Source organism: Miscanthus floridulus, chromosome 15, assembly GCF_019320115.1.
Source record: "Miscanthus floridulus cultivar M001 chromosome 15, ASM1932011v1, whole genome shotgun sequence".
Taxonomy (NCBI): Eukaryota; Viridiplantae; Streptophyta; class Magnoliopsida; order Poales; family Poaceae; genus Miscanthus; species Miscanthus floridulus.
This window is the reverse complement of record NC_089594.1, coordinates 82465023-82537111: the sequence shown is the minus strand read 5'-3', so window position 1 is coordinate 82537111 and position 72089 is coordinate 82465023. Positions and strand designations below refer to the sequence as shown.

At 45.3% G+C, this 72089-nt stretch overlaps 1 non-coding gene and 1 pseudogene across 1 annotated transcript; both read right to left on the bottom strand.

Moving 5' to 3' along the window:
• Positions 1-35817: 35817 nt before the first annotated feature.
• On the bottom strand, positions 35818-70375 carry LOC136507788 (phospholipase D alpha 1-like; annotated as a pseudogene).
• LOC136509735 (small nucleolar RNA Z247) lies at positions 46120-46258 on the bottom strand. The gene has a single exon (XR_010772478.1). It is a non-coding gene; the product is annotated as a small nucleolar RNA Z247 (small nucleolar RNA).
• Positions 70376-72089: the final 1714 nt, after the last annotated feature.

The following is a 72089-nucleotide window of genomic DNA, read 5'->3' as shown; positions in this document are numbered from 1 at the left end:
GTCAATGTAGAGCGAAGCATAGAATTGCCAAACCCAAGATGGTACATACAATCCTGTCCGGCCAATCAGATCTGTCTGCCCTAGTAGATATGCAAGGTAGGGGCGAATGTGCTCTCCAGCTACTACAACTATAGCCTCTATGCTGCAGACTCTCTGGGATCTGAAGACTGCTCCACTGTTCAGATAGGCATTATAGAAAACCTCCTGTAGTGGCGTGTAGAAACCCTCTGCTGCTCTCTCATCCCTCCTGGGTGAAAACCACACATCAAACTCCACGAAGCGAAGCTACAGAACCTGCTTGGTCATGGCAGCCCTCAAGTCAAGGTGGGTCACTGGAGGCAGACCCTATGGTCTAGGCAGTGGACGTGATCCCCTCTGCTGTGTCGGTGGCCTTGGTGAGACTGGGACACGAGTGTGACTAGAGCGACGTAACTATGGCTGTGGTGCCAGCTCTGTCTCCTCGCCCTGCTGGACCTGCTCACCCTCCTGAGACTGCTATGATGGTTGTCCCTCCTATGTGTCCTGAGCTGGCTGATGCTCATGAGTCTGCTATGGCTCCCCTTGAGGCTGAACCTCGTCAATGGAAACACGCCGTCCTCCAATCATGAGGGTCCTAGCTGGACCACCATGAAGACACTCAACAAGCTAAAGTGTAGCCATCGCATCTAGTGGAAGCGGATCTACAATAACAACTCTACTGTGTGCACCTCCTCTCTTGGCACGTTCTGTGGCCTCTGCAACTGCTGCTGCTCTCGCTGTCTCTGCATCAGGGTACTTGTGCTTCTTTGATGCAACCTTCTTCGTCGCCTTGCCTTTAGTACCTGTAGGCAAGCGAGGCGGAGGCCTTCGATCATCATCTCCTGGACCACCACCAACATTCTTGGTGCGAGCCATCTGATCTGACTAGAACCACTGCCGCTGACAAGATCAACTGTCCACTGACACTTTCGAGGCTTGGCCTCGATCCATACTCATGAGCTTGGCTCTGAGTTAACTGACAACAACACCTATCACCTCAATGACACCAACCCGTTGCACGATGGAATAGATAGATATACGAATAAGTATGATATTTCTAATAGATGTGAAACCCTAAGAGAGCAAGCAATTTAGATGCGAAATAGAAGCAACTGGCTTGCTACCTGACAAACCGGTGATCCAAGAAGAAGAGAAGCAACCCATGGGGAACCACCGACTCATCTAGGGTTAGAGTTCCAACTCAACAAAGATTGGTGACGCAAGCAGTGAATCGACGACCGAGAGGATGAAGGACATGAGCTCAGCGATTGGGGCAAGTGCAATGGCAATGCTACTGTGGTGGAGCTTGGCTCGGTGGAGGGCGGTGTGGGTGAGGCTTGTGGAGGCTAGGGCACGGCGCGGCACTAGGAGGCGCTGGCGGCGGCGTGCGCGTGGACTGGCGATGGCATGCGCGCGGGCTGGCGGCTAGGGTAGGGGCGAGCACGATGGTGTTCGGCTTGGGGCACAGGTGTACGGTGATGACGGCGGATAGGTTAGGTCAAGAGCACGCGACAATATATAGTGGCCCCCAGCGGATCAGAAAAAGGAATCGAAGAAAGAGTTCTGAATCCGCACGAAATCTACTGACCGGACGCTCCAGTGGTAGCAACCAGACGCTACCACCCAGCGTCCGATCGATTCCAGAGATGTCCAATTCCTCTAGAATCATGACCAGACGCAGCTAGAGTCTAGTCAACTTAGCCTTCGTCTTCTTCACACAACCGGACACTGAGACGTCTTCTGACCGGACGCTGAAAGACAGAGTCTGGTCACTCCTTCGCAACAAGTTCACCTCCTGTGAACTGACCAGACGCTAAATTGCAGAGCTTGGTGCAGCATCTAGTCACTCTTTTCCAGCAAAACTTCAATGTTCCTCTGCGCTGCCTATTCCCAATCAAGTCCCAACTCAAATAAGATCCAAATAAACATCAATTGGGACTGATGTGAGTGACCTCTCTCAAACCCTCATATTTTTCAAAATATTTTGCCTTAGGCTATAATTCTTTTTAAGAAAATAGGCAATAAGAGGGCAAATGGAACAAAACGACAAAACGACATTCATGTGTATGCAATACTTGTAAGTAAATCTAGTTGCTTGTCAAGTTTGATCCAAGGTTAAGCTTCTTCACATGCTTTTCGGCGGTTATCTTAACCATGTTAGACAAGCCCTATATGCATTATAAAACGTTAAACATGTTGTATATTACAATACAATGCAAGGGACAGCACAAGCTCAATTTTTAGTGAAGTTACTAAAATCATGCACATTGAGCTCATTCCGCAATCTACAAAATGTAGCCTCATCTAGCGGTTTAGTGAAGATATCCGCTAATTGATCTTCGGTTCTCACACCTTCTAGTGATATATCATTTTTAGCAACATGATCTCTTAGAAAGTGATGGCTGATATCTATGTGCTTTGTGCAAGAGTGTTGAACCGGATTATTTGCAAGTTTTACTGCACTTTCATTGTCGCACAAAAGCGGTACCTTTTCTAGAACTACACCATAGTCTAGCAAAGTTTGTTTCATGTATAATATTTGTGCACAACAAGCACCCGCGGCAATATATTCCGCTTCGGCGGTGGACAAAGCCACACTATTTTGTTTCTTCGAGGACCAAGACACAAGTCATCTACCAAGCAAATGGCACCCTCCGGATGTGCTTTTTCTATCAACTTTGCAACCGGCATAATCCGAATCGGAATAGCCAACTAATTCAAATTTAGCTCCTTTGGGATACATAGGCCAATGTTTGGTGTGTGCTTAAGATATCTAAGGATTCTTTTTACGGCAATTAAATGTGTTTCCTTAGGATTAGCTTGAAATCTAGCACACACACACACACACTAAACATGATGTCGGCCTAGATGCGGTTAAATATAACAAGCTATCAATCATGCAACGGTAGAGGGTTTGATCAACCGGGTTACCTCCCTCATCTAGGTCGAGATGTCCATTGGTAGGCATTGGTGTCTTGATTGGCTTACATTCATCCATCTTGAATCTCTTGAGAAGATCTTTTGTGTATTTCTCGTGAGAGATGAAGATGCCTTCTTTCATTTGCTTGACTTGAAAACCAAGAAAGAATGTAAGCTCACCAATCATTGACATCTCGAACTCCTTTGACATCAATTCACCAAATTCTTTGCAAAAGTCTTCATTTGATGATCCAAAGATGATATCATCAACATATACTTGACAAATGAACATATGCCCATCAAGCTTCTTGGTAAATAGTGTGGTGTCGACCTTCCCAATGGTGAAGCCCTTCTCAATGAGAAAGTCCTAAAGGCGCTCATACCAAGCTCTTGGGGCTTGCTTAAGCCCATGTAATGCCTTGGACAACCTATAAGCATGATTAGGATATCTAGGGTCTTCAAACCCGGAAGGTTGATCAACATAGACTAGTTCATTAATAAAACCATTTAAAAATGCACTTTTCACATCCATTTGATATAGTTTCATTTCATGATGTGATGCATATGCAAGTAGGATATGGATGGCTTCTAATCTTGCAACCGGTGCAAAGGTCTCTCTAAAATCCAAACCTTCAACTTGGGAGAACCCCTTTGCAACTAGTCTTGCCTTATTCCTCACAACGACACCTTTATCATCTTGCTTGTTATGGAACACCCACTTTGTTCCAATGACTCTTTCATCTTTTGGTCGCTCTTCAAGAGTCCAAACTTCATTGCGAGTGAAGTTGTTCAACTCTTCATGCATGGCATTGATCCAATCCGGATCTTTAAGAGCTTCTTCTACCTTGGTAGGCTCATAGCAAGAGACAAAAGAGTGATCAACAATAAATGAAGCAAGTTTTTGAGATCGAGTCATTACACCCTTTGATGGACTCCCTATGGTGAGATCTTGTGGATGATCTTGTAGGAGAGGTGTATTTCTTCTATTGACCACTTGAGGAGGAGGTTGTGGAGCATCAACATCTTGTGCTTGTACCACCATTTGCTCATGGGAGACATGAGTATCTTCATTTTCTACTCTCCCATCTTTTTTACCATCTTGTGGCACACTTGATGAAGAATGTTGACCAATGACTTGTACATCATCTTCATCATCTTTTGGCTTCATGTCTCCCACCAGAATATTCTTCATAGCCTCCCTCAATGGTTCATCACCTACATCATCAAGATTCTCATGTGCTCCATGGGAGCCATTAGATTCATCAAATTCCACATCATATGTTTCTTCAACCAAGCCGGTGGCATGATTAAATACTCTATATGCTTTGGACTTTGATGAGTAACCAACAAGAAAACCAATATCACAACATCTTTGAAACTTTCCTAGGTGTTGCCACTTCTTGTAGATGTAGCATTTGCAACCAAACACCCTAAAGAAGGAGACGTCCGGCTTCTTCCCATTGAGCAAATCATAAGGTGTCTTGCCAAGGAACTTTTGAAGGAATAGGCGGTTTGATGCATAGCATGCGGTGTTGATTGCTTCTGCCCATAGAGCTTCGGGGGTGTTGTACTCATCTAGCATTGTCGTTGCAAGAGTGATCAAAGTCTGGTTCTTCCTCTCAACTACACCATTTTGTTGAGGAGTATAAGTTGCGGAGACTTCATGCTTGATCCCAACTTCATCACAATAAGCTTCAATGTTTGTGTTGTCAAATTCTTTTCCATTGTCACTTCTTATCTTCTTGAGCTTCACTTCAAATTCATTTTTGAGCTCTCTTGGCAAACTTCTTGAAGTAAGATGCAACTTCGGATTTGTCATGAAGGAAGAATACCCATGTATACCTTGAATAGTCATCAACAATCACATGACAATAGAGATTCCCTCCCAAACTCTTGTATGTTGTTGGTCCAAAAAAATCCATGTGTAGGAGTTCTAGCACTCTTATGGTTGACATGAAAGCTTTTGTTGGATGGGTATTTGTGACTTGCTTGCCAGCTTGACATGCACTACAGAGCTTGTCCTTCTCAAACTTCACATCCTTCAACCCTCTCACCAAATCATTCTTCATTAGCTTCTTGAGTGAACTCATACCAACATGAGCAAGTCTTCTATGCCATAGCCACCCAAGTGTTGTTTTGGTGAATAGACAAGTCTTCAAGTTTGCATCTTCAGAGGTGAAATCCACTAGATATAAGTTGTTGTATCTAAATCCATTGAATATCACTTGATTATCATCTACCTTGGATACAACAACCTCCTTCTCGATGAACAAGCATTGGAAGCTGTTGACACCATTTTTTGCACGTGTCAAAATGATCGGAGTGGACTAATCGGCAGGAGGAAAGTTACTGTATACGCTGATAGCCGATGAAAGTCAGCTTGTGAAGATGGTTGCCGATGACTGGTGGTGGTCGATGGAAAGGTTGATTTAGACTCGGGCATTGTCGATGAGGTTGGAGGTGTTATTGTCGATACCGATGAAGGAAGGCTTGAAGACTACTGCCGATGAAACAGGAAGTATGCCGATGGAAAGGAGGTCGGTGAGATTTCCATCGTAATTGAGGTGGACAGGGAAATAGATAGGAGTTGGTTTCCTTTTCTGTATTTATTAGAATATGATTCATGTAAGAGTCACGTATTTCCTTAGGTATGGATTTGGTGTCCTAGTTATGTTTGGTTATGTCTCTTTAGATCAGGGTATAAATATAGATTGAAGGGCAATGTAAAAGATATATCAATCAATATCAAAACTAATTTTTACTCCTATTTGCATCTAATTACTTTTCGGTGACTTCGTCAATTTGCACATTTTTCTTTTTACGAGTTCTCATTGATTCGGTGAGTTGCATCACAGTGCAACCTTCGGCGATTCTCGAGTTCCGCGTGAGTACCTCTTGGCCATGACTTCCGGGCGTATCGCTGTTGTCAGGACCAAAGTGCTCGTATCTTCATCCTTGTCGATTAACAGGTCAAATCCACTGGCACGCTTTAGATATCGATTCGGGTATTAGCCCTTTGTGTTTGCAGATCCACTTTTGCATCAACACATCTTTTGGCACGCTCGGTGGGACCAATCAATCCAATCAATATGTTCAATTCCGAGATCAATTCAGAGAACATTATCGTGGTATCAGAAGAAGATCTTAAGGAAGAGCAGAGGCAGGCTATGGAAAAAGCTATAGAAGAATACAGGCAGCTTTGTCTGAAATTGTTTAGCCTGAACAAGAGTGGACAAGTTATCCAGAAGCAAGATTTACCGTTGCCTCGGCAGGTTACCTTTGACTCCAATCCTGGTAAACTTCAAGAGATGGTTAATTCTGCAGTAAATCATGCTTTGATTAATCATTCCAATGTACTGTCCAATACTGTTCATAATGCTGTGGTTCGAACTCTCAAAGAAGGACAAGCGTCACCGCATTACATTGGGCCTGCCTATCACCAACCAGAGCCGGCATTTGTTAATACTCCATCAGCTCCCTCGGCCGTTGTGGGTACAGAAGTTACTTCTCCTCCAGTATCGACAGGCTTACCTAATATTCAATCTACACCGATACGATCAGATCCGGTAGGACGAGTTCAGCTTAATACAGATCTAGCGGCATCAGCTATGTTAGGCCATGTGTCTCAGAATAGCCAGATTCCTGCTAATTGGTGGGGATATGGTATGCCTCCGAAGTCATCTGCTTTCAATCCTGGGTTACCTCAAGTATTTGACGCAGTAGGAAAAGCTCCTATACCATCGGTTGTTTCACCGATGGCCCAAGTGCCTCAATATGCCATAGCAACTACTGTGCAACCAACTCCAGGAGGTTTCCAGATGCCTTTGGTTCAAACACCCAGTTCAAATCCATCGGCAAGCTTACTGCTGATGCAGTAGAAAGCCCCTGTTATGAGTCAAACTGGGGTTCAGTTCATGCCTCAAGCTGGTTATAATTATCCAACAATGTCAGCAAAGTACCAGCCATTGGTAAGTTTTGTACCGATGAGTTCTAGTAATGGTTGGTTAGGACAGTTACCTGTTCAACATACAGTTCAGCAAAATCAACAGGTTGCAGGGATTCAACAAGGTCATATGCAAGCTGGTTTCCAGAATCAAGCATCGGCAGCACAGCCGATGAATCCTTTCCAACAGGTTAATGGACCACAAGTAACGGCAAATATGCCGATTGCTGGAGATCGTGGGCCACAAAGATATGTGGAGGGATATCAGCAGGCACCTCCTGTAGAAATTCAGTCAGTTCGTCATCAGGAGGCTGATGCTTTTTGGGCCGATAGGATAGCAGAAATTATGAAGGATCAGTTTGGGATAAAGCCCAAGGTCAATACTTATTCTTATCGGACTCCATATCCTCCTACATATGATTTAATTCCTCTCCCAAATCGGTACAAGGTACCAGATTTCACTAAATTCTCCGGGCAAGATGACACATCAACAATGGAACACGTCAATCGCTTCATTATTCAATGTGGAGAGGCAGCTAGCAGAGATGAATTGAGAGTTCAATTATTTTCATCATCTTTGTCTGGATCGGCATTTACGTGGTTCATTTCATTACCACCAAATTCTATTATTACCTGGGCTGATCTAGAAAAACAATTTCATAAGTATTTCTTTGCTGGAATCCATGAAAAGAAGCTTACCGATTTAGTAAAATTGAGATAGCGCAATGATGAATCGGTAGAAAGCTTTGTGCAAAGGCTACGAGATGTAAAAAATAAGCGCTACAGTCTAGTGCTGGATGATCGGTAGCTTGCCGATCTGGCTTTCCAAGGGTTATTGCCACATCTTAAAGACAGATATGCTTCTCAGGAGTTTGAAAGCCTCAGTCATCTTATGCAAAGGATCTCTGATCAAGATACTAGGGTTTTTGAACCTAAAAAGAATTGGAGTAAAAAGGTATCATTTGTTGAAGAAGTAGGAGATTCTGATGAAGAACCAGTTATCGGCTTAGCTGAGTGGGTTAAGAATAAAAAGCCGATATCTTGTCCCTTTGGTCAAAAAGAGCCAGAAAAGTTTACCTTTGATATCACCAAGGCCGACAAAATATTTGATCTTCTGCTTCAAGAGGGCCAAATTAAGCTGTCACCTAATCATGTTATTCCATCGGCAGAAGAGTTGAAGAAGATCTTGTACTGCAAATGGCACAATGCGACTTCACATAGTACAAATGAGTGCAAGGTGTTCAGGCAACAGTTACAATCGGCTATTGAATCTGGGAGAATTAAGTTTGGTACTTCCAAGACCCAGAAGCCGATGAAAATTGATCAACACCCTTTTCCAGCAAATATGTTGGAGGCCAAAGGGAAGACTAAGGTATTGACGTCAGAGGCTGCTGAGAAAAACACGTCAGTGGATCCCCAACATCGGATAACTACCGATGATGTAAAAAGTAAGGGTTTGCTGGGAGAAAGCAGTAGTTCCAAAAATCCTCCTCGACCTGGCATTGTGATTACTCATCAAAGGCAGCAGGAGAGTTGGCGTCAGCGAAATGACCGATATCGACAACAGCAAGAAGAGAGACGATGGGAAGAATGGCATCGGCATAAAGATCATTGGAGGTGCCCGTTTTTCATCCATTGCTGGGAAGAAGGTATTAAATTGCCAACTGTTGAAAATTGCCCTGAGTGCAATGGTTATTATGGGGTCAATCGGTCAGAAAGGAGGTTTCAACCTGGTAATCAGGGTTTATCTATCAATGAGCCGATCAGAGGCAGAGCATCAGTGCATGATTGGCTGGGGGGCAGACTAAGTGTACATGAGAGGCTTGGTAAACACGCTGGATATTTTCCAAGGAATCAAGAGGAGCTTGAGGAGATGGCAAACGCAAGAGTTCCCGATGAGGAAATATTCTATAGGGACCCTAATATACGCCGTGTAGAATCAACTAGGACCTGTTATCAGCCGGTTTGGAAAACCAAGTTTCCTCGATGGTGCCCGGAGGGTCTGACAAAGACACAGAGAAGGAAGATGCAACGTGAGCATCAGGAGGATTTATACCGAGAGGAAAATTCCTCCAATGAGAGGTCTGGTTATTAGCAGTGGTAGGTAAAACACAAAAATAAGGGTCCATCGGCAGATGTTAATATGGTATTCATGTTGCCGATGGAGTTTTTGGCACTATCTGATAATGAGGAAGAAGTTGTTCTCTCTGATCAAATAGCTCAGTTGACACTAGATCCAATGATGACTGTTTTTGAGAAACCTACCAATGACGAGAGACAACATCTTAAAGCTTTGTTTGTGAAAGGCAGAGTTGATGGGCAGCCTGTATCTAAGATACTCATTGACGGAGGGGATGCGATTAATATTATGCCTTATGTGATGTATCGGAAACTTGACAAGGGAGATCAAGACTTGACCAAAACCGATATGATGCTGAAGGATTTTGAAGGCAATGTGTCACCGGCTAAAGGGGCAGTATGCGTTGAATTGACCAATTGGCAGCAAAACCTTGCCGACGACGTTCTTTGTTATTAATGGCAAGGGTGCATATAATCTGCTTCTTGGGAGGGATTGGATTCATGCTAATTGTTGTGTTCCTTCTACAATGCATCAATGCCTCATACAGTGGATTGGGGATAAGATTGAGGTTGTTCCTGGTGATTCTTCTTATATCATCGCATCGGCAGAATAAGATACTTATGAGCGAACCAGATGCATATCAGGAGGAGTTTGGGAAAGAGAGTTCCTTAGAGTTGCTGACTATGAAATTCCACCGATCCAAGCAGTCGGTTCTGAAGAAGAATTATAATGGATAGGTTTGCCGATGATGGAAAATTAGGTCAAGGGTTCACATCGGCAGATGATTTAGTAGAAGTAGATATTGGTGACGGCGATAGGCCAAGACCTACTTTTATTAGTGCTAAGTTAGATTCTAAGTATAAGCAGCAAATGACTGATTTGTTAAAAGAGTATAAAGATTGTTTTGCTTGGGATTATACTGAGATGCCTGGATTAGACCGATCGATAGTTGAACATCGGTTACCTATCAAATCTGGATTTCGGCCACATCAGCAGCCAGCACGCTGATGCAATCCTAATATACTTCCTGACATTAAGGCCGAAATAACTAAATTAATTGAGACAAAGTTTATTCGACAATGTCGATATGCAGAGTGGATCTCTAATGTGGTTCCTGTTTATAAGAAAAATGGGAAACTTCGTGTTTGTATTGATTTCAGGAATCTTAACAAAGCCACACCGATGGATGGCTATCCAATGCTGATTGCTGATTTGTTGATTGATGCTGCAGCCGGACATCAAATTATCAGCTTCATGGATGGTAATGCAGGCTACAATCAAATATTCATGGCTGAAGAAGATATTCCCTAGACTGCTTTTAGATGTCCAGGTCATATAGGGCTGTTTGAGTGGATAGTCATGACGTTTGGTTTGAAAAATGCCGGTGCTACTTATCAAAGAGCTATGAACTTTATTTTTCATGAATACATCGGCACATTAGTGGAGATCTACATTGATGACGTAGTGATTAAGTCTGGAGATATCACAAAACATCTAGCCGATCTACGAAAGATATTGGAGTGCACAAGGAAGCATGGATTGAAGATGAATCCTAATAAATGTGCATTTGGTGTATCGGTAGGACAATTCTTGGGTTTTATGGTGCATCAGCGGGGCATCGAAATCAGTAGGAGGTCTATTGATGCAATTAACAAGGTGGTTGCTCCTGCCAATAAAACTGAATTGCAATCTTTGATTGGTAAGATTAATTTCATCAGAAGATTCATATCTAATCTGTCGGGTAAGATCAAGGCTTTCAGTCCATTACTTAAATTGAAAGCCGATCAGGAATTTGTATGGGGAGCTGAGCAGCAGTTAGCCCTAGATGAAATTAAGAAATATTTAACAAATCCTCCGGTGCTAGTTCCACCTCAACACGGGAAACCGTTCAGGTTGTATTTGTCAACTGATGATACCGTTATCAGTTCAGCTCTTATTCAAGAATTTGAAGGGAAAGAACGTGTTATTTATTATTTGAGCAGAAGATTAGTGGATGCTGAAACAAGGTATTCAGCCATCGAAAAATTATGTCTGTGCTTATACTTTTCTTGTGTCAAATTAAGACATTATTTGTTATCTGCCGAATGTACGGTCATATGCAAAGACGACGTAGTCAAGTATATGCTGTCGATGCCGATATTAAGTGGTAGAATCGGCAAGTGGATTTTAGCATTATTAGAATTTGAACTACATTACGAATCGACTAAGGCAGTTAAAGGGCAGGTTATGGCTGATTTTGTCACTCAGCATTGTAATGCAGTGGACTCTCTAGAGGTTGCTCCTTGGACACTTTTCTTCGACGGGTCCACATGTGTTGAAGGAGCAGGTATCGGCATTGTGTTGATTTCACCTCAAGGAAGGAAGTATGAGTTTTCATCGCCGATTGTTGCTACATCGACAAACAATCAGGCTGAATACCAAGCCTTGATAAAAGGGTTAGAGTTGCTGAAGGAAATACGTGCCGATGCTGTTGAAATCTTTGGTGATTCTATGCTAGTTATAAATCAATTGGCTAGGATTTATGAATGTCGAAGTGAAGTTTTAATTTCGTATTATGAAAGATGTTTGCAATTGTTGAAAGGGTTTAGAGATTTTCATCTTGAACACATTCCTCGACTGCATAATGAGGAGGCTAATCGACTAGCTCAGCATGCCTCAGGGTATCAGCCTATTCAGGAAGCGCTAACATCGGCAGTTGATACTGATGACTGGAGGAAGGAGATTGTCGATTATTTAAAGGATCCATGTAAAAAGGTTGAAAGGCGTATAAGGTTCCAAGCTACCAAGTATGTGCTCCTCGATGATGAATTATATTATCGAACTATAGATGGAGTTTTACTCAGATGTGTTAGCAGTGATGAATCGAAAAGTTTGATGGGTGAAATTCATGAAGGAGTGTGTGGAGCGCATCAATCGGCTTTCAAGATGAAGTGGATGATCAGAAGGAATGGATACTATTGGCCGACTATTCTTGAAGATTGTTTTAAATATTTTAAAGGATGTCAGGGGTGTCAAAAGTTTGGTAATATTCAAAGAGCGCCTGCATCGGCTATGAAACCTATAATTAAACCTTGGCCATTTCGGGGATGGGCTATTGATCTCATTGGTCAGATTTATCCGCCATCAAGCAAAGGACATAAATTTATTCTGGTTGCTACTGATTATTTCACAAAATGGGTTGAGGCAATTCCTTTAAAAAAGGTGACATCGGCTAACATGATTGATTTTGTGAAAGAGCATATTGTTTACCGATTTGGCATTCCTCAAACTATCACTACCGATCAGGGTACTATGTTTACATCGGGAGAATTTGATGAGTTTGCTGTGGGTATGGGAATTAAAGTTTTAAATTCTTCTCCATATTATGCTCAAGCTAATGGTCAGGCTGAGGCTTCTAACAAAGGGATCATCAAACTCATTAAGCGCAAAATTGAAGAAAATCCTAAGAGGTGGCATACAGTATTAAATGAAGCCTTGTGGTCATATCGGATGTCATATCATGGTGCAACCAAAGTGACGCCTTATCAGTTAGTATATGGACACGACGCAGTATTGCCTTGGGAAATTAAAACTGGCTCTAGGCGAATACGTTCTCAAGATCAGCTGACAGCTGATGATTATGATACTCTTATGAAGGATGAGTTGGAAGATGTGACGGGTCATCGGTTAAGGGCTCTGGTTAGCATCGAAGAAAATAAGAGGAGAGTAGCCAGATGGAGTATGCTGTGTGGGGGATCGGCTGAGCTTGCCGATGGGATATCCTCTGCAACCTCATCGGTGATTGGCTCTTGGGGTATGATGACCGATGACATTGGGGCAGATGTGGGGGTCGGCGTGGACTTCTGTCGTTTTGGCTGTGCCTTGACATCTGTCAAGGCTTTGCGCTTTGCTTGGGCATCGGCAACGGTTGGCTGGGGGGCATCGGCACTTGTTGGTTGTGAAGCTTGGACATCTGGTTCGCTTGCCGATGTACCCATTTGTTGCTGCAAAACAAGTGTAAGGTATGATATTTAACAGATGAAATGTGAAATCAAGGGGATACCTCTGAAGGTTTGTCAGAAGAAGTGGTGCTTGATATCGAAGGAATTGCCGATGATGATCCAGCAGCGGCTCTTACCCCCTGACGATTAATGTTAATACAGTTTGTGATCGGCATAAGTAGAAATAAACAAGGTTGTTACCTTGAATGCCTTGACCAAGGTTGTAGCAGCAGCCGATGGAGTGGCCCTAGCTGTAGCCAATTTGGACTTGGAGGTGATGGTCTTGGTACGGATCTTCTGGTGAGTCAAAGCAGCTAAGGTGGGGGCGTTGTAGCCGATCGGTGATATCGGGGAAACAGGCCGAAGATCGAAGGGTTTCCCACTTTTGCTCATAGTTGGTGCTAGGTTGTTAACCTATCACGAGAAAGTTAGTTACCGATATATAAAAGGAAAAAGCAGAAGGGAGCTAAAAGGAACTTACTGCGTCATCAGGAATGGCGTATTTAGGGTCGATCATGTGCCGATATGTATGAGCCAATGTTGCAAACAGTTGTTCCCTCCACTCTCGCCACCATTGCTTATATGATTCGGTGATGAAAGATACTAGCGTCCAGACGGATATATCGACATTTGTAGTATCGGCATCGGGGGAGAGTTGCACTACCCTGTTCTAATCTGTTCCGCAGGTGATTGTTTCTCTGGGTTTGATCACATCGGCAAAACAAAGTTTGATTGGCAGTTGCCCAAAAGCCAATTGATGGGATACTGCCGATGGGTTGTAAAACTCATATGTGATATTGGTGTTTTTTCCGCTACCGAATGTGTTTACTGGAATTGCCCTGGGAGTAATGATAGCCATCATGAGCTCATTATCTTGATTCAGAGTGTCATCGGCAAAGTTGAAAAGAAGGGGGAATCTGTTTTCTTCGTCAATATAAGGCACCCAGGCCCTATGATCATGAGAGAGACCATTGTAGAAGCTTTGAAAGAATCTGTCGATCTGGTCTTCATTGGCTTCTATTCCAGGGAGGACAATTATAGCTTCACCAAAATTGAGAGGTGAGCATGTTGCCGATTCCTCATCTCCAAGCACATGGTCTTCAACAATTTCTCGTGGGAATTGTTGGGCAAAGAAGTCCCATTGCAACCGTTTGTGCATATGGGTATTCAGCCACATGTTGATGAACCACCATGGGCCTCCTAAGTTGCCGATGGGTTCGCCAAGCAGAAGTTTTTGAGACACTTGATGAAGAAGATGATAAGTGGAGCTTAGAAGGTATCAGCCGAGAGGGAATCTTACACCATTGGCCAGGAGTTTAGCAGCGGGGAGGAAAGCGTTGGTTGGTCCTACTGATTGACCACAGAAGATAAATTTTTCTAATCACATATTCAAGAATGTGGCATGTTCCCTCTGATTAACTGTTCCAGTCTTCTGGCATTCTTGGATGTATCCTGTCCAACCGCCGATGTTGCGGGTGTTCACCCTATATTCAAATTTTCTGCCATAGATAGAGCCTTCATCGGCAGTTGAAATATCCAAACCAGTGAGCATGTATACATCGGCAAGTGTGGGAGTAGCTGGGCCATGTCCAAACATAAAAGTATTTGTTGTGTCTGACCAGAAGTAAGTAGCTGCAATCATCATTGATTCATTCTTCTACATATCGGCAATAGATAGCCTAATGCATTGGTCTAGCTTCCGTTCTGCCCAGTATACTTGCATTGATCTATTAACCCTCAAGTACCAATCTTTCCACCCTTTGGTGGTTTTGGGCCAAGATCGGAATGTGTCTTTCCATAAATTCAGAGAGAAATTTTGGGCTCTAAAGGGGATTCTGTTAACCTCTGCATTAATCAGATCAGTTGGATCTGGGTTGCCCATTGGTCCTAGGGATTGGACATACGGCTGATCAGTTGGAATAACTAATTTGTTGCGCAGTTCCTAAGTTTAAAGGATCCAAAGAACAAAAGAAAAGAAAAATCACCAACTGTATGAACTTGCAAAAACTAGGGGAATCGAGGTAAAAGGTAATGGAAGTGGAACAAACCGCAGGGATGTCGAAGTTGATTGCCATTATCTTGAGGAAGATGGGAGCACAAGCCGAAGACTCGAGGTTGACGCTGGAGAAGAGTTCTTGTTGGTTGTGGTCACGCAGTTGTTCGTCGAAGTCACCGCCGGAAAGAGAAAATGTCAAAGATTGGAGTCTGAGGGTAGAAGACGAGCGTTCTGGAGGAATCTATTTATAAGCCGCTTGGAGTAAAGGTATTTTGGACTTATCTCTATACCGCGCGCATGTAGGTCGAGGTGGTTTAGATGGATATGGTAACTGTTCGCACGATAATCAGGGGATTGTACATATGAGTTGATGGCAAGTAATCATGACTTGGAAGAGATATCGGTACAGGATATTTTAATTCTGAAAATAACAGCATTATTATGTGAGGATCTTGCCGATGGGTTATTGTTTCGGTATCTTAACCATAATCAAGGCAAGAGTGGTTGGCGATTGTGTGATATTTACTGAGGTGCGTGAATCAGGATTAGATTTGATTAGATTTGATAACAGATCAGGTTTTGGCTTGGAGGATGAGTTACTGTAATCGGGCGAATGCAAACATTATTTGGAGTAAATTTTGGAGCATTAATGGTTTTATACTCCGAAATTGGAGGACATGTGTTGACACCGTTTTTTGCACGTGTCAAAATGATCGGAGTGGACTAATCGGCAGGAGGAAAGTTACTGTATACGCTGATAGCCGATGAAAGTCAGCTTGTGAAGATGGTTGCCGATGACTGGTGGTGGTCGATGGAAAGGTTGATTTAGACTCGGACGTTGCCGATGAGGTTGGAGGTGTTATTGTCGATACCGATGAAGAAAGGCTTGAAGACTACTGCCGATGAAACAGGAAGTATGCCGATGGAAAGGAGGTCGGTGAGATTTCCATCGTAATTGAGGCGGACAGAGAAATAGATATGAGTTGGTTTCCTTTTCTGTATTTATTAGAATATGATTCATGTAAGAGTCACATATTTCCTTAGGTATGGATTTGGTGTCCTAGTTATGTTTGGTTATGTCTCTTTAGATCAGGGTATAAATATAGATTGAATGGCAATGTAAAAGATATATCAATCAATATCAAAACCAATTTTTACTCCTATTTGCATCTAATTACTTTTCGGCGACTTTGTCAATTTGCACATTTTTCTTTTTACGAGTTCTCATTGATTCGGCGAGTTGCATCATAGTGCAACCTTCGGCGATTCTCGAGTTCCGCGTGAGTACCTCTTGGCCATGACTTCCGGGCGTATCACTGTTGTCAGGACCAAAGTGCTCGTATCTTCATCCTTGTCGATTAACAGGTCAAATCGACTGGCACGCTTTGGATATCGATTTGGGTATTAGCCCTTTGTGTTTGCAGATCCACTTTTGCATCAACAGAAGCCAAGATCACACAATTGTCCAATGGATAGCAAGTTGAAGCTCAATGAAGCAACATATAGCACATTGGAGATGGAATGATCATTTGATATTGCCACTTTGCCCAATCCTTTAACCTTGCCCTTTGAGTTATCTCCAAATGTTATTCTCTCTTGTCCATCTACCTCTTCATCTAGTGAGGTGAACATACGAGGATCACCGGTCATATGTTGAGTGCAACCACTATCAATAACCCAATGACTTCCACCGGTCTTGTAGTTCACCTACACACAAGAGATTCAAGCTTTAGGAACCCAAACTTATTGAGGGCCCTTCACCTTCTCAACAAGTGACTTAGGCACCCAAATCTTCTTAGGCCTTTTCTTGTTAGGTGGTCCTAAGAACATGACTTTCATCTTTCCACTAGAATCCTTTCTAAGCATGTAGTGAGCATTGAAGGCAAAGGGTCTAGCATGCTTGGGCAAGGGTTGTGGCGGTGGAGTTTGGCACTCATGAGCAAAGTGGCCTTCTTGTCCACACTCAAAACATCTCTTTGGCTTTCGCTTTGGCTTTGATTGTTGTTGTTGAACTTGAGCCTTCTTCTTCTCTACACTTGCCACATATCCAATGCCACTTCTATCCATCTTCATGATGGTGTTCATGAGTAGCTCACTTTGGAGATGCTTGCCTCTTGCAAACTTGCTCAATCCCATCTTGAGATGCTCTTTCTCCATCTTGAGCTTCTTGTTCTCTTCCTTGAGAACATCATTGTTCTTCTCTTCCTTGAGCTTCTTGTTCTCTTCTTTGAGCTTCTCATTCTCAAGGATCAACTCTTCATCATGATCAAGAGATTCTAGCACAATGGTGTTGTGGCTTTTCATCTCTTCAAGATCTTTCATGAGCTTTTCATTTGCATTCTTGAGCTTGACATATTCATCATAGTCATTGCACTCAACCACTTTCTTGCCTTTGCCACTAGATCCTTGCTCAATGCTCTCATCAATTAAATCATCACATGATGTAGGTATATCAATCTTAACAACATGGTTAGTAGCATCATGTGGCTCATTTGGTAAAAATTCTTGAGCAATAACAAGAGTATCATAATTGATCTTTAGAGTTGTATATTCATCTTTTAGCTTGTTGTGGCTAGTGATGAGCTCATTGTGCACCCACTGAAGTTTATCATGTTTATCTTTAAGCTCTTTCTTAGAAGATTTTAGCTCCTTGAGTTTGGATGATATAGCATCATTTGTTTCTTTAAGATCAACATTAGCCTTTTCTAATGTATCGCATTTTGCTAAGAGTGAATCATTTTTAGCATTAAGCTTTTTATTTTTAGCTCTACTCTTTCTAATGATCTTAGTGTATTGCCTTAGTATTTTGACAAGATCATCATATGAAGGTGAATCATCATCATCGCTATCGCTATCATCATCACTACTATCATCATTATTAGTTACCTTGTGTTCACCCTTGGCCATAAGGCATAGGTGTGTAGAGGATGATGGTGATGGTGGCGGTGAAGATGAATGATCAATAGCAATGGTGGCCACCTTCTCATTTTCACTATCATCATCGGATGATCCACTAGATGAATCAATGTCCATGAGCCAATCACCGACAATGTAGGCCTTTCCACTCTTCTTCTTCTTGTGGAAGTCCCTCTTTTTGCCATCTCTCTTCTTGTATGGCTTGTTCTTTTTCTTCTCATCTTCATCTTTGTTACTTGAGTCATCTGTCTTGCCCTTGTTCTTGTTCTTGAACTTGTCTTTCTTGGGCTTGGTGCATTGATGTGCTAGATGACCAAGTTCACCACAATTGAAGCAATCCATTTCGGAGATTGGCTTTCTTCTAGAGCTTGTGAAGAACTTCTTCTTGCCATCGAACTTGATGCCACTCTTGTTTAGCTTCTTTAGCATTTTGGTGGCTTTCTTCACCATGAGAGCAAGATCTTCATCTTCATCTTCTTCATCACTTGAGCTCTCATACTCAAGTCTTGCTTTGCCCTTATCTTGGCTAGCTTTGAATGCTAAGTCCTTCTCTTTCTTCTTGGTAGAGGATGAGCCATCTTGTGGCGTGATGTGCATGTACATCTCATCAGCATTGATCTTTCCCAAGATTTGTGTCGGTGTAGCGGTGGAAAGATCACCTTGCTGTAGCACGATCACAATATGCCCATATTTGTCAATGGGGAGGACACTCAAGATCTTTCTCACAACATCGGATGGTGACATTTGAGTAAGTCCAAGCCCATTGACTTCCTCTACAAGAACATTCAAACATGAATACATCTCATTAGCACATTCTTTGGGAAGCATCACAAAAGAATTTAGGTTTTTAATTACAAGATGATAGCGTTCCTCATGCTCACTCTTGGTTCCCTCATGGAGCGCACAAACGTCCGACCATAGTGCATGGGCTTCTTTGTGGTTCCTTATGCGGTTGAACACATCTTTGCAAAGGCCTCTAAAAATGGTGTTTCGAGCCTTTGCATTCCACTTTTCATAATTAACCTCATCGCCTTGTAAGTGTGTAGCATCCCGAGGTTTTGGGAAGCCTTGTGAGACGGCTCTAAGTATACCAACGTCTAGAGCTTCTAAGTACACCTCCATGTGGATTTTCCAATATGGAAAGTCATCTCCCTCAAAGATAGGAGGAGGTTCATCCCCATGAGACATCTTGCTCTAAGCGATTAAGCTTAAAAACGTGAGCACGAGGCTCCGATACCAATTGAAAGGATCAAGATGCCCAATAGGGGGGGGGGTGAATTGGGCTAATTCTAAATTTTCTTTCAATAATTAAATCCTACGGTTAGCCCAATTAACCCCTTGTAACTAGAAAAGTGTTTCTAATAATCTAACGCACAAAGGACTTGCAACCTATGTTCCAAACTTACTCTAGCATGGCAATTCTATGAATGTAAAAATAAGTATTGAATTGCTCAAAGTAAATGGTTAAAGTAAATGCTCAAAGTAAATTGAGAGAGAGGAACGCGGCGATGTTTTGCCGAGGTATCGAAGAGTCGTCACTCCCCACTAGTCCTCGTTGGAGCACCCCCGCAAGGGTGTAGCTCCCCCTTGATCCACGCAAGGATCAAGTGCTCTCTACGGGTTGATTCTTCGACGCTCGGTCGTGGTGAATCACCCACAACCGCTCACAACTTGAGTTGGGTCACCCAAAAGCTCCGCCGGGTGATCACCAAGCTCCCAATCACCACCAAGCCGTTTAGGTGATGGCGATCACCAAGAGTAACAAGCACAAACTCTCACTTGACCACGCGAAGCCTAATGAGAATGGTGGATGCACACTTTGCTACTCTTGATTCACTAATGAGGCTACTCTCTTGGATTCTCAAATCTCAATCACCTCACTAGGACCTTGCTCTTCTTGGCACTCACAAATGTGTTTCTCAGCTGTTGGAATGAGCAAAAGTGACTCCACACATGAGTGGAGCTTCTATTTATAAGGCAGCCTGAAAAACAAACCGTTATGTGCCTCTACGGGGTGACCAGACGCTCCGGTCATGTTGACCGGATGCTCCGGTCAGTTCAACCCGCACACCAGTGTTTAAGTGTTGACCGGACGCTGGCAGGGTTCGGTCACCATTGACCGGATGCGTTCGGTCCCATTTTTCCCTCACTGGATGCTTACTGTACTCGACTGGACGCTGGATCCTCAGGGTCCGGTCAGTATTGACCGGACGCGTCCAGTCGTAGATTCACTCTTCTGGAACCTTACTGGAGTCGACCGAACGCTAGACCTCAGCGTCCAGTCACTTGACCACTCAGCGTCCGGTCGCTCCAGACGCAATCTCCTTGATCAAATGAACTGACCGGACCCTGCGGCCAGCGTCCGGTCGCACCGAAGCCAGCGTCCGGTTAGCATTTGACCCTCCATTCACTTCCAACTCTCGATCATATGTGAATGAAGTTTGCTCCAAAGGATCTTAGGCATATGTAGGAGCTACCAAGTGCTAGTTTTAACAAGTGTGCACCACACCTAACTCACTAGACTCATCTAGGTCAAGCTACCCGTCCATACCCCCCTTAATAGTATGGCCAAAGGAAAAATAAAGTCCTAAACTACTCTAAGTGTCTCTCCAACTCCAATCGACACTTAGAACTAGTCATCCTTAACCTTGTCGTCCATTCTTTGAAAAACGAAATGATTTCTATTGTAGGGGCATGACCACCTTGATTGCCCAATTGATCTCCATTACCATGACCTAACTTAATTGCCTCTACAAAACACACGTTAGTCATAATAATCTTGTATTGTCATTAATCACCGAAACCCAACTAAGGGCCTAGATGCTTTCATAGGTGTATAGCAAAATTTTGCATTCTAAAAAGCAAATGGGATTACATAGGCTTCTTTGACCCCATGCGAGTCAATGAGAGGACATGTCTAGGCCTCTTTGGATGTGATGTGGAAGACCTAAAACAGAGATTGATTGCTGTTTTCGATGAATTCATGATGAAGAAGAAAACCCACATACTTCTAGCCTACAACTGCGAGTATATGTTCTCGGCTTTTAATTTTATGCTTCTTTTTTTGTTAAGATTATTCGATAATCAGGATTATGTGATTGCAGCAACTATTTCGTCTTCATTTGTGTTAATCTTGCCAAAAATCTGCTCGAGGTGCGGGACTCGAAGAAAAAACCATTTCATCATCTGGATGCACTAGTGTCAGTGCTGAATTAGTAAGCGATCCTAATAACATATTATTTTCTAATCACACATACCCGCTTTCTAATGTTTCTCCTTTTAATGTTGCTCAGTGTCCGAAGAAGTCATGTCGGTGGGAAGCCGGCCTCATTCAAGGTTGTCGAAATGGAGGGGAAGTACCTATCACAGCCGGCGGGAAACAATGAATGCGGGTTTTATGTAATGTGGGCAATGCTTCGCTACATCGGCGGGAAATCGGAAGAAGCCGATAAGTTGGTGTGTATAATCCCCATTTCATTTATGTCTGTTAATAATTCAACAAAATAATTTACTGTTCCTCTTTGGATATCATCTGTTTTTAAACGACAGCACAAGAAATTTAAGCACAAAAGGTTGCTAGAGATGGAGATCGTCGCACTACAATCGGAGCTGACAAAATTCATCTTAGCCGAGGTATTGGAAAAAAATGGAGTATTTTCCATTGCACAATCCGTGAAGTACAAGGACCAATATGTCCCAGAGCGGCTCGCCAGATTATTGTAAAAAGTCTGAGAACATTTCTTTTTTATTTTGAGGGATCGAGATCTGGATAAGAACATTTGAATTGTAACCGTAACATTTGTAATATTTAATATTAATGGACCTGTCGTCTACGTAGCGTATATAAAGCGAAACCCGATCCCATGAAAAAATATAAATTAAAATAAATTATAAAACAATAATATACGAACGGGCCATCACCGCCGGTTAGCAACAAACCGGCAGTGTTGTCGTAACCATCACTGCCGATTAGAAACAAACCGACAGTGTTGGCTTGCCCAACACTACCGGATTGAACCATGAACCGACACTGATGATTAGGACAACACTGCCGGTTTGATCCATCAACCGATAGTGTAGGCTTCCTCAACACTGCTGGCTTGAGCCAAGAACCGACACTGATATTTACTACAACACTGCCGGTTTGATCCATGAACCGACACTGATATTTACAATGACACTGCCGGTTCGATCCACCAACGACACTGATATTTATGACAACACTGCTGGTTTGATCCATGAACCGACAGTGTAGGCTTGCTCAACACTACTGGCTTGAGCCAAGAACCGACACTCTTGAAGCAACCATCACTGTCAGTTGGAACTACAAACCGGCAGTGTTGTTCAACTAGACAATGCCGGGTGGATCCAGCAACCGACACTGTTTCCTGTAGATCAGTGTCGGTTTTTAAGGACCGACAGTGATGTCAACCCAACATCACTGCCGGTATGCCACTCACTAGTAGAGAACAGACCTTTGATCCTCGGCCAAAATGGGCTCTAGTCCCGGAATTTTTTTGCCCCCGGGACTAGAAATACCTTTAGTCCCGGTTGGTGGCTCCAACCGGGACTAAAGGTCCCTGCCCAACGGCTACTGCGCCAGACAGAGGTGGCAGGGACCTTTAGTCCCGGTTGGAGCCACCAACCGGGACAAAAGGTATACTTTTACTCCCGGTTGGTGGCTCCAACCGAGAGTAAAGGTCTACTCCCGGGCCGTGGCTGCGCCCGGGGTTGGAAAGTTACCTTTAGTCCCGATTGGATCTATCAACCGGGACTAAATGTTCTCCCTTTATAAATCGGCCGTCTCCTCCTTCCTCCCCGAGCCCGAGCTCAGCACATTTTGAAGCTCACTGCAGTAGTGTTCTTGCTTCCTCCCTCCCTCCATTGTTCCTCCATCCATTCTTCGATTCCTCCGTCGATTCTTCAGTTGTAAAGGTTACCAATCTCATACTCTCATTTTTTACCATTTTCTTATGCCATTTTATTCACTATATATATTTATGGTTCTTTATTGTGGGTTTTTTTCATTTGTAAGCAATTTGAGCTCAAAATCACTTTAAGCTTGCATATTTACATGAAAGAAGGTTAAAGTATATATAAATATAAAGTTAGAAAATAGTTAGAAAATTATAGCAAATCCTTACTAGTTGAACTTGCGGACCGTGTTCAGGTCGGCGAGGATGTTCTCTGCTGAGCGGTAACGGACGTCAAGGAGGAGCTTTGATTCTACGAGGGAGAGAGATAACGGTCGTGGAAGACCGTGTTCCCTTCCTCGTAGAATCGGAGCTCTTCCTTGACCAAGTACGGTGCCGTCCGGTGGAGAAATCCTCGCCGAGCTGATCACGTAAGCAAGGTCAACTAGTACGGATGGTTATTTATTCACATGTCCCGATATCGTCGTAGTAGTCTGTCAATCACCGTACCTAAACGTAGTATATATAAATAAAAACTTAGAAAATAGTTAGAAAATTATAGAAAATCCGTACTAGTTGAACTTGCGGACCGTGTTCAGCTCGGCAAGCATGTTCTCTGTCGAGCGGTAACGGACATCAAGGAGGAGCTTTGATTCTACGAGGGAGAGCGACAACGGTCGTGGGAGACCGTGTTCCCTTCCTCATAGAATCGGAGCTCTTCCTTGACCAAGTACGGTGCTGTCCGGTGGAGAAATGCTCGCCGAGATGATCACGTAAGCAAGGTCAACTAGTATGGATGGTTATTTATTCACACGTCCCGATATCGTCGTAGTAGTCTGTTATGTGTGTACATTCCCATTCTTCTGTTAATTTGCGGAAATATCATATGAATTACTTACCTGCCGCAGTAAAAGACGAGAACACAATGACCATTAAAAATATCATTGTTTAGAGATCTAGATAATTTTATAGTTTGTTAATTTTATTTGTTTATAAAAGAAGAAATTTATAGTGTATTAAAAAATGAGTATAGAGAGTAGATGGCAACTGCTTCTGGGTCCTCGGCCTCTCATGGGTTTCCAAAGCGACTTAGGCCGGGCCTTCCTCTCATTCCATGCGGCAAGTGTCGTGATGAGACGAAGATTGTGATGGAGTACCGAGTGAAGAAGGAGGGTCCCAACAAGGATCGTATCTTCTACAAGTGTCCGGATCGCAATGTGAGTTATTTTATCATATTTAATGATTATGGTTAGTTTATACCTATTTTCATGATGGTTGTGATTAAAGTTCTAATTTTTTGTTTTAATTTCAGTGGGATGGCAGTGGACGATGTTCAGGCTTCTACTGGGAGGAAGAGTATGTTGAACTCGTGCAAAAATATCTTGCACAACAGGCAGATACGGCGGCTAATGAGGCAGTGATCCAGCCGAAGAAGCCCAAAGATGTTGCACAATCGGAGGATCTGTCTGTTTTAGTTGAGATTGGTCGCGAAATCCTTGTGCTCCTGAAATGTATTTTAGCTTTAGTTCTTTTAGTGGTAGTTGGGATTGTCTACATTGTAGCGATGCTTTCATAAATTTGTATCTTTTGTGGTGGCACGCATGTTGTATAAATAATTAATTATGATCTAGGTTTTAATATGATATTTATGTCATGTAATGCAGATGAGCCGTCATTGGATGTATAATGCTGATCGCCGCTCACAAGAGTTCATTGACGGCGTGCATTCTTTATTACGTGCGGCCGAGACAAACAAACGCGACGGTTTCATGTGCTGCCCATGTGCCATATGTAAGAATACGGTGGAATATCCTTGCTCAAGGACTCTTCATTCACACTTGTTCAAGTCGGGTTTCATGCCAAACTATATTTGTTGGACAAAGCACGGAGAAACCGGTGTTGTAATGGAAGAAGATGAAGAAGAACAATGGGACGACAATGATATTATTCCTGATGGTGCGTGCTTCAATGATACTGCAATGGGAGAAGTTGAAGAAGAGGTAGCCGCAGAAGATGAGCCGGTTGATGATCTTTGTCAGGTCATTCATGATGCACAAAGAGAATGTGAAAGTGAAAAGGAGAAGATCAAGTTCGAGCGGATGCTAGAAGATCACAAGAAATTGTTGTACCCAACTTGTGATGCAGGGCAGAAAAAGTTGGGAACCACACTAGAATTGCTGCAATGGAAGGCAAAGAATGGTGTATCTGACAAGGGATTTGGAGAGTTACTAAAAATCCAAAAGAAGATGCTTCCGAAGTACAATGAATTGCCCGCCACTACCTACGAAGCAAAACAAGTTGTCTGTCCTATGGGGCTAGAAATAGAGAAGATACATGCATGTCCTAATGACTGCATCCTATACCGTGGCAAAGAGTATGAGAAATTGGATGCATGCCCGGTATGCCATGCGTCGCGGTATAAGATCAGGCGAGATGACCCTGGTGATGTTGAGGGCGAACGTCCACGTAAGAAAATCCCTGCCAAGGTTATGTGGTATGCTCCTATAATACCACGCTTGAAACGTCTGTTCAGAAACAAAGAACATGCAAAATTGTTACGATGGCACAAAGAAGACCGTAAGGTAGACAATATGTTGAGACACCCTGCTGATGGGTCCCAGTGGAGAGCAATCGACAGAGAATTCCCGGAGTTTGCAAATGACGCAAGAAACTTAAGGTTTGCTTTAAGTACAGATGGTATCAATCCTTTTGGAGAGCAGAACAGTAGTCATAGCACTTGGCCTGTTACTCTAAGTATCTACAACATTCCTCCTTGGTTATGCATGAAGCGGAAGTTCATTATGATGCCTGTGCTCATCCAAGGCCCGAAGCAACCTGGCAATGACATCGATGTGTACCTGAGACCACTTATTGATGAACTTCTCATTTTGTGGAATAAAGAAGGTGTACTTGTGTGGGATGAGTACAAACAGGAACACTTTGATCTGCGAGCATTGTTGTTCGTAACAATCAATGATTGGCCTGCTCTAAGTAATCTTTCAGGACAGTCAAACAAGGGATATAATGCATGCACACACTGCTTCGGTGATATTAGAGGTGTATTCTTGAAAAAATGTCGAAAGGTCGTGTACCTTGGCCATCGTCGATTTCTTCCTGCAAATCACCCCGTAAGAAAGAAAGGTAAGCATTTTAAAGGGAAAGCAGACCACCTGACCAAGCCTCGCAACCGAACCGGTGAGGATGTACTCGATATGGTCAATGATGTGAAAGTCGTCTTTGGAAAAGGACATGGAAGCCAACCTATTCCGAAAGACGCTAATGGTCACGCACCCATGTGGAAGAAAAAGTCCATATTTTGGGACCTACCCTATTGGCAAGTCCTGGAGGTCCGTAGCTCGATCGACGTGATGCACCTGACGAAGAATCTTTGTGTGAACCTGCTAGGCTTTATGGGTGTGTATGGAAAGCCTAAGGACACATTTGAAGCACGACAGGACCTGCGTTGTTTGAGAGAAAGAGACAACCTGCATCCAGAGAAGACAGATGATGGACGCCATTACTTACGTCCTGCTAGCTACACTCTAAGCAAAGAGGAGAAGGAAATCATGTTTGAATGCTTAAACAACATCAAGGTACCATCTGGATTCTCCTCGAATATAAAGGGTATTATAAATGTGCCAGAGAAGAAATTCTGTAACTTAAAGTCCCATGACTGTCACGTTCTCATGACGCAATTACTTCCAGTTGCATTAAGAGGAATTCTACCTCCAAATGTACGTCTAGCCACTGTGAAGCTATGTGCATTCCTCAATGCAATTTCTCAGAAGGCAATTGATCCAACTGATCTAGCTAAACTACAGAATGATGTGGTTCAATGTCTCGTCAGCTTTGAGTTAGTGTTCCCTCCTTCCTTCTTTGATATTATGACACACCTCCTAGTTCACCTAGTCAAGGAGATTTTCACTCTCGGTCCTGTGTTCCTACACAACATGTTCCCCTTAGAGAGATTCATGGGAGTCCTAAAGAAATATGTTCACAACCGTGCTCGCCCAGAAGGAAGCATCGCCAAGGGCTATGGAACAGAAGAGGTCATTGAGTTCTGTGTTGACTTTATTCCCGACCTTGACTCGATTGGTGTTCCTGAATCGAGACATGAGGGGAGACTAAGCGGAAAGGGGACACTAGGGAGGAAAACATATATTGGTACGGATGATGATTATTTCAATAAAGCGCACTACACAGTTCTACAGAACTCCTCTTTGGTAGATCCGTATATTGAGACACACAAGGATCTCTTACGATCCGAGTTTCCAGGGAAGACTGAAGCTTGGATTACGCATAAGCACATGGAAACTTTCGGCGGTTGGTTGCGAAAAAAATGTCAAGGTGATGAGAGCATCCATGAGCAACTGTATTTATTGGCTATGCAACCATCATGGCATATCGTCACATACAAAGGGTACGAGATAAATGGGAACATATTCTACACAGTAGCCCAAGATAAAAGGAGTACCAACCAAAACAGTGGTGTCCGCATAGATGCCACAGACCCGAATGGGAATAAGCAGACATATTATGGACGCATAGATGAAATATGGGAACTAGAATATGCACCTACTTTGAAGATCCCATTGTTCAAGTGCCAATGGGTCAAGGTGATCGAAGGTGGGGTAATAGTAGACAACGAGTATGGAATGACAACAGTAGACCTTAGTAATATTGGGTACAAAGACGAACCATTCGTCCTTGCCAAGGATGTGAATCAGGTGTTCTATGTCAATGATATGTCTACCAAACCAAAAAGAGGGAAAAACGATAATGACTCAACCAAAGAGCCAAAGCGCCACATAGTTCTTTCAGGGAAAAGAGTCATCGTGGGAATTGAGGACAAGTCGGACATGTCAGAAGAATATGAAAAGGATGACCGAATTCCGCCCTTCAAAGTGAACAAAGACCCTAGCATCTTGGTAAATGATGAGGACACTCCATGGTTACGAAGTGATCATAACCAAGGGACATACGTAAAGAAGAAGTTCACTGCTGTGCCCACTTGATGATATAGTGATTTAATATAGTGTGTGTTTGAGATATTATGTAATAATTGTGAATTCAGATGTTTATTATGTCATGTTTCAAATTAAATCAATGTTTGATTTGGTGGGATTTCTCTCTCAAAAAGGTAAATTAGGATACTGAGTGATGAAAAATTAAAATATTAACGTTAAAATGATGTGAAAACAAATTTCCTGTCCAAAACCAATAATTTTAATAATTTTAATTAAACACTACATTTTTGCATTAACGAAATAATAAATATTAGTTACATTATGTTTTATAATTCTAACAAAAATAAAAAAAGTTAGGTTATCGATTTTTCCTATGTGCAATAAACAAAAATAAAATTCATATTTTTAACAAAATAATTTTATGCCTTTTATTTAATTTACTATGTATTTAATAAAAACTATTGCGTTTCTATTGTATTTAACAAGACTATTGCTTAAAACAGGCGGGAAACGAAACTGCAGGCCACCTTTACTCCCGGGTGGGAAGCCCACCCGGGAGTAAAGGTGGGCTGCAGTTTCGTGGCCCGCCAAAAAAAAGCCTTTACTCCCGGTGCGTGTTACCAACCGGGAGTAAAGGTATACCTTTACTCCCGGTTGGTAACACGCACCGGGAGTAAAGGCACATTTACTCCCGGTTGGCAATACGCACCGGGAGTAAAGGGTTTTTTACTCCCGGTTGGTGGCTGGCACAGGGAGTAATTCTCCTCTGCTATATAACCTCCAGCGCCTGGCAGATCGATCCGCTCGTCTTCTTCCTCGTCGAACACCGCCGCCCTCTTCTTCCTCGCGCCGCGTCCGTTCGCCTTCTGTGACACCGGCGCCGCCGTCTTCTTCCTTGTGCGGCCTCCACCGCGCGCGCCCGTGCCCCTCCTCCGCGCTTGCCCGTGGCCCTCCACCGCGCCCTCCTCCACGCCCGAGGCCCTCCACCACGCGTTGCCCCACCGCGCCGGCCCGAGGCCCTCCAGTACGTACACTGCCGAGCTTTGAGGTGATATATTCGTCAATCTCTTTGTACATTCGTCCGAGCCCTCCACTGCCGAGTTATAGATCACGTCGAAAACTACAACTTTGGTGTAAGCCATGTCAACGGTCGAGGTCGATTAAAAATTCCAAATTTTGAATCACAAAATCTAGAAACTAAAAATGAATATTTGGAACTCTAAATGATTTTAAATAAAAACATATCTTAAGGCAAGTTTTGAATATTTGGAACTCTAAATGACAAGTATAATTAAGGATCACCAATGAAATTACTTTAGAAATTAATTAGATCGATGTAAATCCATGGCTTGTATAATAAACACGCTATATATTATTTGGAAACAACGCTACGAACCATCCGCTAATGATCCAGCCCATCAACCGCCATACATTCATCACTATATGATATGCCATTATTTCAAGATGCAGTTTCAATAGAAGAATTTTTTCTATCTTCATAGATCAATGTTTGTTAATGAAATTTTATCCAAATATATTCATGTAGGGTCTTTTTTTTGAAGGATTTGTTGTAGGATATATAATGGTCAAATAGGAACTCAATTTTGATACCCAGTTTGTAAACTAAGCGTTTTTTAGTTTATCAAAAATATCACATGTTTCTTCATTTGTGAACTTTGAATATACAGATATAATATATTAATGTTGCTAAAGTAATATGAGCATTACATATTTTTTTCCGGGAAGACTATCTTCAAACTTTATATCATAGCATCAGAGATCGCCTGTAGAAGAAGAAAATAAATTCTTATCATTTCGAAAATAGTAATGGTTATATGAGCAATAAGACACATATACTTACATTTCATAATGACTTATACTTATATTATTAACATAGAATTTTCTCATATGATGAATGACTACATGGTTGATCACATGGTACATAGGATCACAACATCACGCACCGACACCGCCCCGGCCCGCCTCACGTCGTCGTCGTCGTCAGCACGCCGGCCCGCCTCACGTCATCATCGTCAGCACACCGGCCACCGCGCCGACACGTATATATACGTCATTTGTATTCATATGCATTTCGTCCATGCGTTTCTATGTATACGGCGGAGCACCGCCGCCCTCGTTCACCCATGTGTACAGACATATATACGGCGGAGTGGAGCACCGCCACTCTTGTCACACCGCCCTTTCTCGTGCCCTAATTCGCCCTAGTACCGACGTAGTTCGTCCTAGTGTGGCGAATTGCGTCCGTGATCGAGGGGCAAGATTTAATAATGCATATTGTTTGTAGATTTTGCGCATGTAATAAGCAAAGATTTGACGTACTATATATTGGTTTTGTTTTTTGAAGCTAGATGGCCGACCCGAGAAATATGGATGAGGAGGAGTTGATGATGAATTTGATCAACACTGGCACTCAAGTTGCCGGCGATGATGGTGCTAAAAATAACGTGCAAGAGGATGTAGATGACGGGAGTCAGTACTTAGCTCTTGAACAAAATGAGCAACAACATATTGGCCAAGTATATATTTTTTATTATTAGCTATATATATATTATCATATGTCTTATGTGTGCTCATGACATTAAAAATAATGTTTATGTTTTGTAGCCCTCTGGATCGACATCAACAACTACAACGAAGAGTAAAAATGTTCGAGGTCCCAAAAAGCCATTGGAGGGTCGCTTCATCATCTCGGAGTTCAATGTGGATACAGGAGAACCGGGGGGGGCGAATAAAATGAAATTTGTGCACCACTGTGGTTACCTTGTACGGGACCGGCTCCCGATTAGTACCCGTGAATGGAAGAAGAAGACCAATGATCCTCATATCAGTTTTGTCTCCGATCGTGACAAGGTGTTAATTTGGAATGATGTCTTGGTACATTTCACGCTCCAAACAGATGATTATGATGATATAATAGATGGTGATGAATTGAAGGAGCGAGTTAGGGATTGGGCAATGAAGAAGATGGCCACCCAGTTTCAGACTTGGAAGAAACACCTATACACGACGTATGTCAAGAAGAACATAGCACCAGATTTTACTGTCCCAGGCCCGATCTCAAAGAGAGGCCCTATTGGGATGAGTTTGTACAGTACAAGACTTCGGAAGAGGGTGTGAGTCGGGTGATAAAGAACCAACGTAATGCCCAACAGAAGACATACCACCATACCTTGGGATCAGGTGGCTACCCGACTGCCATTAAGAAGTGGAACAAAATGGAAGCAGACCTTCTTGCCAAGGGTATCAGACCAGAATCACTCGAGTGGGGAGAACGTGCAAAGAATTGGTTTTTCGCTCATGGGGGAACACTAGACCAGGAGATAGGGAAGTGCGTTTATGGCGCAAGACTGCAAGAAGCTGCAGAAAGATTGTTTTATGCTCAGAGAGCTACTGCTAGTGGTGCGTTCAGGCCCAACAGAGAGAAGGATGAGCTGACATACGCCATCGGGACTATTGAACATGGTGGCCGAACTAGAGGCAAAGGAAGTGTCTCGTGGGAGCATGGATTCCCTCAGGACAGACCTTCCTACAGAAGTCGCCAGAGAAAGAAGGAAGAAGAGGCACACCGGCTCCAGAGGTTGGAGGAAGCGGTGCGTGAAGCACAGGAGCAGGAAAAAAACCTTGAAGCGAGAATGCAGGAGGAAATCAAAAGGCAAGTGCAAATAGCAGTGAGTGCAAGCAAGCAGGCATCAGAGCCAGGAATCAACATTAGCCAATCTGTTCAGTTGAAAAGTAGCTGCGCTTCCATGGAGATACCAAATCAAGGGGACACAGGACTGCGCTTCCCTGTGGATGACGTCACTGAACCTTGTACAACGTGTGAGCTACACATTCCGAAGGAGAATTCCACAATCAAGGTGGCTATCGGTCTTGTTAATCCTATCGACCGAACCAAGACACCAAGGATTCATGGGAATATAATCCAAGAAGGATATGCCACCATCTCGGTAGATAAAGCTGAAAAAGGTTTTAGTGATTTGCCTCTTGACATTCCTGGAGGTGATGGCGAGAAGACTCTAGGAGAAGCGGAGAAGACATTCATTCTATGGCGCAAGCGCTACATCATCATTCCAGGGATGTCGGCTCCACCTCCTCCTGAACTACCTCACCATAGGTACGTGCGGATGAAAACACTACATCATTAATTTGTATTGGCTTAAATAATTAACAATCTGCTCATAATAATATGTCATTCCTTTTTTGTAGCAGATCCTCCCCCAACCTAAATCCAATTGTTCAATCGCCAGATCATCATAGTGCTCTGTACGATGACATTGTGTTGGAAGACGAGGCTGCATCCACACCCTCTCCAAGGAGGTCTCCAACGCCGCAGCCGACACCTCCAAGGAGGTCTCCAACGCCGCTGCCAACACCTCCAAGGAGGTCTCCAACGCCTCCCCCACCCCCGCCTACCAAGAAGCCTAGCAAGAGGCCAGCCCCTCAAACGAAGAACCAGTCCCCGCCTGCAAAGAAAGCCACCGTGAAACCAAGGGCTATTCCCAAAATAATATCTGAAGAGAAGGAAGAAGGAACTGATGCATATAAAAAAGACATGTCTAGATTCTATGACAAACTTAAAATGAATCAAGAAGCAAGGAGAAACCCAGAGAAACCGTACTTCTTCGTAGCTCCGGATATTTTAAGAAAAAAGGTGACTTCTTACCAGCATCAACAGCGGGAATCTCGTAAGCCGTCCAAATCAACGTTATCAGACTATGACCGCACTCTCACCAAGTCAATTGAGGCGGCACAGAAAAAGAAGCGGGCAGGGAAAGGAGTTGCCCAACTCGGACAACAAGCGCACCAATCAATCCCCCCGCTAGTTGTTGGTAATGAATATGGTTCGAATTTAGGATTAATGCATCAGGCAAACATACCTCCGGATGTCGATTTGGATCACCTTGGTGAATTTCTTGATGAGACTGGTCTCGACCTTTACCAGATGTTTGGTGATGGAAACATTGAGAGTGCGGCGGAGGTTGATATTTGGAAGAAAAAATTTGTACTAGGCCAGAGTCTATACAACCCTCAAGCCTTATCTGATCTGGGGACGCAAATGTACCTGCTAAACAAGTGGTACATGCAGGCGTCTACCAGTGGAGACTTCTGCGTTGGTGTCAGAATTAGAGACGAACATTGGTTCCGTGGCGATGATGTTATGTATGTTGACTTTGCAGAATTTCATCAACTATGCCACCTGACCTCTCTGGACAAAGTTATCATTAGCTGCTATTGCCTGTAAGTAATAATTCTTTCGATCTATTATTAAACTCATCATATGTGTGTATATGCATATAAATTATCCTAACAAGTACTATATATATGCAGATTTACAATGACAGAGCTCAGAAAGGAAGGCTGCAATGAAATTGGTTTTGTTGATCCCCATATAGTATTCAAAGACCCAATTACTCCAATGACTAATTGGAAGTCTGAGTCAGAGAGTAACCTCATGAACTTCTTAGTGAACCAACGCCACAAGAAGGATATACTCTTTCCCTATAACTTCAAGTGAGTGTTAATCATGTCGATCATAGCCTTAATGGCTCATATGTTGATTCTAGTTAATTAATGAGTGTTATGCGTTATATCCTATAAACACATGCAGCAATCACTGGATATTGATGGACATCGATCTGGTGAAAAGTCACTTGATAATCTATGACTCGATGAGAAAACCACAACAAGACTACCAAGATATGATAGATATTATCCAGAGGTAATTTCGGGATCTCTAGCAACTATATATACACACAAACATGATGATTAACTATATCTGATGACGTGGTAAATTTTTTATTGGGCAGTGTTTGGAAAACCTTTATTGAGAAGCAACACATGGAAAAATGCAAAGCGCCACTGAATGTAATCCCATTGAAAGTAAGTCCCCTGAATCGCATCATCTTTATTAATTAAACATATAGCTTTCACCGGATCACCAAATTGGATGACAAATCTTTTTCTCGTAAAGTGGTGTCTGAGGCAGGAACAGGGGAACAACTACTGTGGTTACTATGTTTGCAAGTTTATCAAGGTGCTCTCCCAAAGAACTCCTACAGAGAGACTCAAAGTACGTTAAAAATACACTATATATTCATTTAATTATTATTATTGATTGTGTTACTATGTCTTTATATATATATATATGTACATATATTAATTTATTTTCCTTTAATTCAAACCTGTAGACTCGATGGTTGGAGGAAAAGGTCATACGGCAAGACCAAATCAAAGCAATTCAAGAGTCTATAGCCGGATTTTTTAATGAGCAGGTCATCGATTCCAAGGGCGAGTTCTACTTCGACCCAACACTGCCATTGAAGCCAAGCTAGAGGATGAGAAGAAACTTGTTATGTCACAACAACTATAATGCAATCTTTTGTAATATATGCACATGAAATAATATAATGTAAAATACACATATGCATGCATGCATGTAAATATATATATGATGCATGCATGCATATATATATATATATATATATATATATATATATATATATATATATATATATATATATATATATATATATATATTTCTATGCTTGAATTGTGTGATTTAATACGTTCATTGTGCTTGAACCGAAACATACTATATGCGCGTATAAATGTATAATTAGCAGCGTACAATACGACTTCGAAAACCTATTTTGAAAAGAAAACAAAAAAATGAAAAGAAAAGAAAAAAGAAAAAAACCTTTAGTCCCGGTTCGTATTACCAACCGGGACTAAAGGTGCCGGCCATCGTGGCATGTCAGGAGGCACCTTTAGTCCCGGTTGGTGTTACCCACCGGGACTAAAGGTCCTCCTTTAGTCCCGGTTCCTGACCCGGGACTAAAGGACCCCCCCTTTAGTCCCGGATGCTTGCTCCCGGGTGGGGAACCGGGACTAGAGGGGGTTCCCCACCGGGAGTAAAGCTCGGTTCTCTACCAGTGACTGTCGGTTCAAAATCCGGCAGTGAAGTGGGTTTTTGAACCGGCAATGATGTCCAGATTTGGGGTAGTGCAAGCTATCATCTCTCTCCTCTCTTCTCTCCTCCACATTAACATTAGCTTGGCTATAAACCCATTATTGTACTTGCTCTGAAGGGGTGATAGCGGCTCATCCGAGGGCTTGACCCGGCTAGGGCCGGGAGCTGCATCAGTGGTCCACTGCTCACCAACCCAACCGATGGGAATGGGAATGACACCGAAAGTATCTGGCAATGATAGGGTGACTACGATCTGATGAGGGCGGCTGAGATCCATGTGAGCAATGCTCGGATCAAAGTGGCAATAGCTCTGGTTCAGTTCCTCCATCCTCATCCTTGTCTCCGGCGAGATCCGTGGTGGCATGGCTTAGAGGCCGGCGTGCAGACGGTCGGTGGGCTCACCAGTGGGACCCAAGGATGACTTTTGGGATCTGGGCGGCCTTGGCCAGCTGGCCTCTATTCCCGCTCGTTGGGCGCTGTTTTTTTGTTTTTTTCCCTAATTTCTAGAAGCTTGTCTGCTATTCCAGATTAAAAGAGACATTGAGTAAGGTCGCCTCTGAAAATGCAAAACGCCTATCTCTAGAAACCTTTTGTGAGCTACAGATCATGTAGACGATCTAGACTAGATCCACGCCCATCTCTAGAAGTTGTTCCTTTTATATTGATGCCTTTCCTGTCCAGCACAGTTATGTTTTTAACTAAGAAAACATGTTGATCCAAACATATCCACATCAGAAGAGTAAGTTTCACAAAAACTACGGCCATATAAAGTGTAGCGCATGGCTATATAAAGGTTACTATCATGAACAGAAAATATGACACTTCTGAAGCCAAGAGAAGAAAACAATGTAAGCAGGGTGCCCAATGCTTTACTATCAAGAGAAACTAACTATACCCCTTGGTTTCAAGCCAAAAGAGAGAAGAGCATGAGATCTTTGAACAAAGCAGGATTATAGTAGCATAGGACAATTTCTTCCTGATATACTTTATTTATGCTTTAAGTTGATTCTGCTGCTCTCTAAAATAGTTATAATTCTAACTTAAAGTGATCCCTTGCTTCCAATACAGGTAAAGCAGAATTGCATGCTTTGTAGCTAAAGAAAACATGCTCTAGGTGTGAACGTATAAAATAGATATTCTATATCACCAAACTTAATTGCAATACGAGGGCAAAGTACAACTGATCCATTACATATCATCATTTTGCTATGAACATAGATCATAAACCTCCTAGCCACTTGAGCATGGATGTAATCAGTGTTGTGATAAGTTTGTTGCGTTGCATGTATTCTGTTTTAGGCGTGTCCTAGATTAGTGGTGAGCGCGGCCAGTTCAGCGCCGTGCGTGTCTTTCTTTCCATGCAAGTGTGCGTGAGTGGTGGAAACTTGGCCGGCATTGACGCCCACGTTCCATGGCTGTGGGATGGCGCAGCAAGAAGATCGGACATGGGCGATGGTGTTCGTGGCCTTGCCGAGTCTGTAATGGTGTGAGTCAAATAAAAGGAGAAAACAAGAAAAGCAGCAGTTTGAGCGCTGCGCCAATCCCTGTCTCTGTGCTTGAACACGAGTTCGTCTGTTACAGCGAGAATTGAGAGAGATCAAAGTCCAACAACTGGCATTAGAGCCCGATTTCGTCGCTAGGATCGTCACCGAGCGATCACCACAGCATTCATGCCAAGAAACAACTCAAGGTCGCCGCGGCGGCGGCAGTCTTGGTCTCCACCCGGCGGCCGCTCTGGAGGTAGCGGCGGGGATGATCGTGGGCTGGTGCTTCACCACACGGTCATGGAGCTCGGCAACAACACTAGGTGGCCAATGCTGACGAGAACAAACTACACCGACTGGGCAGCATTGATGCGCGTCATGTTGTAGGGCAGGCACCTGTGGGATGCCATCAATGTCGGCACCAACAGCTTCACCGACGACCGCAACGCCCTAGAGGCGCTGTGCAAGGCGGTTCCGGAGGAGCTCTGGGGGACGATGGCCAACAAGCCCACGGCCAAGGCGGCGTGGGACGCACTGAACACACGCCACATCAGCGTCAATTGGGTGCGGAAAGCCAGGGCGCAGACTCTACGTCAAGAGTTGAACGGCCTCGCCTTCAAGTAGGGGCAGACCGTCGACGACTTCGCGTAGCGCATCACCAAGATCACCGACCAGCTCGCCATCTTGGGTGATGCCTACGAGGAAGAGACGATCGTTTGTAAGTTTCTTCAAGCCGTTCCAGATTGCTTCCATCAAATTGCAGCGGCCATCGAGACTCTCCTCGATCTTGAGGCAGTCTCCCTAGAGGAGTTGGTGGGGTGGCTCAAGGCAGTTGAGGAATGGCTCGATCGTGGGAGAGGAAAAGGCAGCGGAGGCTCGGGTGGCGGCGGTGGAGGCAAGGAGATCGACGGCAAGCTGTATTTCACCAAGGAGTAGGTGATGGCGCGCCTCGCATCCCGCCTCAACCTCAATTCCGACGGGTCGGCAGGTCGCTGCAAGGCGTCGGCCGGCTCCAGCAAGCATCACGGCGGTACGAGCCGTGGCAGGGAACGTAGGAAGGAAACACGTTCAGGGCCACCCAAGGGGGGCAATGGCCAGGAGGGCGATGATGACGCCTGCCACTACTGTGGTAAGTCTGGGCACTAGAAGCGGGAGTGCCGGAAGAAGAAGCGCGACGAGGCTGCGGTGCAGGCGAATCAGCGTTAGGCCAACCTCGTCAAGGCGGAGGAGGAGACGGCCTCTCTGTACATGGCCGTGGTGATCCCGGCGGAGAAGGTCATCCACAGAATGGGCCCCGTCGAGCATGTCTTCCTCAATGAACGCAAGGTCATGCCGGACATGGAGGATGGTGGTGATCACAGAGAGTTGAAGTGGTACCTCGATACCGGTGCGTCGAATCACATGACCGGGGACGCGTCCACCTTCTCCGAGCTCAGTCATGGTGTCATCGGATCCGTGAAGTTCGGGGATGGCTCCCTAGTGGAGATAGCGGGATGCAGCACCATCCTGTTCGAGTCGAAGGATGGCGACCACCGGGCGTTCCATGACGTATACTACATTCCGCGGCTCCGCAGCAGCATCCTCAACATCGGGCAGCTTGACGAAACAGGCTACAATATCGACATCGACGACTGCGTCCTCCGGATGTGGGACAAGGGGAGCCAAGAGCTGCTGGCCAAGGTGAAGTGTGCGCCTAATCGCCTATACATCCTCTCGCTCAAGCCGACCGGGCTGGTGTGTCTGGCCGCAAGCTTCGACGACGATGAGTGGAGGTGGCATGCTTGTTTTGGCCATCTGGGGTTCCAAGCCCTACAGAAGATGAGTAGTGGTGTCGTGGTGCGCGGGCTGCCCTCCATCGAGCACGTCGAGCATGTCTGCGATGCGTGCCTGGCTGGGAAGCAGCGTCGAGCGCTGTTCCCGCAGGTGGCCAAGTACCACGCCACCAAGCCCCTTGAGCTGATCCATGACGATCTATGCGGCATAGTGACACCGCCAACTCTTGGTGGTAAGAAGTACATCATGCTCGTCGTCGATGATATGTCCAGGTACATGTGGGCGGTCCTGCTCGTAAACAAATCGGACGCCGAGAACGCTTTCAAATGCCTGCGCGCCGGCGTTGAGAATGAAGCTGGTCGGCGGGTTCAAGTGTTTCGCACTGATCGTGGGGAGGGGAGTTTGTGTCGGCAAGCTTCCTCGAGTACTACACCGAGCACAACATCAAGCGTCACTTGACCGCGCCATACAGTCCCTAGCAAAATAGCGTGGTGGAGCGGAGGAACCAGTCCGTGCGCGCCATGGCGCGGAGCATGATGAAGGCCAAGAACGTTCCGGCTTGGCTTTGGGGGACGATGTGATGACAGCAGTCTTCCTCCTGAATCGATCCCCGATGCGAAGCCTAGTGGGCCAGACGCCATATGAGGCATGGTACGGTGTCAAGCCGGTCGTCCATTTCCTATGTGTGTTCGGCTACATGGCTCATGTTAAGGTCACAAAGCCAAATCCTAGCAAGCTGGACAACAGGAGCTGGAAGATGGTGCTAATTGGCTATGAGGAGGGATCAAAGGCATACAGGGTGTTCGATCCCACTGCGAACCATGTGCATATCATGCACGATGCGGTGTTTGAAGAAGGGGCGGCCTGGGACTGGGGCACATCTGACGAAGGCGACAATGGAGAGATCATGAATAGTGTTGAGCAAGGTGGTTTTGTGGTGGAGGATGAATGGGTGAGTCCAGGAAAAGAGGAGACGGTCGCTGCCACACCAGCAGGACCTGGCTCCACGATGGCCTCACCAAGGGTCGCGCTGCATCACCAGGCGTGGCACCAACCCCACTGGGCTCGACACCACCGGGTTCCATGCCCAGGGAATCGGCTTCATCGGCAGCGCCCACAACCATGTCATCATCGCACACGCCATGAGTCCAAGGTGGTCCGGTACCATGGCAAGGTGAACTGCCACAGAAGGATCAGGTCCCCATTGATTTCGTGTCCCCTACCTTCACAGTGCTAGAGAAGCTGGATGCGGACGACGACGAGGGGCTCACACATCGGTTCAGGATCATGGACAACCTGTCGTACGACGACGATGAGCTGCTAGTAGATGGTGATCTGCTCCTAGTTGTCGATGAGGAACCCACCACCTACGGTGAGGTGTCGGGTCATAAGGAGTGGAAGATGGCAATGGCGGAGGAGCTGAAGTCCATTGCTGACAACAAGACTTGGACGCTCACTGAAGCACCGCCTGGAGCGAAGCCGATCGGGCTCAAGTGGGTCTTCAAGATCAAGCGTGATGCCGAAGGCAACATCACTAGGCACAAGGCTCGCTTGATGACGAAGGGGTACGTGCAGTGCGCCGGTGTTGACTTTGAGGAGGTGTTCGCGCCCGTGGCGTGTCTGGAATATGTATGGTTTCTCCTCGCCATTACTGCGCATCGAGGGTGGACGGTGCACCACCTCGACATGAAGTCAGCGTTCTTGAACGGCGATCTGGCAGAGGAAGTGTACGTCAAGCAACCGCCGAGCTCTGTTGTCCGGGGTAAGGAGCGGAAAGTGTACAAGCTACACAAGGCATTGTATGGGCTCAGGCAAGCACCTAGGGCCTGGAATGCCAAGTTGGACAGCTCCCTGCTGAAACTTTGGTTCAGGTGCAGTGCGGCAGAGCACGCCATGTATGTGCGTGGAACCGGCGACGACCTGCTACTCGTCGGTGTCTATGTGGATGATCTCATCGTGGTTGGGGCAAACCAGACAGAGGTCAAACACTTCAAGGAGGAGATGGCGAGGCTCTTCAGCATGAGTGATCTTGGTCCTCTACACTACAACCTAGGGATCGAAGTGCAGCAGAGCCCGAACGACATCATGTTGTGCCAGAGCGCGTATGCTGACAAGATCATTGAAAGGGCTAGGCTGAAGGGGTGTAATCCATGCAATACTCCCATGGAGCCACGGTTGAAGTTGAGCAAGGTGAGCTCAACCCACCGGTTGATGCCACACTGTATTGCAGCATCGTCGGGAGTCTACGGTACCTGGTGCATACGCATCTAGACATCGCATTCGTGGTGGGCATGGTGAGCAGATTCATGGAGGTGCCAACAACGGAACACTGGAGCACCGTCAAGCATCTCCTCAGGTACATTTCAGGTACGTGCTCTCACGACTGTGTCTATAGACACGGTGAGGGTGCACTGGAGCTGATCCGCTACAGCGACGCCGACATGGCCGAGGACTGTGATGATTGGAAGAGTACCTTTAGTGCCTTCTTCCTCGGCCAGAGCCCTGTGAGCTGGCAGTCACAGAAACAGCGCGTGGTGGCACTATCATCGTGCGAACCAGAGTACATCGCCAGTGCCACCGTGGCATGCCAAGGATTTTGGCTTTCCAGGTTGCTAGCGGACCTGGTGAACATGAAGGTTGTCACGCCGCTGCTCTACATCGACAACAAGTCTATGCTGGCTCTCGCCAAGAATTCGGTGCTTCACGAAAGGAGTAAGCACATTGATGTTTGGTTCCATTTCATTCGAGATTGCATCAACAATGGCTCTTTGGAGATGGACTATGTCAGGACTGGAGATCAGCTAGCGGACTTGCTCACGAAGCTGCTTCCACGCAATCGCTTGCTGGAGTTGCGTTCTCGGAGCAACATCATCAACACAAGAGTAACGCAACATAATGAAGGGGGAGATTGTTGTGATAAGTTTGTTGCGTTGCATGTATTCTGTTTTAGGCGTGTCCTAGATTAGTGGTCAGCGTGGCTAGTTCAGCGTCGTGCGCATCTTTCTTTCCATGCAAGTGTGCATGAGTGGTGGATACTTGGCCGGCATTGATGCCCATGTTCCGTGGCTGTGGGATGGCGCAGCAAGAAGATCGGACGTGGGCGATGGTGTTCGTGGCCTTGCCGAGTCTGTACTGGTGTGAGTCAAATAAAAGGAGAAAACAAGAAAAGCAGCAGTTTGAGTGCTGCGCCAATCCCTGTCTCTGTGCTTGAACGTGAGTTTGTCTGTTCTAGCGAGAATTGAGAGAGATCATAGTCCAACAATCGGTGTCAGGTTCTGGGTGTTCCTCGGGTTCATATTCTCCCTCCTGCTTCACCTCACGGATACCTAAGCAGAAGAAAGTGAGATAGTCCTTGGGGTTTTCTTCGATTCCCTTGGCTTGGAGAGCTTGTGTGACGTCAGTGTACATCATCTCCATTGTTCTCCTTTGCCAGTCAAGGATTGCCTGAACAGAAGACTCTTCTGGTGGATTCTCAGGCCACATTGGCACCACAACATAAACAGTAAATCGTTCCCTAGCTTTAATCTTCCTGACAATCATCAATGAGAGCTCCTTCAGAATCAAGTGAAGAGCACCAATTTCTTCCGGCTTGATGCCTTGGGGCTTCCATCCATATGGACTTCCAATGAAGTACTGATTCTCAATGTAGATGAAGTTCTTCGCCCTCTAGATGGCATTTATGTATGCATCCTGGATACTCCAGTCGATGATTTGATCCTTTCCACTCACAAGTCCAGCTCTTGCAGCTTCCTCAGGAGTCTCGGGGAAACCAAAAGCAGCACCACTACCAATGGATCTGAAGAGCTGAGCATTCCATGTTTCTCTATTCTCCGAGAACATCACAGGAGAGGGGGGAATAATAATGTTAGAAAGATCCCTGAGACATAAAAGGAGGTCCTTGCCACCCTGCTTCCTCCATCTCTGCTCAAAGTTGTAAAGAACATCCCAAGCAATTGGCCCTTCCAGCCGTGAATGAATATCATGCCATGGCTCTCTTGGACCACCTTTCTTGATTGATCCACCCTTAAAGTTTGGCAGGTGGAAATCATCATGATGGATAGTGTCAAGTGTCCTAAACAAGCAGTGATACTGGGTATCATTGTCAAAGTAGGTGAACGAGTTGCCCTATTAGGGGTCTCGGCTACGTGTTAAATACGCATGGGAACAGCCCCCATGGTGGCTTGTACAACAAGTGATATTGTTACAACAAACTCATGATTGGATCTATCCTATGCGCCTATACTTGCTCTAGAATCTAGGAGCACAACAACCAAATGAACCTAGACACTATCGGTGATACATGGAATATCAACACCATTTAACACACGTCCTCAATCTCAGCCACTAACAAGGTTGAGATTGTTTCTAAATTGCCATAGCTTGACCACAGGAAGAGCTTTGGTAAAACCATCTACAACTTGATTGCATGAGTTTATGAACCTGATGTCCAATAGCTTCTGTGCAACCCTCTCTCTGACAAAGTGGAAATCAATCTCTATATGTTTAGTTCTTGCATGAAACATTGGATTTGCCGAGAGATATTTTGCACCTAGATTATCTCACCATAATCGTGCCATGGGAGGATGATGAACATGAAGTTCAGTTAACAATTTCTGAACCCATACCATCTCAGCGGTTGCATTAGCTAACGCCTTGTACTCAGCCTCCGTGCTTGACCGTGACACAGTTGATTGTTTCCTGGTAGACCAAGAGATCAAATTATCACCAAGGAAGATTGCAAAACCACCTGTGGGTCTTCTGTGATCAACACAGCCTGCCCAATCGGCATTTGAGAAAGCACTAACTAGCATAGATTTTGATGGTCCAATCTTCAACCCAAGACTGATAGTCCCATGTACATACCTCAGGATCCGTTTGACAACGCTCCAATGCACAGATGTTGGGGCATGCAAAAACTGACATACTTTGTTGATGGTAAAAGATATAATAGGTCTAGTTAATGTAAAGTATTGCAGTGCACCAACAAGACTCCTATACCAAGTGGAATCTTCTTGATCAAGCTTAGTGTCATTCTTAATGCTAAGTTTCACAGTGCTGGACAAAGGTGTGTCGACCGGCTTACTCTTGCTCATTCCTGACCATGTCAGAATATCATATGCATATCGTTCTTGAGACAGAACTAAGGCACCTTGTTTTCTCTTGACTTCAATGCCTACAAAATAATGAAGATCTCCCAAGTCCTAAAAGCAAAATCACACTGCAGGTCACGGAGTAAGGCATCGGTGGCTTCTTGTGATGAGCTTGCTACAATAATATCATCCACATAAACCAACACAAATAGACTATGCCCCCCTTATTGTAGTAGAACAGGGCGGTATCAGCCTTTGATGGAATGAATCCCAGTGCTTCTAGTTTCCCACATAACCTAGCATACCATGCACATGGAGCTTGTTTCAACCCATATAGCGCCATGTCTAACTTGCACACATAGTTAGGACATGACTTGTCAACATAACCCGGTGGTTGATGCATATATACCTCCTCCTCTAACACACCATGAAGAAAGGCATTTTGGACATCTAATTGACGAAGTGACCATCCTCTGGAGATGGCAATGGAAAGAACAAGTCATATAGTCGCCGCCTTGACTACAGGACTGAAGGTGTCCTTGTAGTCAATAGCATAGCATTGCTTGAAGCCTTTGGCAACCAAACGTGTCTTGTATCGATCTACTAAGCCATCAGCTTTCGTTTTAACCTTGTATACCCATTTGCAGTCAATAATATTTTTACCTTTGGGGGGAGGAACCAAGTGCCAGGTATTGTTGCGGATCAAGGCTTGGTGTCCAGTGTCCACAGCAAAAACCCAATTTTCATCTTAGAGTGCATCCTCAACAATAGCAGGCTCTTCTGTTGCAGCACTAGAAAGCATGCACCAGCGTACGATAACGTCAGCGTATGATTTTGGTTGGCTAATACCTTGCTGGAGGCGAGTAGCATGTGGATGATGTGGTGGTGAGGAGGAGGCAGCAAAACCACCGGCTTGATCTGCACTGGATTCAGGAGGTGCCGCACCGGATCCGGTCGGCGAATCGACCTCGATGGCCGTGGATGGTCGAGCAGGCAGCGCCCCCCCACCCCCCCGCTCGGATGTCCGTGTGCAGCCACACGCACCAGATTAGAGGCAGGCGAGGCGGAAACCAACGCAGACGATCCCACAACCTAAAGCGACCCCGTCTGCACGAGCAATTGCGGCGGAGTTTGTTGCTGGCGCGGCGTGGATCCAGAAGCGGATGCGGCGGCGGGCGCATGAGAAGCATCTCCGGGTTCTGTGCTGCTGCCGTTGGGGGGACACATGCGATATGGAGCACTAGAACCAGAATTTTCACCAAATTTAGCACGCGCCGCCTCTCCATTTGTTCCTGCAGGCAACAAACTACCACTAGAGCTGCATGTAGAGTAATATGGCACAGGAGAACTCAACATTTGACCATGCACGTTTACGCCCCCAGAACTAGAGGATGGGTTTAGAAGGACATCGGGTAAAATGCTAAGTTCGGCTCTCAACCGAGCACCAGCGTTAGGATGCATGGATGCAAAGGGAAACATGGTCTCATCAAACACCACATCTCGTGAGATATAAACATGCCCCTGGGACGGATCTAGGCACTTATACTCCTTTGTGTAAATTGCTATAGCCGAGAAAGATACATTGCTTAGATCTAAATTGCAGTTTCTTTTCATTATAAGGACGCAAATTTGGCCAACAAACACAGCCAAAAGTGCGAAGAAAATCATAGTCAGGTTGCTGACCAAGAAGACGGAAAAAGGGGTATCGTAGCCTATGACCTTGGAGGGTAAGCGATTGATCAAAAAAACTGCCGTGAGGAAGGCTTCATCCCAAAACTTAAGGGTCATAGATGAATGTGCAAGAAGTGAAAGACCAACCTCGATAATATGGATATGCTTTCTCTCGGCAGACCCATTTTGTTGATGTGCATGAGGACAAGAAATGTGATGAGCAATGCCTACACATTTGAAAAAGGAATTAAGGGCTAGATACTCTCCCCCCAATCAGTTTGCATAGCTAAAAATTTTCCGATCAAATTGTCGTTCAACAAGTTGTTGAAAATAACGAAAGCATTGAAACACTTCGGATTTATGGCACAAAAGGTAAATCCAAGTGAACTTGCTATGATCATCAATAAAACTCACATAATAGTTATTATGACCAACATAAGTTGTGCAGGACCCCAAACATCCAAAAAAAAAAGATCCAAAGGACTAACAGAAACGCTAGTGGATCGTGGGTACGGCAACTGATGACTTTTGCCTTGTTGACAGGCATTACACACATTATTATTCGACTCCTTGGAAAAAGAAAGTTTGTGGCGGCTAAGTACTTCCTGAACTATGGGAGCGGAGGCATGCCCTAGCATATAATGCCATAGGGACGCTGACAGCTTGATGGCACCTTGGACTTCTTTATTCGATGATGATCTACTAGTAGGAAACTGTAGGGGATACAGTCCTCCTTCACATTTGCCTTGAAGGAGGGTTTTCTTCGTCGCCTGTTCCTTAATGAAAAAATGGTTAGGATGAAATTCAATGAAGGCATCATTATCACGAGTAAGGCGATGAACAGAAACTAGGTTTTTACTTGCTTTAGGAACACGAAAAACATTGTTAAGATGAATTTTACTAGATGGGGAACGTAAAAGTACTATGACAAATGTAAGTAATCTCCATACCAATTCCATTGGCAGCGTGAACCTTGTCGCCACCATTGTACTTGTCCCTTGCCATCAGCTTCTCCAATTCACTTGTGATGTGGTCGGTCACCCCGGAGTCCATGTACCAATTTGTATCTACTCCATACGAAGTAGTTGCCGATGAAGCCAATTTTTGTGGAGGTCCTGTAAACGAAGGATCAAACCTTTTAATCACTTGACAACGGCATGGCCCTCCTTTCCGCATAGCTGGTAGAAGACACCAGCCTGGAAGCCTCCTTGAGGACGGCCGCCACTGCAACCACCCTTGGTGCCACGGCCAAAGCCACTGCAAACACCTCGACCGCGACCACCACCACGGAAGGTATTGTTGTTGTTGCCACGTCCTCCTTTGGCTGCCATGTTTGCCGACGACTGATAGCCGCCGCCGCTCTTCATCTCCATTCTTCGCTCGAAGCTTGTCAGTTGGGTGTAAAGCTTGCCAACCGAGATTGGTTCGACGAGTGCAGCCACCGCCGACACCACTGAATCGTACTCCTGATCCAGACCTGTTAGAATGTTGGAGACAAGCTCCTCATCCTCCAGCTTGCGGCCGATAGAAGCCATGTCATCTGCCAAGCCCTTCATCTTCACAAAGTACTCATTAATTGTAGACGCCCCCTTGGACATCGTAGCCAACGCCATCCACGTGCTGATGCTGCGAGCATGGGATTTGGATGTGAACATCCCTTCGATGGCTGCCCACGCCTTCTTCGCGGACGCCACCATGGTAGGAACCTGCCCAAGGATCTCCTTGGATAGAGATGACAGGAGGAAGCTGAGGATTGTCTGGTCCTTGGCAACCCATGACTCATAGTCCGGGTTTGGTTTGGGGGACTCCTTCTTGTCCTCGCCCTTCACCGGCTCCAGGAATGGTGAGGGCGGCTCGGCGGTGGGGTTGATGAAGGATGCGAGCTGTGCACCCTTGAGGGCCGACAGAACTTGCATCTTCCACAACAGGAAGTTGTTGTGGGCGAGCTTCTCTGTCACGGAGAAGCCAAAGGATGAAGCAGCAGAAACAACAGAGGAAGATGCTAGATGGAACGCCATGGAAGGTCTCCGTGTGGAGTTGTAGGGCTCTGATTACCATGTCAAAGTAGGTGAACAAGTTGCCCTGTTAGGGGTCTCGGTTACATGTTAAATAAGCATGGGAACAGCCCCCATGGTGGCTTGTATAACAAGTGATATTGTTAGAACAAACTGAGGATTGGATCTATCCTATGCGCCTATGCTTGCTCTAGAATCTAGGAGCACAACAACCAAATGAACCTAGACACTATCGGTGATACATGGAATATCAACACCGTTTAACAATCATACCTTCCATTACAAAGGTCAATGCCACCAATGAAGCTGACTATCCTCCTCCGCTGGGAGCCCAGGTTTGGCAGCTCATGGTCAACTACTACTATGTTTTGATGGTGCCTGAACATAGTTGATATTTGCAGATCCTGAACCAAGCTGTCAGAACCATCAGGGTTGCGACCGCACAAAACACAGTTGACGTCCGTGCCATAAAAGTAATTTGCAGTCTCCTCATCATGGGTAGACATAATGCCATCCTTCTTAAGCAGGCCGACCGAAGTCCTATCATCCCACACTAGCATAAGGACCCGGACACCTTCACTGGCCTTCCTCTTGAGCAACTCCCCAAGAGTAACATCACCTCCTGGTTTTGGCCTGTTGGTGTCCCTAACCAAAGTGATCTCTATGTGCAAGGACCAGCCAATTATCTAAATCAAATGCTGGGCCTTTCTTATGGCATCAAAGATATCCTCCCAGCACGTTTGTGGCTCGTAGTTCTTGCCATCAGCAAGCGGGATCCTGGGAATGAAGTTGTCGGGGACATGAGCGTCCTGGTACAGAGTAACCTAACACCCCTGCCTCTACGAGAAGAAGGTGTAAGGAACACCAGGGTACTTGGTGCTCCAGACACCCCTTGCCCAATTGCGGTCCTTGGAAACATCGAAGTACTGAAGCTTCACATGGATCTTGCTGATCTTGCTGTGTCCAATAGGCTCACGCTTGTCATCACAGATTTCAAGCCACCTGTCGATCTCCTCTCCGTCTAGGAGGTCCGTGACAGGCATGTAAGCCCTCCCGATGAGCGAGGCACCAATGTGGTTGTCAATCTTGACGGTGAAGATGACATAGCACTATCGGAAACCGGCTCTTTGCCGAGTGTTTTTATGTTTGCCGAGTGCATTCTCTCAGGCACTCGGCAAACAAGCCCTTTGCTGAGTGCTGCGAAAAAAAAACACTCGGCAAAATAATTGCACTCGGCAAACGATGCAAAAAACACTCAGCAAAGTTCGACACGCAGCAAACTATAAAAATAACACTCGGCAAAACTAGGCACTCGGCAAAGAAATATGTTTGCCGAGTGTAATTGTCTAGCACTCGGCAAAGAAATATGTTTGCCAAGTGTAACTATTTGGCACTCGACAAATAATTTTATTTTATTTTTCTTCTAACCTTGAAACTTTTTCTACTCTCCACATACAACATGTGGTATTCCATGTTAAAATTTGGTATATTTGTGGATCTGTTTGCTATATTTAATTAATTTATTGTATTTCAAGGATTTTTTTTGGTATAAGTCAAATTGGAACTGCAAGTGACTCATATAATAGAATAAATTGAGTAGAAAAACGATATTCATGTTATTGAGTCCAGTGTGAGGCCTTATCCGGGAAATGAAAAGAAATTTCGAACATCTTGTTTAGGAAACACAACCGCGAACATGTGGCTGAATGGTGTTTAAATTCTAAAAAGCAGACGAAGTCTGAAAATCATGAGATTTTTCATGATGTGATGATATCATACATGGAGGCTGTGGTAAAAAATTGAGAAGGTTTCGCATAATTGGTCACGTACGATGTTTACAAACCAAAGCATCTTAGAAGAAGAATCGTAGCATTGAGAAGGAATCTATAAGATTTGGAGTCAAAGTGATGGTCGAATTGGGGTTTGACTTCAAAACTTTTTGTACAAGCAATAGAGAACATAGATTGTTTCATGTAAAATTTTGGTAATTTTTTGGATTAGTTTGATAATTTTAATTTATAAAGTGCAATTATAGAATTTTAATTGATATAAATTAAATTTGAGTTGTAACCTCATAAAATAATGGAATCATATTCGTAGAAAAATCACACATATATATATATATATATATATATATATATATATATATATATATATATATATATATATATATATATATATATATATTGTCGAGTCAATTTGACAAGGTATTTTCAAAGTGCATCGAACAAAAAAGAAAAAACATGTTATGGAAAACAAGGAAATGAAAAAAATAACTAATATATTTGTCGAGTGCCCAAAACCCTAGACACTTGGCAAACACAGCTTTACCGAGTGTCCTCGATCCGACAATCGGCAAACTCGGCGTTATAAAGTCTCCCGGCGCCGCCACCTCCCATCCCTTTCTCTCTCTCCCTTATCTCTTCCAGAGAACACACATATAGGGAAAGGAGAGGAGGCATCGGCCTCACTACTGGATTCAGGCGCTTTGCCGAGTGCCTGCGGCACTCGGCAAAGCCCTAAATACACTTGGCAAAGGCTTTGCCGAGTGCCACACTCGACAAAGAGCAGTCAGCAAAGAACCCATCGGCAAAGGTTTCTTTGCCGAGTGCCACATATCGGGCACTCGGTAAAGCCTTTGCCGAGTGTCACCTCAGCACTCGACAAAAAAAATCCAACGTCAACTCTAACGGCCTCTTTGCCGAGTGCCACCTCAGCGGCACTCGGCAAAGAACTTTTTCCTTTTTTTTGAAAATTCTTTGCCGAGTGCCATACTGTCGATGAAATATGGTCGGCAGTCTACCTAGGGGTATGCCCAAGGTAGTAGATTATCGGTAGACAGATGCGCAAGCTTCAAACAAGATGGTGACACAAGACAAACACGATGTTTTATCCAGGTTCGGCCACCGTGAAGGTGTAATACCTACGTCCTGCGTCTGATTGTATTATTGTATGTCAATGAGAGATGTTTTTAGAGGGGTCCCCTACTCGCCTTATATAGTCTAGGGGCAGGGTTACAGATCTAGAAACTAATCCTAACCAGTTACAATTGCCATAGGTGGCCAGATAAGGATTTCTATTCTAACCGACCAGGATCTTGCTTGATCTCCTGATCTGCCTTGATTCCTTGCGCGGGACTCCGAACATATTGGTCGGGCCACGCGTCATCTTCTAGTGGGCCAGACCCCCTAGTCCCGGCTAGCCCAAGCCTAGCCGTAAGGGTATAGGGGTTAATACCCCCACAGCTAGTCCCCGAGCACCATGTATTATGCTGCGACACGCCGTTCGATCTCCTTCGGCTAATGCGATCCGTCTTCATGTTATCTCCAACTGGTTGAAACATTGACCAAGCAAATGGGCCAGTATTCTGGTCAGAACAGAGAGCAGTATACTACGATTACAACCGAAGATTCCGGTTGTCCGAAGAATGCATGGTGCTCTAAAGAAAAAAAGAAAAAGATTTCTCTCCTGATCAAGTGTGCCCACTTGTATTTCTGAAAAGAAATGTAAGTGACCTTTGTACAATAATAGTTATGGCCAATAGTCAGAGCGTAGGGGTCGATAAAATAGGCACATTCACCGCAAGGTGAAGTGTGCCCACTTAGTCCCCGAGCCTGGTAGTAGGTGACGTAGGCACGTGGTGCCAGGGTCTAAAAAGAATTCCCACTGAAGTTGAGAATCCAATTGTCGTACAAGCAATACGAGATGCACCGGTAGGTGCATCATACCGATGTAGTCCCCGAGTTTGCTGGAAGGCGAAGGTACCAGCCTTGTAGCAAGGTCTAAATAAATGCCTCTCAACTGTATGTGAGTACAAATCACATGTAGCTGAGGAGAGCGGTCTCTGAGCAATGTTTGGAGAGTGGTCGGGGCAGTCCCTGAGCATGAGAGTGGTCGGTACAGTCCCCGAGCACAATGGTGGTCTGGACAGTCCCCGAGCACGATGGTGGTCTGGATAGTACACGAGCACAATGATGGTCTGGACAGTCCCCGAGCACAAGGATAGTTTGGACAGTCCCGAAGCACGAGAAGTGTGGTGAAAAACCATATGCCACTTGTACTATTATTTTATGTATTTATTTATTTATTTGCTCTGTCAAGTCCAATCTGACACGTCTGGTCAAAAAAGTAGACGGGTATAGCACGTCATACTGCCTTTTTGTCTTTTCAAGCAAACAGTTGTGTGGCACCTGTAAGTAGGTGCGTCAGCGTGGGTCCTTCCACACTGGCAATGAAGAGGCGCATATATTGGCATAGATCTCGAGGCTGTGAAAACAACCGTCTATGGCGCATGTGCACATCTCCCAAGAATCTCGGGTAGACGAAAGGACATAACTCTTGGGTTAAATACAGTATAGGATAGGTAAGTTACATTTTACTGAACCCCATTGCCATTTGCAGCCATAGTCATCTTCTTCCTCTCGCCAACCCTAATACCTCTGAAATCACCACCAATCAATCCTCCACCATTTCCTCGTTCATCGACAAGGCCAGATTCATGGTGAAAAGTGACGCGCAGAAGAAAGCAGGAGTCATGGCGAAGGAGTGGTGGAAATCGAGAAGTAACAAGCAGACCATTGAAGACCTCATCACCATGGGGGTACTCCACAACAAGGAGCTCACAGGATGGCGTGCGCCGGAGGGCGAGGGGTACCCCGATCCACAACCAGGTGAGATCGTGGTGTTCGAAGACTTCTTTAAACGAGGATTTGGTGTTCCTATACATCCCTTTCTTCAGGGGCTCTATCTTTACTATGAGATTGGGATTTGCAATCTGCATCCCAACTCGATCCTCCTTGTCGCCACTTTTATATATCTTTGCGAAGCATATGGCGGCTTCTAGCCCCATTTCAATTTTTTTCGCCATCTTTTCTGTCTACGGAAGAAAGGAAGCGGCGATTCGAAGATAGCCGGGGGTGTGTACCTCAACCTCCGTGACGGCATGAAAGCCTAGTACCTACACTGCCCATGGAACACATAGCTAGACGACTGGTACAAGAAATGGTTCTACATCCGCGAAGAGCCAAACACGATTACACTATGTGACGTGGGGTACATTCCAGAGAAGAGGACAAGCTGGTCAGAGAAGCCCGAGCACCTGGAACAAATTCCATAAATATTTGGAATGATCCCATGGAAAAAACTAGATGGTCCGAGTGTGGTCGCGAACTTCATCAGCCGACGGATCCAGCCTTGCCAAAGGAGCGTGCATCCTAGCTATGAATATCAAGGTAGCGCAGACCCGACGAGGACGAGGCAGGAGGCGCTTGAGAAAATCGAAGTCAAAGCCAGAATTGGAGAGCTATTTAACTTAGCTGATCCAAATTATGCCATATTAAACGACATCGAGCACGCTTTCAAGCTTGCCCGACCTCCCCCAAAGGTAACTTGTCTTGCCCTGTACTCATAGTTTTATATTGTGGTAGGATAAGTGGAAACTTACTGTGTTCACCCATTTTTGTTACCTAGGTTAATTATCGGGATAGAGCAATAGTGTTTATGTCGCCACCCCCTGGAGTGGAGTGGCCACAAGGAGCTAGTCCCACCACCCAGACCAAAGTCGAGATCGAAGACAAGGACGTCGACTGGTCGTTGCTTGGAGCTGGAGAGGAGGCAGCGGCCCTAGCCGCTGGTAAGCGGTCGGCTACCCCCAAATAGCCGAAGAAGAGATCAGCAACCACCCTACTCACCGAGGGGGGCACTAAGTATCAATGAGCCTGAGGGTGGCTCGAAGGAGAAAGCGGCCAGCAAGCGTCGACAGGCAATTTTTGCCTGGTTAGATGATGACACAGAGGAGGGGGAGGATGCAGACACCTTTTGACTTGTCCCTCGAAAGAGGAGGAAACAACTGGAGACGATGGATCAAGGTGTCTCCTCCATGCCTATGGGACCCACATTGCCAACTGCGGTGAAGGATGTAGCCGGGTCGACCTCTGGAGTACCTAGGCAAGGAACACGACCGGTGACGGGAGCGACAACTCGACTGAGCATGCCACCGGCCACTGCAGTGCAAGGGACAAGCGGCAGAGGGGTTGAGCACCAAGGCCCAGCGACAGTGCTGGATGTAGAGGGAGACCAGGAGTCACCTACACAGCACGTGGAGCAAGCATGGCCGAAGAGACGCGCCTTCGCCACATTATTCCGCGCTTCCAACATGTAAGTATTTGTAGCATTGATGTAAGCTAGCAATTTGCATTGAATATGATTGCCTTCTGAACTTATCTCGGATGTACTAGCTCAGCGTCCACTAAAAGTCTGGACCAGCTAGCCGGAAGCGACGTGGCGCCACCAATAAGTGTAGAGTAGACTGCCCAGCGGCCGACCATCGAGGAACCCATAGCAGAAGATCTGTCGAGGCCTCAGCAAACAAATAGTCAGACAACAGTCCCCGAGCAGGGGGTCGCTGGAAGAGCCGAGCTGAGCACGAGTGATCCGAGCGCTAAACCTATTGAGGGCAACACCTTAGTGTCAAGGGTAACGGAACAGACCGAGGAGCAGCGGCCAGAGGTGAGAGCATAGACCACGTTTGTCGATGCTGCATCCCGTGGGAAGGCCTTAGTGATCGCAGAAGCTGCTAACGCCGGACCAGCACCGAGACCCAAAGAAGAGCTCGAAGAGGATGAAGTGGAGGAGGCCCTGGGCCGTCCACAGGACAAGTGACAACATGTGTATGTGTCGCATTGGCGGAACAACCAATGGGTTGTCCATGAGGAAATCCCGGAGGTCGAAGAAACCAAGAAAGTTGAACAGGCAGCGAAACAGCTAGTGATAGAAGTGCGGGTAAGCTTTGCTTCACCCCTGATCTCGCTGTCTAGTCACAACTGTCTTACTTAGCAATCTACACACATGACTTAATGAAGACCGTAAGGTACCGCAAGAAATGCTTCTACCAGATCGAGGGTATCGCTGCCAGCAACAAGGAGCTGACGGTGGAGGTGGAACACTTGCGCCAGCGACTTGAAGCCGCCAACCATGAAAAGACGATGCAAGAGTCCCAGAACTAGAACCTGGTGGTCCAGCTCAGCAATAAAGAGCGGGAAAGAACAAGTAAGTAGCCACTTTATCACAACAACTACTGACAAGTGCTATTGCGTTGTTGGTAGTAATAGCTATAGTGCAGGCTTAGAAGCCGAAGTGGTCCGTCTCCGAGAGGAGAACAGTCATGCGGTCGTGGAGTGTGATCGCCTGAAAGAGGACAACAGAAAACTGGCGCAAGACCAGTCGCAGCTCTGAGACCACACGACCAAGATGACAGAGGAGCTAAAAGGTAAGTTCTCCAAACCCCTTTGCTCATTTTTGTTGCCTACCGTAGTTTGGTGTAATATAGCGTCTTAACAGCAATTATGGTTTGCAGTTATAAGAATCAATGCGAAGAAGCATCTGGAGGCCGTGATAAAAGACCGTGATGGCTGGAAAGCGTAGTGCCAAGAGATCACCAAGGATCGTGAAACCTAGAAAAACCGGTGTTAGGAGGTGACAATGGGCATTTTGCCGATCCTTAACCTCATCGATCTAGCGCTAACAGAGGATGTGCCAAGGACGCCGCAGCTGGGATTGATCGACAGATGCCAAAAGGCATGGGGATGGTTCCAGGAGTTCATGAAGGAGGCACGTGAGTACACAGGTGCACATGTGCTAAGCATGGTACATGCCCACTACCCCTTGATCGATCTCAAGCGCCTGGAGGCTGGATACCCAAAGGAGGTAGATCTAGACAAGGTTGAGGAGCTACGGATGACCCAGCTGGACTTGTCGATGAAAATAATTGGTGACATTAACCTATGTGGAGGCACGACACCACCTGTATAGGGAACACAATCAACAAGTCAGCTAGAAGCACCGTCATTTTTAAGCCAACTGGTGAAGCCTGCGGTCTCGACTAGCCAGGCATCGACGGGGCCATCTTCTTCAGCTCGATCAATGCTAGAGTCCCCGAGACCCTTGCATGATGTCAGGCCCAGCGACCAGCAGGTGCCGTGAGCCCCGACCAGCCAATAGTATAGGCTATAGCCGTGGAAGAAGATGTAGTTGTGTTATTGTAAACTTGGACCTTTTCAGGCAAGCTTGTAATAACATAACTATATATCAGCACAAGCTTGTTTGTTTTGTAGAAAACGTATTTAATCTTGGATATCATGTTGGTGTAACTAAGTGAGAACATGTTAGTGTTCTGTTTAGTTGTACCAGTTTAGTCGACACGTCATCCTGAAAGGTTTGTATGGCCCTGGTTTGTCTTGTGGTCGGAGTGTGAGGTGCGTAGCTTGTGCACACATAGACACACACAAGTCAGACCAGAGAGGACCTGCCGATCACCCATAGCGTAGAGAGCGGATCCCATGCACGCATTAGGAGGAACCAGAGACAGGGCCTGCTCCAAAAACCCGAGAAGGAATGGTGGTCGGTTTTAACTGGTTGAGTTAGAATAACAACAGACTTTGAAGTGACACATTAGAGTGGTTGGAGGAATCATATTAGCTTTATTGAATTAAATTGAAAGTACAAGAGGAGTACATATCCTAGTAGTTAAGCATAGAAACGTCTAAGCTTGTCGATGTGCCATGAATTGGGTATGTCTATACCGTCCAGGTGAGCTAACCTATAAGATGTTGGTCGTGTAACCTCCTTGATCAATGAGCCGATCAGAGGCAGAGCGTCAGTGCATGATCTGCTGGGGGGCAGACTTAGTGTACATGAAAGGCTTGGTAAACGCGCTGGATATTTTCCAAGGAATCAAGAGGAGCTTGAGGAAATGGCAAACGCAAGAGTTCCCGATGAAGAAATATTCTATAGGGACCCTAATATATGCCATGTAGAATCAACTGGGACCTGTTATCAGCCAGTTTGGAAAACCAAGTTTCCTCGATGGTGCCCGGAGGGTCTGACAAAGACACAGAAAAGAAGGATGCAACGTGAGCATCAGGAGGATTTATACCGAGAGGAAAATTCCTCTAATGAGAGGTCATCAGCAGTGGTAGGTAAAACACAAAAATAAGGGTCCATCGGCAGATGTTAATATGGTATTCATGTTGCCGATGGAGTTTTGGCACTATCTGATAATGAGGACGAAGTTGTTCTCTCTAATCAAGTAGCTCAGTTGACACTAGATCCAATGATGGCTGTTTTTGAGAAACCTACTGATGACGAGAGACAGCATCTTAAAGCTTTGTTTGTAAAAGGCAGAGTTGATGGGCAGCCTGTATCTAAGATACTTATTGACGTAGGGGCTGCGATTAATATTATGCCTTATGTGATGTATCGGAAACTTGGTAAGGGAGATCAAGACTTGACCAAAACCGATATGATGCTGAAGGATTTCGAAGGCAATGTGTCACTGGCTAAAGGGGCAGTATGCGTTGAATTGACCATCGGTAGCAAAACCTTGCCGACGGCGTTCTTTGTTATTAATGGCAAGGGTGCATATAATCTGCTTCTAGGGAGGGATTGGATTCATGCTAATTGTTGTGTTCCTTCTACAATGCATCAATGCCTCGTACAGTGGATTGGGGATAAGATTGAGGTTGTTCCTGGTGATTCTTCTTATATCATCGCATCAGCAGAAATCAGATACTTATGAGCGAACTAAATGCATATCAGGAGAAGTTTGGGAAAAAGAGTTCCTTAGAGTTGCTGATTATGAAATTCCACCGATCCAAGCAGTCGGTTCTGAAGAAGAGTTTTAATGGATAGGTTTGCCGATGATGGAAAATTAGGTCAAGGGTTCACATCGGCAGATGATTTAGTAGAAGTAGATATTGGTGATGGCGATAGGCCAAGACCTACTTTTATTAGTGCTAAGTTAGATTCCAAGTGTAAGCAGCAAATGACTGTTTTGTTAAAAGAGTATAAAGATTGTTTTGCTTGGGATTATACTGAGATGCCTGGATTAGACCGATCGATAGTTGAGCATCGGTTACCTATCAAATCTGGATTTCGGCCACATCAGCAGCCAGCGCGCCGATGCAACCCTAATATACTTCCTGACATTAAGGCCGAAATAACTAAATTAATTGAGACAAAGTTTATTCGGCAGTGTCGATATGCAGAGTGGATCTCTAATGTGGTTCCTGTTTATAAGAAAAACGGAAAACTTCGTGTTTGTATTGATTTCAGGAATCTTAACAAAGCCACACCGATGGATGGCTATCCAATGCCGATTGCTGATTTGTTGATTGATGCTGTAGCCGGACATCAAATTATCAGCTTCATGGATGGTAATGCAGGTTACAATTAAATATTCATGACTGAAGAAGATATTCCCAAGACTGCTTTCAGATGTCCAGGTCATGTAGGGTTGTTTGAGTGGGTAGTCATGATGTTTGGTTTGAAAAATGCCGGCGCTACTTATCAAAGAGCTATGAACTTTATTTTTCATGAATACATCGGCACATTAGTGGAGATCTACATTGATGATGTAGTGATTAAGTCTGGAGATATCACAAAATATCTAGCCGATTTAGGAAAGATATTGGAGTGCACAAGGAAGCATGGATTGAAGATGAATCCTAATAAATGTGCATTTGGTGTATCGGCAGGTCAATTTTTGGGTTTTATGGTGCATCAGCGGGGCATCAAAATCAGTAGGAAGTCTATTGATGCAATTAACAAAGTGGTTGCTCCTGCCAATAAAACTGAATTGCAATCTTTGATCGGTAAGATTAATTTCATTAGAAAATTCATATCTAATCTGTCGGGAAGGATCAAGGCTTTCAGTCCATTACTTAAATTAAAGGCCGATCGGGAATTTGTATGGGGAGCTGAGCAGCAGTTAGCCCTGGATAAAATTAAGAAATATTTAACAAATCCTCCAGTGCTAGTTCCACCTCAACACGGAAAACCTTTCAGGTTGTATTTGTCAACTGATGATGCCGTTATCGGTTCAGCTCTTATTCAAGAATTTGAAGGGAAAGAACGTGTTATTTATTATTTGAGCAGAAGATTAGTGGATGCTGAGACAAGGTATCCGGCCATCGAAAAATTATGTCTGTGTTTATACTTTTTTTGTGTCAAATTAAGACATTATTTGTTATCTGTCGAATGTACGGTCATATGCAAAGACGACGTAGTCAAGTATATGCTGTCAATGCTGATATTAAGTGGTAGAATCGGCAAGTGGATTTTAGCATTATCAGAATTTGAACTACGTTACGAATCGACTAAGGCAGTTAAGGGGCAGGTTATGGCTAATTTTGTCACTTAGCATTGTAATACAGTGGATTCTCTAAAGGTTGCTCCTTGAACACTTTTCTTTGATGGGTCCACATGTGGTGAAGGAGTAGGTATCGGCATTGTGTTGATTTTACCTCAAGGAAGGAAGTATGAGTTTTCATTGCCGATTGTTGCTACGTCGACAAACAATCAGGCTGAATACCAAGCCTTGATAAAAGGGTTAGAATTGCTGAAGGAGATACGTGCCGATGCTGTTGAAATCTTTGGTGATTCTATGCTAGTTATAAATCAATTGGCTGGGATCTATGAATGTCGAAGTGAAGTTTTAATTTCATATTATGAAAGATGTTTGCAATTGTTGAAAGGGTTTAGAGATTTTTGTCTTGAACATATTTCTTGACTGCATAATGAAGAGGCTAATCGACTAGCTCAGCATGCTTCAGGGTATCAGCCTATTCAGGAAGTGCTAACCTCGGCGGTCGATACCGATGACTGGAGAAAGGAGATTGTCGATTATTTAAAGGATCCATATAAAAAGGTTGAAAGACGTATAAGGTTTCAAGCTACCAAGTATGTGCTCCTCGATGATGAATTATATTATCGAACTATAGATGGAGTTTTACTCAGATGTGTTAGCAGTGATGAATCAAAAAGCTTGATGGGTGAAATTCATGAAGGAGTGTGTGGAGCGCATCAATCGGCTTTCAAGATGAAGTGGATGATCAGAAGGAATGGATATTATTGGCCGACTATTCTTGAAGATTGTTTTAAGTATTTTAAAGGATGTCAGGTGTGTCAAAAGTTTGGTAATATTCAAAGAGCGCCTGCATCGGCTATGAACCCTATAATTAAACCTTGGCCGTTCCGGGGATGGGCTATCGATCTCATCGGTCAGATTTATCCGCCATCGAGCAAAGGACATAAATTTATTCTGGTTGCTACTGATTATTTCACAAAATGGGTTGAGGCAATTCCTTTAAAAAAGGTGACGTCGGCTAATATGATAGATTTTGTGAAGGAGCATATTGTTTACCGATTTGGTATTCCTCAAACTATCACTACCGATCAGGGTACTATATTTACATCCGGAGAATTTGATGAGTTTGCTGCAGGTATGGGAATTAAAGTTTTAAATTCTTCTCCATATTATGCTCAAGCTAATGGTCAGGCTGAGGCTTCTAACAAAGGGATCATCAAACTCATTAAGCGCAAAATTAAAGAAAATCCTAAGAGGTGGCATACAGTATTAAATGAAGCCTTGTGGTCATATTGGATGTCATATCATGGTGCAACCAAAGTAACGCCTTATCAATTAGTATATGGACACGACGCAGTATTACCTTGGGAAATTAAAATTGGCTCTAGGCGAATACGTTCTCAAAATCAGCTGACAGCCGATGATTATGATACTCTTATGAAGGATGAGTTGGAAGATGTGGCGGGTCATCGGTTAAGGGCTTTAGTTAGCATCGAAGAAAATAAGAAAAGAGTAGCTAGATGGTATGACAAGAAGGTGAAGGTAAACGAGTTTGCCGATGGAGATCTGGTCTGGAAATTGATTTTACCGATTGGGACTAAAAGTTCAAAGTTTGGAAAGTGGTCTCCTAATTGGGAAGGTCCATATCAGATAAATCAGTCTGTTCCTGGTAACGCATATATTCTAGAAACCCTCGAAGGGGTCGTGTTTCCCAGAGCATTAAATGGAAAATATTTAAAAAAATATAACCCTAGTATCTGGATGGATGCATGAAAGTATAAGTGCCGATAACTGTCCTATCGGCTAGAATTATACAAGGATGTCAATGTCTCGTAAAGTGCCGATGCAATAGACAAGATTTACAAGTTTAACAAGGATTGGATAGCCAATATCGCACGTAGGCAAATCTGGTCGGCTTCCTTCATTTCTTTGATGTCTTCATCGGCAGCACCTTCCATAGGCTTGAGTTTTTTCTTCATGGCCAAGGCTTTGCGAGCCTGGGTGTCTCTTTCTTGCTGAAGGGCCTTGATGGCATTGGGTAGCTGGCTTTCTTCTTGTTGAGCATGAGTTAAGGCTGTCTCGACTTCTTTCAATTCAGCCAATAGAGCCGTCTTCTTTGCCGATAAATCTAAGATTTTCTGCTTAAGTTCAGCGCCCGAAGTCTGCAAGTTGCCGATGCCCTTGTGCTTCTCATCGGCAATTTGTTTCAGTTGTAGCATCTCTTCTTTGAGTTGAGCCTGAGCTGCTCTATCGGCAATGTGTTGAGCAGCCCGTTGATATTGCAGTTGGCGGCTTTCTAAATGGGCTGCTGGGAAGAGTAGTTCTTCAACATCGGCAGGGACCTGGCCACGGATTGTTTTGAAAATTGCCTTTGTGGGGTCTGAGTCATCTACCAATTGGGCGGTATCCTGCTGTAACAAGTTCAGGAGAGCTTCCAACTTGGACTTAGTTTCTGCCGATATTGTTCCCAGTGCAAGGGAAGAACTTGTTTCCTCTCCATCATCGTCAGAAACGTCAATGGCAAAGGAAAATAGGCTATTTGGGGAGTCTTGTTATTGAGGAAAAGAAAAAGAGGTTAGTTAAGGATAAGTATGAATATTATAAATCGACTAGGTCAATCGGCTTACCTGTTTCAAGGCAATTTCCTGTACTTGGCTAGAGGAAGCAGCCTGGAGTATGCCGTGTGGAGGATCGGCTGAGCTTGCCGATGGGATATCCTCTGTGACCTCATCGGTGGTTGGCTCTTGGGGTATGATGACCGATGGTATGTCCTGTATAGGAGGATTAACTGCTTGCTCAGTTGCATCGACTGATTCTGGGCAAATTGCAGACATTGGGGCAGATGTGGGGATCGGCATGGACTTCTGTCGTTTTGGCTGTGCCTCGGCATCTGTTAAGGCTTTGCGCTTTGCTTGGGCATCAGCAACGGTTGGCTGGGGGGCATCGGCACTTGTTGGTTGTGAAGCTTGGACATCTGGTACGCTTGCCGATGTACCCATTTGTTGCTGCAAAACAAGTGTAAGGTATGATATTTAACAGATAAAATGTGAAATCAAAGGGATACCTCTGAAGGTTTGTCAGAAGTAGTGGTGCTTGATATCGGAGGAATTGCCGATGATGATCCAGCAGCGGCTCTTACACCCTGATGATTAATGTTAATACAGTTTGTGATCGGCATGAGTAGAAATAAACAGGGTTGTTACCTTGAATGCCTTGACCAGGGTTGTAGCAGCAGCCAATGGAGTGGCCCTAGCTGTAGCGAATTTGGACTTGGAGGTGATGGTCTTGGCACGGGTCTTCTGGTGAGTCAAAGCAGCTAAGGTGGGGGCGTTGTAACCGATCGGTGATATCGGGGAGACAGGCCGAAGATCGAAGGGTTTTCCACTTTTGCTCATAGGTGGTGCTGGATTGTTAACCTATCACGAGAAAATTAGTTACCGATATATGAAAGGAAAAAGCAGAAGGAAGTTAAAAGAAACTTACTGCGTCATCAGGGATGGCGTACTCAGGGTCGATCATGTGCCAATATGTGTGAGCAGATGTTGCAAATAGTTGTTCCCTCTACTCTCGCCACCATTACTTATATGATTCGGTGATGAAAGATACTGGTGTCCAGATGGATAGATCAACATCTGTAGTATCGGCATCGGGGGAGAGTCGCACTACCCTGCTCCAATCTGTTCCGCAGGTGATTGTTTCTCTGGGTTTGATCACATCGGCAAAACAAAGTTTGATTGGCAGTTGCCCAAAAGCCAATTGACGGGATACTGCTGATGGATTGTAAAACTCATACGTGATATTGGTGTTTTTCCCGCTATCGAATGTGTTTATTGGGATTGCCCTGGGAGTAATGATGGCCATCATGAGTTCATTATCCTGATTCAGAGTGTCATCGGCAAAGTTGAAAAGAAGGGGGAATCTATTTTCTTCGTCAATATAAGGTACCCAGGCCCTATGATCATGAGAAAGACCATTGTAGAAGCTTTGGAAGAATCTACCGATCTGGTCTTCATTGGCCTCTGTTCCAGGGAGGACAATTATGGCTTCACCAAAATTGAGGGGAGAGCGTGTTGCCGATTCCTCGTCCCCAAGCACATGGTCTTTAGCAATTTCTCATGGGAATTGTTGGGCAAAGAAGTCCCATTGCAACCGTTTGTGCATATGGGCATTCAGCCACATGTTGATGAACCACCACAGGCCTCCTAAGTTGCCGATGGGTTCGCCAAGCAAAAGTTTCTGAGACACTTGATGAAGATGATGATAAGTGGAGCTCAGAAGGTATCGGCCAAGAGGGAACCTTACACCATTGGCCAAGAGTTCAGTAGCGGGGAGGAAGGCGTTGGTTGGTCCTACTGATCGACCACAGAAGATAAATTTTTCTAACCACATATTCAAGAATGTGGCATGTTCCCTCTGGTTAACTGTCCTGGTCTTCTAGCATTCTTGAATGTATCCTGTCCAACCACCGATGTTGCGGGTATTCACCCTATATTCAGATTTTCTGCCATAGATGGAGCCTTCATCGGCAGTTGAAATATCCAAGCCAGTAAGCATGTAGACATCGGCAAGTGTGGGAGTGGCTGGGCCATGTCCAAACATAAAAGTGTTTGTTGTGTCTGACCAGAAGTAAGCAGCTACAATCATCATTGACTCATTCTTTTGCATATCGGCAATAGATAGCCTAATGCATTGGTCTAGCTTCCGTTCTGCCCAGTGTACTTGCATCGACCTATTAACCCTCAAGTACCAATCTTTCCACCCTTTGGTGGTTTTGGGCCAAGATCGGAATGTATCTTTCCATAAATTCAGAGAGAAATTTTGGGCTCTAAAGGGGATTCTGTTAACCTCTGCATTAATCAGATCAGTTGGATCTGGGTTGCCCATTGGTCCTAGGCATTGGACATGCAGCTGATCGGTTGGAATAACTAATTTGTTGCGCAGTTCCTAAGTTTAGAGGATCCGGAGAACAAAAGAAAAGAAAAATTACCAACTATATGAACTCGCAAAGACTAGAGGAATCGAGGTAAAAGGTAACAAAAGTGGAACGAACTGCAGGGACGTCGAAGTTGATTGCCATTATCTTGAGGTAGATGGGGGCACGAGCCGGAGACTCGAGGTTGACGCTGGAGAAGAGTTCTTGTTGGTTGAGGTCGCGCAGTTGTTCGTCGGAGTCGCCGCCGGAAAGAGAAAATGTCCAAGATTGGAGTCTGAGGGTAGAAGACGAGCGTTCCGGAGAAATCTATTTATAAGCCGCTTGGAGTAGGGGTATTTTGGACTTATCTCTATGCCGCGCGCATGTAGGTCGAGGTGGTTCAGATGGATATGGTAACTGTTCGCACGATAATCAGGGGATTGTACAGATGAGTTGATGGCAAGTAATCATGACTTGGAAGAGATATCGGTACAGGATATTTTAATTCTAAAAGTGGCGGCCTTATTATGTTAGGATCTTGCCGATGGATTATTGTTTCGGTATCTTAACCATAATCAAGGCAAGAGTGGTTGGCAATTGTGCGATATTTACTGAGGTGCGTGAATCAGGATTAGATTTGATTAGATTTGATAACAGATCAAGTTTTGGCTTGAAGGATGAGTTACGGTAATTGGGCGAAGGCAAACGTTATCTGGAGTAAATTTCGGAGCATTAATGGTTTTATACTCCGAAATTGGGGGGCATGTGTTGACACCATTTTTTGCACATGTCAAAATGATCAGAGTGGGTTAATCGGTAGGAGGAAAGTTACTGTATACACTGACAGCCAATGAAAATCAGCTTGTAAAGATGATTGCCGATGAATGGTGGTGATCGATGGAGAGGTTGATTTAGACTCAGGCGTTGCCGATAAGGTTGGAAATGTTATTGTCGATGCCGATGAAGGAAGACTTGAAGACTACTGCCGATGGAACAGGAAGTATGCCGATGGAGAGGAGGTCGGTGAGATTTCCATCGTAATCGAGGCGGACAGGGAAATAGATAGGAGTTGATTTCCTTTTCTATATTTGTTAGAGTATGATTCATGTAAGAGTCGCGTGTTTCCTTAGATATGGACTTGGTGTCCTAGTTATGTTTGGTTATGGCTCTTTAGATCAGGGTATAAATATAGATTGAGGGGCAATGTAATAGATATCAATCAATATCGAAACCAATTTTTATTACTATTTGCATCTACTTACTTTTTCGGCAACTTCGTCAATTTGTATATTTTTCCTTTTTTATGAGTTCTCATTGATTCGGCGAGTTGCATAGCTTCAGTGCGACCTTCGGCGATTCTCGAGTTCCGTGTGAGTACCTCTTGGCCGTGACTTCTAGGCGTATCGCTGTTGTCAGGACCAAAGTGCTCGTATCTTCATCCTTGTCGATTAACAGGTCAAATCCACTGGCACGCTTTGGATATCGATTTGGGTATTAGCCCTTTGTGTTTGCAGATCCACTTTTGCATCAACACCATGCAACCGATAAGCTTCTGAACATCCTTCACCTTTTTGGGCGGCTTCATGTCCAAGACAGCTTTTAGCTTCTCTAGGTTAGGACGTATGGCATCATAACTGACAATGTTACCGAGCAATATACCAGATGGAACACCAAAGATACACTTCTTTGGGTTTAATTTCCATTGGAATGTGTTAAGAGTTGCAAAGGTACATTCGAGGTTGTCAACAAGGGTGTATGCTTCCTTGGTTTTAACAACTACATCGTCAACATAAGCCTCGATGAGGTCGTCTTTTGTCTCGTCTTTGAGGCAGGCCTGTATGGCGCGTTGGTAGGTAGCCCCGGCGTTCTTGAGCCCGAATGACATGGTCATGTAGCAGTAAGCGCCGAAGGGCATGATGAAAGATGTCTTGATCTGGTCGTCCTTTTTAGAGCGATCTGGTGATAACCAGAGTAGCAATCGAGAAAGGAGAGCAACTCGCAATTGGCAGTTGAATCTATGACCTCGTCTATGCAAGGTAAGCCGAAGGGGTTTTTAGGGCAGTGTTTGTTGAGATCAGTGTAATCAATGCACATTCTCAATTCATTATTCTTTTTGCATACAAGAACCAGGTTGGCTAACCACTCTGGATGATACACTTCTTTGATAAATCCAGCTACCAAAAGCCATATAACTTCTACCCTAATAGCCTCCTTTTTGTCATGAGCGAACCGTCATAGCTTCTGCTTGATAGGTTTGGCCTTGCCGTCGACATTTAAGGAGTGCTCGATCAAGTTTCGAGGTACACCGGGCATGTCGGCGGGTTTCCATGCGAACACACTCACGTTGCTCCTCAAGAACCTGATGAGCGCGTCTTCCTATTTAGGATCCAAGTTGGCCCCGATAAGGGCCGTTTTGCTGGATCAACGTCGACCAGCTGGATCGCTTTGTGCTCTTTGGACTTGATGTTCTTACGTAGGGCCTCGAGCTCTAGGATCTCTAGGTGGTCGACTAGGGTCTTCTTGGCATCGAGCGTGGTCTTGGCCATGCGAATAGAGAGGTCATGAGCCTCTGCTATTTTGGAGCTATCATCCTCGTAGGTGTAAGCTGCGTATACATTGCCCCTAAGAGTTAGAACCCCTTTCTCGGTAGGCATCTTGAGCACCAGATGCCTGTAGTGAGGTATGGCTATGAATTTGGTGAGTGCTGGTCGACCAAGGATAGCATGGTAGGTGCCGTCGAAGTCAGCGACCATGAAGTTGACGTAGTCGGTGCGGAAGTGGTCCCGGGTACCAAATTGCACAGGTAGCGTGATCTGCCCGAGAGGTGTGGAGCTCTATCTAGGGAGAACACCCCAGAACTGTGCCTCATATGGCTTGAGATTAGCCTGGGTTATTTTCAGGGCTGGCAAACTATTCTTGAACAATATATTGATGGAACTGCCACCGTCAATTAGCACTCTGTCGAACTGAACCTTATTGCTACAAGGATCGAGAATCAGAGGAAAATGTCCAGGCTCAGGTATTGCAGCCCACTGGTCCTTTCTACTGAAGGAGATCTCACGATGAGACCAAGGAGGGAGCCACGGATCAGCGATGAGGTTGTCGGCGTTGGCCACGTTCAAGCAAGCGCGGGCGAGCAGCTTGCATTCTCATTTGGTCTCGATGGACACTTTGCCCCCAATGATGGTGTGGACATGATCAGTCAGCTTGACGTACTTGTGATAGGGATCTACATCTTCATCATTGTTGTCCTCATTACACTACTCCCCTGCGTCGTTAGGCTTGTCGGATGTATCTGGAGCCTGTTGGCGTGTGTAGATAGATTTGAGAACACGACAATTCTCCATGGTATGGTTTGACTTGGGATGGAGCTAGCAGGGTCCTTTTAGTGCTTTGGTGTAGTCTTCTTCATAGTTGCGATGTCCGCCACCTTTTTTAACGGTGTTAACCTCGCCATCGTCTTCCCGAGCACGCTTGCCCCTGTAATCGTCATGGCGACTACGCCGCTGATTACGCTGGTCACGGTGGTCGCAGGAATCGTTGCGCTAGTTGTAGCGATCAAAATTGTTGTTCCGACCATGGTTGTTGCAGTAGTCGTCATGGTGTGGGGGGTGGTCAAAGCATGGAACCCTTGCTGCTTCTTCGATGATTATCTTTTTAGCATCATCGGCATCCACATATTTTTTAGCAGTGGCCAGGAGCGCTGTGACTGATTTAGGTCTCTTGCGGAGGAGCTTGTACCTTAGGGCATCATGGAAGTGAAGACCAGTGATGAAAGCCTTGATTGCCTCGTTGTCGGAGATGGACGGGACTTTGATGCGCATCTCCGAGAAGCATCGGACATACTCACGTAGTGGCTCATCTTTGCGATCTCGAATCCACTGCAGATCGTATTTGTTGTCAGGTTGCTCGCAAGTAGTGATGAAGTTGTCGATGAATGCTTGCTTGAGCTCTTGCCAAGAATCAAAGTAGTTCACCGGCAAGCTGACCAGCCATTGGTGGCTTGCATGGCTGACGGCGACTGGGAAGTAATTAGACATGACGTGCTCGTCAGCCATGGCTAATCTGTACGCGGTTTCGTAGAGCATGACCCATAATTTGGGGTTCTCCTTGCCGTCGTACTTCTAAAGTTTTTTGAGCTTGAAGTTCTTGGGCCATATGACTTGGCGAAGGTGTGGAGTAAACTACTTGAAACCCAGAGGGCCGTGGTTAGTATCATATTCCATACGGCGATAGCTTTCGTTGGATGCACGATCATTGGCTGTTTGGTTAATGCGATCGTGTAGATCACATTCTCTGAGGTAATGGCGGAGATCGTTATTGCCATCATGGTGACCCCGGTTGCCACCCTGGTTAACCCTACGACCATGGTTATCACGGTGATTATCGCGGTTGTCTCGGCGGTTGTCATCCTAGTAGTCACGGCGGTTGTCGTCCCGACCACCATCATGGCCACCGTTTCCACCTTGACGGTTGTTTGATGGGTCGTTGTTGCACGAGCCACGTTGGTTGGGTGGCTGTGAGCGACATGAATACTAGCGGTTGTGGCTTGATTTGACTGAGACAAATGGAGCCCAGGCTTGATTTACAATCTCTGCGGTCTAGGCCATAGCAGCCGTCAGGTAAGCTTGTATATCATTACGAACTGCCTGGGTTTCTGGGGTATTGGGTAGTCGTTGCATTGTCGCCATAGCAACAACTATGTTGGTGCTTGGGGTCCTGAAGACCTGCTTGTCCCCCACCCTATCAAAGGCATTGTTAAGGTCACACGGTTGGACCCTTATGCGTTGTGCCTCCTCTTCTGCCTCAGCTTCGATTTGTTGGCGATTAAACTGGTCAATATTGCGTGCTTCGCGTGCTAGCCTTTCTTGTTCTGTTTCACCAATTGCCGCTGGTTTGTCATTACTGACAACATTAATCAAGTCTCCTCGCCTTGGTGGGAATGATGGGAATTGTGGGAACCCCAAGGCGTGGTCTGGGATATCCAGATTGCATTCAATGCCTCCATTGTCATGATGCTAGAGCTCGGTGTGGACGGAGCCATTAGATGTGATGTCGGACGAGGAGCTTGAGCCACCCTCTTGAACTATGTGGATCAATCCTTCTTGATAATCCTCAATCCGGACCATGTTGATGACGTCACACAGGCCATAGGGCTAGGCTTGGTAGTTCTCCATCGAGGTTTCATACTCGGAGAGCTAGAGACCCATCGCGGGGGCCGGCCGACGATGAACGGAGCGCCCTTCAGGAGTAGATGTGACCACGAGATCCATACTGAGTCATGTAGGATGACTGGCCTGAGCTGGTCGGGTAGATCTGTTGTGGGTAGTGGTTACCTGCTCATTAGGTTGACTTTGAATCGAACTTACCAGAGCTAGGGTTTCAGCAAGTTTGGTGCTGACCCGATCGATGGAGTTGAGCAGGTCGGTGTTGTCGATCTGCCTCCCTTTGTAGCAAGGAAGTAGACGACGGGTTGTCGGTGTGGCTGAAGACGATGCTAGCGTGGCCGAAGCCAGATCCACCGTGATCGGAGCCGTAGCCGATGCAGATGAAGCAGTGGTCGACGCAGATTGAATTCACGCCTCATCCGTGGTCATGGCGATGTAGTCGTCAGAGCCAGTGGTCCAGGTGATCTGGCCGATGGTGAACGTGAGGCCGTTCGGCACAGCCATGGAACCGGGGATGATGACCATCTTGTTTGTCTAGAGAGCAGTACGCACACCCCCTACCTGGCGCGCCACTATTGATGAAATATGGTCGGCAGTCTACCTAGGGGTATGCCTAAGGTAGTAGATTATCGACAGATAGATGCGCAAGCTACAAACAAGATGGTGACGCAAGACAAACACGAGGTTTTATCTAGGTTCGGCCGCTGTGAAGGCGTAATACCTACGTCTTGCATTTGATTGTATTGTTGTATGTCAATGAGAAATGTTTTTTAGAGGGGTCCCCTGCCCGCCTTATATAGTCCGGGGGGCAGGGTTACAGATCTAGAAACTAATTCTAACCAGTTACAATTGCCATAGGTGGCCAGATAAGGATTCCTATTCTAACTAACCAGGATCTTGCTTGATCTCCTGATCTACCTTGATTCCTTGCGTGGGACTCTGAACAAATTGGCCGGGCCACGTGTCATCTTCTAGTGGGCCAGACCCCCTGGTCCGTGCCGGCCCAAGCCTAGCCGTAAGGTTATAGGGGTTAATACCCCCACTGCCATACTCTTGCACTCGGCAAAGAAATTTTTTCTTTTTTTAAAAAAAATCTTTGCCGAGTGCCATGGCTCTAGCACTCAGTAGAGCTAGGAAATTGGGCCTCTGCTTCCCAGCTTTGCTGAGTGCCATGGTCATGGCACTCGGCAAAGCTCTCTTTGCCGAGTGTGGCACTCGGCAAAGTGGGGAAAAATGATATTTTTTTGGTTTTTTGCTTTCCATCAGCACAAACAAAGAAATCACATATATATCAACACACAACATAGGATATATCACATACACATCCATATTCCATCACATACACATCCATAACCCATCACATACACATCCACCATCCATAATACATCACACACAAATCCATTTTCCATAATCCATCACATACATTCGCATCATCCATGACAATATCCATCACAATATATATATGTCTCTAGTAGTAGTCCAACATAAGGCTAAGTCTAACACAAGTCCATGCAACATGAAAAGAAACAAATAAATGGTACCTACTGCTAGCCTCCCCACTCGGAGTTTGAACTGCCACCTTGAGGAGGGCTAGTTGTCCACCTGGCTTGTGGAGAAGGGCCACCTTGAGGAGTCCGATTTGAACCCACCGACTATTGCTGCACAAAGGAGAAGCGAATTCATGAGTATCTATAGGAGGACCACACAAGCTAAAGGAATAAACAACCATATATACTCACCGGAGTCCCTACAGGAGGAGGAGGAGCCACAACTAGAGCGAGCAGCGATTGGGGTACGACCACACCTGGCAAGGCCTGACGGCTCGCCATGAAGCTGAACATGTCCTGCAGCCTCTATGCCTTGGCTACCCTCTGGTCTTGTACAGCCTCCATCTCTAGCCAATGGGCCTCCACCTGGGCCACCTACTGGGCCTCGAACCTCTACAAGTCGGCCTGCAACATTCCACCCGCAATGTTTAAACAATGCAAAGGCAAGGTAGATGTGTAAAAGCAATGAACGATGAATAAAATAGTACTAACCTAGAGTTCCACCATCTACTGCTATGAGCTCTGCTGCCGAGAGTGTATAGGGAGGGAGGAGCTCGTGCTCCTTGCTCGAATCTCGGCGAGGTTGGGAACAGAGGCGGAGTTGATTGTGCTGTCCACCATCCAGTACTGGTCGTGCTACTTCCCTCCTCCCATCCTCATCAGGAGGTCTATGTCTAGGGGCTAGGTGGCCAGATTGAAGTCCTCCCCATGGCACTCGCAGGCCACTAAGGTGTACTCGTTAACCTTGCTGTGGACGCTCACGTTGGTGTACGCCTTGGGCCCGTCCACCGGGTTATAGGTGACTTCCGGGGTCGTCGCCTTGCCCTTGTGCGCCAGGGCGTACGCCATGAACTCATTACATTCCTGGCCTTGGTGCGCCTAGGACTGTGAGGAAAACACAAAGATGATTACAAGTAATGAGAATTGAGCGTTAGAATAAATAAATAAAGATGAAAACACAAAGAAGATTACCCATGTCTGGGCATATGCGCTGAGGCTCTGGTTGCTTTGGTGGTGTGGCACCCCACCCATCTACAGGCGGCAGTCCCGATGGATGTTGTGCTTCTTTGCCCAGTCCTTTGAGAGCCACCTGTCCACAATGGCCTCCCAGCAGAGGCGGTGCCTGGCGCACCAATCAGGACATTGCTGCATGCCATCAAGTTATTGATATGTCAGAAGATGAAATGAAGCCTATCTATTCTTCATGGAAGGAGTCAGTATTAATGTTTTGCATTTACCGAGAGGTACTGCTCCTTGGTGAGCGTCCTGGTCTTGGCATCGGCCTTCCTCACCACCTGACCAAGGATGTCAGCGCTGTAGTGGATGATGCACTGGAGCCACGTCTCATGGTACATGTCCGAGAGTCAGGACCTACAGACCTTGTCCTGCACTCACGCCGCCCGGTCCTCAAACCCTTCGTCGCACCTGAAGAAGTCCTGCATACAGACATCATGTATCATTTCATTATTTCAAGAATGACCAATGAATGCGTAGTATTGACCAATTTAGTGCGATGAAGACTCACCCAGAACTCGGCCTTGATCCACGCTGCAATGGTGCCAAACTCACTGCCCTCGGTGGCGTAGAAGTGGTCCCACGTCCAAGGTGGCAAAGTCACCGAGGCGTAGTTAACCATGCCAGGGTAGTGCTGCCGAATCAGAAGGCCTAGGGTGCCATTGATGTGCCAGCCCGTTCTGGACACAACTTCCCAGTTGCTGCAAGAGTCATTAAGAAGAATTGTTAGTCTCTAGTTCGATTTTCAACATGTCATATGAAATAGTAGTGAAATAATACTTACTTGTCGCTGTTGGGTCGAATCCCCAGACGCCGGTGAAGTGGGATCAGCCACGCCGAGAGCTGCGAGGGCCCACGCAAGTAGACTCCCGACGAGGTAGAGCCAGAGGCAGTGCAAGTGGAACCCCCTTCTGTCGCTATCGTCACCTCCCAGTGGTCCGATGAGTCAGAGGAAGTGCCACCCCCTCCTATGTGCAGGCCCACCGCCTGGTCATCCTCGTCGACCGATGGAGTGGCAGCCGGCTGCACCTTCGTCCTCGGATGGCCGCTGGGGCGGCCGCTCCTCGTCCTCCTCATCGGCGGCTCCAGCAAGGGGTCCTCCTCAGCGTGGGGTGGTGAGCGCTCCCTCATGTAGAGGGAGTTGACCCCCCGATGGGCCTGCCTTCCACCTGGCATTTTGTCGAGTGCCTGCAATTTCAAAGAGTAAACCAATTAGCACAGTTAAATTACAAGTACTTATAAAGAGATGCAAAATAAACGAAACATAATTGCAATAATAATAATAATATAGTATTACATGAATTAGAAATATTCTTCACGATCGGCAGCGGCTGGATCATAGGTGTCATCATCACTATCAATATTGTCGAGTAAATCGGGCTCATCTCCATCATTGTCATCATTGTCATCGCCTAACTATAATCGCTCAAGCATTTGTAAGTCCTTAGCATTTTGCACCTCTTCTCCATCATCCTCATCTCCATCGTCCTGATCAATGTCATTGTCTACTTCCATGCCCATCAACGAAAACATGTCTATGTCAAACCTC